At 47.2% G+C, this 69,747-nt stretch overlaps 3 protein-coding genes across 5 annotated transcripts; 2 read left to right on the top strand and 1 right to left on the bottom strand.

Moving 5' to 3' along the window:
* Positions 1–1,295: 1,295 nt before the first annotated feature.
* Positions 1,296–20,075, top strand: OPRL1 (opioid related nociceptin receptor 1). Its single transcript, XM_030503373.1, has 5 exons — positions 1,296–2,197; positions 7,080–7,341; positions 7,800–8,061; positions 16,579–16,934; positions 17,208–20,075. The coding sequence occupies exons 3-5, from the start codon at positions 7,835–7,837 to the stop codon at positions 17,729–17,731; spliced, it is 1,107 nt and encodes a 368-aa protein (XP_030359233.1). The 5' UTR covers positions 1,296–2,197; positions 7,080–7,341; positions 7,800–7,834; the 3' UTR covers positions 17,732–20,075.
* Positions 20,076–29,314: 9,239 nt separating this feature from the next.
* NPBWR2 (neuropeptides B and W receptor 2) lies at positions 29,315–32,522 on the bottom strand. The gene is made up of 2 exons (XM_030503152.1): positions 32,174–32,522; positions 29,315–31,662 (listed from the first exon to the last, which is right to left on the bottom strand). The coding sequence occupies exon 2, from the start codon at positions 31,063–31,065 to the stop codon at positions 30,067–30,069; it is 999 nt and encodes a 332-aa protein (XP_030359012.1). The 5' UTR covers positions 31,066–31,662; positions 32,174–32,522; the 3' UTR covers positions 29,315–30,066.
* A 17,358-nt stretch (positions 32,523–49,880) lies between these two features.
* Positions 49,881–64,808, top strand: LOC115615248. 3 transcript variants are annotated; one of them, XM_030503176.1, is made up of 8 exons: positions 49,881–49,978; positions 58,959–59,139; positions 60,859–61,046; positions 61,144–61,203; positions 61,394–61,738; positions 62,453–62,528; positions 62,981–63,067; positions 63,795–64,808. In XM_030503176.1, exons 3-8 carry the CDS (start codon positions 60,872–60,874, stop codon positions 64,240–64,242), a joined length of 1,191 nt encoding a protein of 396 aa, XP_030359036.1. In that variant the 5' UTR covers positions 49,881–49,978; positions 58,959–59,139; positions 60,859–60,871; the 3' UTR covers positions 64,243–64,808. The 3 variants fall into 3 exon arrangements, with proteins under 3 accessions (XP_030359036.1, XP_030359035.1, XP_030359034.1); XM_030503175.1 differs by lacking the exon at positions 49,881–49,978 and adding an exon at positions 54,828–54,911; XM_030503174.1 differs by lacking the exon at positions 49,881–49,978 and adding an exon at positions 58,601–58,829.
* Positions 64,809–69,747: the final 4,939 nt, after the last annotated feature.

Below are 69,747 nucleotides of genomic sequence, written 5' to 3'. Positions count from 1 at the left end.
TGAAGAAAACTGGTCTTGAGGAGAAGTAATGAGAGGCTCAGAAACTAGGACTGAGCTGGGGACAGCCTGCAGGAGCATCTCCATGTGTCTGAAGGGAGGATGAAGTGCCAACGTGCAGCTGGACCCACCAGCGGGTGGCTTCTGAGATGTGATGATTAGGGATTGATCGACCATTTCAGCAGTGGGTCACCCATCAGGAAGGTCTCAGCCTCTTCAACTCTGAGAAGCAGCTGATACAACTCTCTGAGGCTCCTGCTGTGATTAGGCACATCTTGAGCACCTCCAGCATCTTCCTCAACTGTTTGCTGCTCCTTGGACTGTGCTAAGGGGAAGCAGGGGATGGAGAGCAACTACTGAGAGCCCAGTAGTGACAATTGTGGTGGGATATCTATTTCCTAAAGACCTTTCACACAACTTTTCACATTCAGAAGAGGAAGCTGTAGCAGGTTATGTGTTTCTCAAGGTCTTTTCACACGATCTTTCACATTCTAAAGCCAAGCTCAATCACACACACTTAGTCCCATCCCAAAGTGCTTTTGCTGTCCTGAAAACCTCTCCCCATTCCCAAGCTGCTGCTGCACCATTTGTGCAACAAGCTTTGCTGAGGCTGGAATTGCCCATGGAGAGGAGCAGCCTCAGGTGACACAGTTTCATCCTGTGATGAGTGCAGGTGGTGTGGGTTGGGTGGATGAGGGGTAAAGGGGCTGTGTGGGGCTGGGGAGGGGGGTTTGATGGTGTGAAGGGCTCAGCTCTGATGGGATCAAGCAGCTTCTTGGTAAGGCTTTGGTTTGGGGTAAGGTGAAATATTGTTTTTACGGGGGAATGGTACACTTTCCATGGCTGGGTGTGAGAGCTGAGCAGTCCAGGGTGCTGCATAGCCCCTCTCATGGTCACCAGCGCACCTTTGCATGTGTGCCTATGGTCCTGTGGGCAGGCATTGCTGGGTGCATCCATTGTTATCTCTGCAACACGCATTTAGATATGTTTTCCTGTTCTGTCAACCCTTCAGGCCCTGGGATTTGGCTCCTGTGAAGCAGCACAGCTTTGCTGGAACCAACTTCTCCCAGCAGGGCTGTTCACTCTCAATCCCACATAAAATTATGGGGAGCTGGAGTGTACAGTGCTTCTGGCATGGCTCTTTACGTGGCATCAGAGCGAGCCTGACAGCCACATAAACAGCATATGTGAGGAGACATTACAGAGCTGCTGCTTGTTGCATATTATTTACATACATATCCTCTACCTAGCTGATGGCTTTTCCTACTTACAGATTCACTAAAGACTGGAGTCTTTTTTATACAAGGCAGATATTCAGTCCTTTGGAAAACTGATGGGAATATATTTCCCTCTACAGTTGCTTGGAATTTTCAGTAAACAGCTATTGTTTCCTCTCGCTAGAAAATGGAACAAGGGAAGGCTTCTGTGAATGCATTTAGGTGGGTTAAAGCTGTGAAAACAACTTGCTTTGGGGTGGTTTGACAGGCATCAGCTGCTATTGATCCAAATAACAGCAAGATCTTGAGGGACATCTCTTTGGGGAAAGCAAGCTCAGAAAGGAACAAACAGCAAATGGACACTGGATATCTTGGTGTTAGGCTTGTTGCAGTGGATTTGTTGCTGTCAAAGCTGTTTGCTATGTAAAGTGACTGCAGTACAGAGGGGATAAGCAAATCCTTGCTTTGAAAGACCTCTGTGAAAATCGCCAGCTGAGCACAGAGGTGTTTTCCTCCCTAAGGGATAAGAGGTTAAAGTGCTGGGATGAAGCTTGGAGGTTCTGAATTCATCATCTTCTGTTTCCTACGGAGTATCTGTGTAAATCATGCAACCACCCTTGCTTTTCCCTGAAACAGAGACGACTCTTCTCTCAGCATCTGGGCTCTGGGGATGCCCAAATAGTGAACCCTGGATACTGGGAACCCATTCCCAGAAAGAAATTGGTGCCCTGAGTGAAGGGATAACAGGGAAAAAGAGGAATTTCTGTCTTGTGGAGAGTGGAGGGATTTGTTCAGTCTCTGGGAAATGGCAAATAATGATGGCAAACAATACAATACAAGTGAAGTGGGGAGCATCGTGTGCTCTCTCTGTTAGAGCTTGAGGGGTTCTGCTCTAAATGAGTACTTGGTGAAAGCAGGATCCACTCTAATCATTCCCAAGTAGTGAGGATCAGGCTCACCACCACACACATGCTCTTCAAAAGGTAGGTGCCTTCTGGCATTAAGTGCATCTGGTTGTTCTCCTTACCATGGACCTTGTAGCTTAATGGGGTGTGGGACCTCTGGTCTTGGTGGCTGCTGTCCTTTGGATGTGACCAAGTCATGCTAACATGGGAGAGACTGGAACAGGACTGAAGCAACTCTTCCTGTAAGTCTGTGCTCAGGTTTTGAGACCTAAATGCCTTTTTCTTCTCCCACTTCATGGTCCCAGGGAATGTAACAGGAGCTGATGTATTTCTTGGCATGGTAACTCCAGGGCTTTGGGAGCTGGAGTGGAAATGGAAGGGAAAAGATAGGTAGGAGAGAAGTGGAAAGATTTCCTTTGTAATTGTGCTTTAAATGGGAATGAATTACACTTGTTTTGCTGTTCTGCTGTTTTGGAGAGAGGAATCAATTGGCTCCAGCTCTGTTAGCCAGGTTGGGCGCCCCTGGGGACCGGCTGGCTGTTGTAGGATATTGTTTTATTGTGTAATATGCCTGTTCCTATGGATCAGTTCCCTGCCTGCAGCCTCAGGAGTGGGCAGGGAGGTACCAGCCAGCAGCAGTGCTGGGGTTTCAGGAGGCAGAGGGATGCAGGCACTGACCCCATGGCTCTGGCAGGGCAAGCATTGGGAGCAGGCAGATGGAGCTGCCTAGTGGGGATGTGGGGATGGATGAGCTCAGCTGCTGTTCTCTGCTGGCTTCAACTAAGGGCTGTAGGCAAGTGTCTGGGGTTAAATGTATGGCTTGGTCCATGAGCAGATGGGATGTGCTGGGATCACTTGCTCTTTCTTCTGGAGCTGGTGCAAGGCTGAACAGTGAGTTTCCTTTGTTCTTCTATGTCTGGACCATCCAAGACATCATTTTCCATGCCTGTTTTGCAGGTTTTCCAGCTCCAGGAAAGACCCCGTGCTCTAACTTCTCTAGCTGTAAAGCAGTTTCTCTTTTATTCCCCACTAAAACCCAATATCTGCTCTGCTGATTTCCTTAGTGTTTAACGGTTTGCCTTAGTGTTTAATGCTCTGCCTGCTCAGCTGTAGGTATGCTTAATGTTCCTGCTCAGTGCTGACCCCATGAAGGGAGCAGCGATGCTCAAGGACTTGTTGTAATGCTGGCCTTGGGGAAGCCACAGCTACCCCAAGCTGTAGTTGGGCTCTCCTTGACTTGTACAGATGCTTCACAAACCCAGAAAGCTGGGGGAGAGTGAACAGGGAGCTCAGGGGAGCACTCGAAATGCCAAGGCTGAGGAGGGTGAGATGAGGAACCAGAGATAACGCTCTGAGGATGCAGTTCTTGCTGGAGTGGTGAACTGGGGGGGTTTGAGCAGGCAACAGCAGAATACCGGAAAGCAAGAAAAACAAGAGCTTTGGTGCTTTTTCTTTGCGTGAACGTTTACCAGTAAATAACTAATCTACCTGCATGTCACTTCTGCTTTGCATCCTACCAAACAGCTTGAGCTATGATACCTGAATGGATGGGCTCACCAACAGTAATGCACTGCCAGCACCATCACTTTTGATGGGTGGAGGATGTGTGCATTAGCCAGAGATGGCTTTGGTGTGGACAGTGGTGGGAGGGTGTGTGTCTCCCTGTGCGTGCCTATTCCTGGTTGCTGAATTTATCATAAAGTGGGTTTGTGTTGGAAGGGACCTTAAAGCTCATCCAGCTCCAACCCCTGCCCCGGGCAGGGACACCTTCCACTAGAGCAGGTTGCTCCAAGCCCCTGTGTCCAACCTGGCCTTGAACACTGCCAGGGATGGGGCAGCCACAGCTTCTCTGGGCACCCTGTGCCAGCGCCTCAGCACCCTCACAGGGAAGAGCTTCTGCCTCAGAGCTCATCTCAATCTCCCCTCTGGCAGGTTAAAGCCATTCTCCCTTGTCATGTCCCTCCAGGCCCTTGTCCAAAGCCCCTCTCCAGGTTTCTTGTAGCCCCTTTAGGTATTGTAAGACTGTTATTATGTTTCCTATATCATCATTAATGTCCATAAAACGCATTTCACCCACCACCGGTGGTCATGGTACAATTTAGCTGTTTAGTTTCGCCATGTGCTTGGCATGTGCCCATCATGAGTGGTAGCTGCCTTTTGAACCTTTGCTTTCCAGCTCTTCCAAGCACACTCCACATCCCCCTCAGCCTTCCTCCCTCTCCTCTTCAGCCCAGGCACTCGTTCCCTATGTGAGAAATGATTTCCCATCTTGCAGGATTAAATCTCTGCTCATGAGGGCTTTGATTAAACAGATCAAGGCAAACTGTGCTCAAGGTGGCAAACCAGCTCTGACACGCAGATGCCTTCACCTCCAGAAAGGAAAGGCAATAAAAACACCTTGTGGGTTGTTGCTGGTATGAAATGCAGGTGGCTGTGGGCTCTTTTCTGCCAAAGCAGCAGAAATCCTCCATGTTTAGGAGCAGTGTCTGCAAAGTCAACCTGGATGAAACAGCTGTGCATGGAATTATTGACACTTGAACTAGATTAGCTTGAAATAGGTGAGGTTTGTTCATCACAGACTGGACTGATGCTCTCCAGGAGTTTGGAGATGGATGTGCTGTAGGTATGTGGGGGAAACCCAGGGTCCTGCCTCTGCCAACATGTATCTATTAACCAAGCAAAGAACAAGCCTACTTGGGCCCCAGTTGTAGTTCTTTATAGCATAAGCCTCTGAACATTTGCAGACAAACTCCAAATATGCACGAAGCTCATTTTCAGATGAATTTTAATTCTTTAATGGATATTCTGATTACTAAATTCATCAGAACTTTTGTATAGTTTTGGTTTTGAGTCTTATTTTATGTATATTCAAAAGAAAGTGGGGTTGAGAAAAAAAAAGTATTGGCACCAGGAATGTGGTTCTGACTTGCACATTGATGCTCTGGACGTTTATTGTAAACCCAGCATTTATCCATGGTGTGTCACTCACTGCCTTCATGCATGCTCTCTCGACCATCATCACCTGGAAGAAGGGTTGCATTTTTGGCTAGTTCTTTTTTGGCTCTTTTTCCCTTGCTGTCTGCATAGAAACCTGCAAGCAGAGAAGTTGATCTGGTTTTCTATCAAATAGGCTTGAGAAGGTTCTTTTGGGTCAGGCAATAAAATCTTGGTGGCCTTCCTTCTCAGTCTTGGTCTATAGCCTCCAATAGACAGGGGGAAGACTTCTGATGAGGAAGGAGTCTGGCAAGTGTTGTGCTCTTGAGATGAGTGTCCTCTCATCCCAGGGATCCTGAGGAGAGCAGAAGGTAAGAGACCATGAGATGTGCTGGAAGGACAGATCTCTTCGTGGGTGAATTGGGATTGGGGTGAAATCAGGTGAAACCAGCAGCACTGGGACTGAAAGTGCAGCATGAACATCCTGGGCTCTTTCCTGTCCAAGAGGACAGGGCTGAGCAGTGTGGAGATGTAAGATGGATGGAGGAGGAGGATTTCTGGAAGAGCTTTTGTTCCAGACGCAAAACATGTCTTGGCTGTCGGTAGTTCAAGGTGGCAACGCTGATCCCCTTTTCCAGGAGTCAGTCCAAAGTACTAGGCTGTGAGTCAAAACAAGAACCACTACAAGATAAATAGGTGAACATGCTGTATTTGCTGCCTGGAATTAACATAATGTGAGTATGTGGAGGGCTAAGTGCATTCCTTGGGGTGGGAGCCAGCAGAGAGGAGCAGAGCTGCATTTGCAAACACTCTTTTCCCGTAGGCTCCTGGGCTGTCCAGCCGGGCTCTCGCACTGATTTACTGCTGTCCTTCCCTCAGCCTTTGAAAATCAATCCATTAACAATTAAAGTAATGTCTACTCTAGTATTTATTTCACACTCTCTCGCTAATGGAGTGATAAAAAAACCCCAACTCTTCTTCAAGCGCCAGGACTGTTCTATTTCACAAGAGGGCTGTATCCCTGGGTCATGCTTTTATCCCTTGTTCCGTGTTAGAGCTGTGACCTGCTCTTATGGAAGCTTTCAGGGAAAGTACAACATGTTACCATACCATACTGTTACCTTCCTTGTAAAGAAGGTGCAGCTTCTGTGCTAAATGACCCCAGATATGTGTTAAAGCACAATTGAAGCAGAAAGGGCTGTCTGAAGCGTTTGCTGCCCAAGAGCTCCTTTTCCTTTTCTCCATCTGCTGGGCAATAATGATGTACCTCAAACTGGTTCTGCCCCATGTGTCTCTGCTTATGTCCCCACAAACTGCTGGGAAATGGCATCTCCAGGGATGCTCAGATGCACCAGACCATGAGGCTCCTGTTCTCAGCGGTCAATCTGCCCCTGATTAGGATCAAACTGGGGATGGACCGCAAAGGTCTGCTTGGGGGACAGTTTACCTGGGGAATCTGCAGCTCTTGGGCACTGAGTCCATCAGGGCTAATGTCCCAGATGGGGAAATAGCAGGGACTGTGTGGGTCACCCCATGCAGAGGTAATGAGTTCACCACTACAGCTTCTAGACATAAATGTGCTGCTCCAACTCTGATCCAAACTGCAGGATGCTTTAGCTTACAAATAAATGACCTTTAGCGAATGCCACTACAAGAACACTAAAGAACAACAATTGCCCCCTTGGTGTTTCTCAGCCCTCCTTGTATTTTTGCCAGTTTCTAGGTCAAATTCCCCATCCCGTTTCCCCTGCACTAGCACAACACTCAGGTTGCACAGTCGCAGCAGAGGGAGGAATTTGTCTTCTTCCCCTTTCCCTTCATTCCCTTCCCTCCTTCCCACTGGCTTGGAGCCCACCCCAGGTAGGCTGTGCGTCCCCTCCGCGGCTGAGGGGCTGCGTTTTGGGGGTGATGGAGGGGCCGGGGTGGTGGGGGACGCTGCCCGTGGCTCGCTTTCCATTTGGTGCCTTTGGTTATTTATTATCACACCCCCCTTTTTTTGTTCCTTCCCCCCCCCCCCCCGCTTAAGTCTTACGCAGTGGGAGCCGCCAGCAGCCGGGGCTGGCTCTGCCCAGCCGCCGTCCGCCCTCATCCCTCCCTCCTATCCCTCCCTTTTCGTTAAAAACGTGGGATCCGGGGTGCAGCCCCTGCGCCGGCAGCATCCCTGCCTGCGAGAGCAGCGCATCGCCCCCCATCGCCGAGTGCCGCCGGAGCGGAGCCCCCCGCCGTTATCCCCATCCTTGCTCCCGGCGCTGCCTGGATGCGGCTTTAAACGGGAGACCCCCACCCAGGTAAGCGGCCAGCAGGGGCTTGGTTCCAACTTCGGGCTTTTCCTGCCGCGTTACCGGGGATGGAGGATGGGGAGGGTTTGTGCACCAGCAGCAGGACGAGCCCCCAGCCCCGGTCGGAGGCTGCGGCAGCTCTTGGGGGACACGGAGCGGGGGGTCCGGAGGCACAAAGCCGGATATGGGCACTCACCGGCTCGGGAGAGGCGGGTTGGAGCATGCAGGGCTGGCGCGGTGCAGCCCGCATGTCCCTGAATGCGGTGTGGAGACATGCGTGAGCTCCCTGTGTGCTCAGGATGCACCAAGCGCTGGGGTTGCATCCCGCAAAAACGCTCAGTGGGGAGGTTTGAGGGGGGTTGTGCTCTCCCCAGCAAGGAACCATCCTTCTCCCCCAGCATCTCTTATGCTTTGCTATGGTCTCATGCTACCCGTTTGATCAGTGGACCTTAAAACTGTCTCTTCAGTGCTCCAGGTCCTTGGCACAAGCTGATGCTTCAGGATGGACCCGCTCTTCCCTGCCCACATTTTGGAAGACCCTGACCTGAGAAAGCTGCTGAACGACTCCTCCATGCTGAACCTCAGCTTTCTGCCCAGTAACTGGTTCAACAACGGCACGGGGGACAGCTTCCTGCCGCTGAGCATCAAGATCACCATTGTGGTCGTCTACTCCATTGTGTGCATCGTAGGGCTGGTGGGCAATTGCTCCGTCATGTATGTGATCATCAGGTAGGACACGCAGGGGGGCTCTGGGGAGGGCTGTGTGCAGGGCAGACCTTTTCCCCCTCCCTCTCCAAATCCCTGCTGTGGGTGAAGCAGGCAGGCGCTTGCCTGGCCATTGCAATGTGCTTTAGAGGTAATGATGTGGCATTTGTTTTATTGCTTTGGTTTTATTTGTGTTTTTCCCTTCCTAGGCTGTGATGAAGGTTCCCACCAGCTTTCAGCTGCCCTCTGGTGCCTCCTAAAGTTAAACCCAGAGAATGGAATAGAGCGATCAGATCTGCTCAAAAAAATGAGGCTTTATTTTGCAGGGGGCTGTGTATCCCTGAGGAGGGCAATGTGATGGGAGCATCCTGCTGCTGGACTTGTCATGGGACCATTCCCTCCTGTGCCATGTCCAGCACCACAGCTGTGGCTGCAGGTGCTGCTCCACCAGGATGCTGATGCTTCCCAAAGGTAGTTATAAGGGAAAGAGCCTGCTGGGAGGCTCAGCTTTCCTTTTACAGGGGAAAAATCACTAACGTGACTCTTCCAACTCTTTGGACGCTATAGACGTGAATAAGATGTGATGGGGTGCTGCAGAGTTGAGGGCAACTTCTCCATCCCTTCATGCTGAGGTCGGGAGAATGGGGGGACCTTTGCTTGGAGCATGCACCACTCCTGCAGCCTCCCTGCACATCACTATTGGCATTTTACATGTCCCTGTCTGGTTCTGCTGTGATTTAAACCCCCTCTATTTCCTTGAATCAGAAACTCTGATCTTCCCCTGTAACTACCAGATAAGTTTATGCAACTGTTAAGATTGTGATTCTGTGTCACACACCAGCAAACTCCTGATCTCAGTATCCTGTATGATAAGGAGTGAGCTTCCATTTTATACACATCTCGGAGCAGATTCCTGGTGCAGGTGGATGCTGTCAGCACAGAAAAGACAGAGTGAATTTGTTTTCTCCTCCAACAGAGGATGAAAACATTTAGCAGGTTCTCAGGCACTGATAGGATTAAATCTTGCTCCTGCCAAAGCATCTTTCCCTTGGATACACACAACTTGGCTGGGGTAGATGCTGCAGAATTAAGTCTTTGGTATCACAGGTTGGTGAACGGTGGTTAAATCTCTGCTGCAAGGGCAACCTGGTCTTGTGGAAGGTGTCACTGCCCATGGCAGGGGGTTGGAGCTGGATGAGCTTTAAGGACCCTTCCAACACAAACCAGGCTGGGATTCTATGACTGTTCATCAGGCTGCCTGTCCGTGCTTTTCTTGCCAAGGAGTTTATGGCAGGGAGAAGGGATCACATTAGCCTTGAGGAGTCTGGAGATGGAGAGAGGAGGTTTGCAGCGCGCCAGTGCCACACTGGAAGAGCTCATGTTTGTTTGGTGTTATAGCAATCACTCCAGTAGACAGGGTGATAGTGGGTATGTGTAAGTGTGGTGAGTAGTGAGGTTCTGGGAGTGAGAATTCCTTGTCCCACAGTGATGCAGCTCCCTGGGGATGCCAACCAGTGTGTGTGCAGGGGAAAGGATAAGGTGCCCCATATGTGAACCTTCGGTTTGTGTTAGGAGAAGCTTTGGCAGGAATCTTCTCCCTGTCTGCAAAGGTCTTGATGGTGGGATGTGGATGCTGGGATGCTGCTGGTCCCTGGGCTAAGACTGGTGAATGTCCCAAACCAGCACCCTGGTCAGGGTGGATGTGTGCTGTGGCTGTACAGGGCCATGCTTTTAAGCTGGTGGCCTCTTGTCCACTCCTTCTTGGATTTGATACCTTCCAGTTGGATAAATGGGACCCAAGGAGAGAAAGAGGGGTTTAGCACTGGATTTTCCCCTGGCGTGTAGGGTTTTTTGTGTGTCCCCTCTGGTTTTACTTGTTTGAAGCAATTGAAAACTGAAGATGTCACCTCCATTTCCCCCAGGCCTTTTCCATTTCTTCCATTTCCCCTTTATTTGGAACCCCCTGTATATGCAAAAAGCCATCAGAAGTTTTAACTATTTGGGTAATTCTTTTGGGGGATTCACCAAAAAACCTTCTATGTGAGCCTAAAGGGGCCCCTTGAATGATGTGTGTTGGGGAAGTCATAGAGTTAGAGCATGTACAGAAGCTGCTGTTTCTCCCTGGGTCTCCCCATCAGCGTGCCCTGAGAGCTCAGTGTTAAGCTGAGAATAACACTGGGTTATACCCAGGGAAATGACCCTTCTTGGTTCCATAACTGCAACTTTTGGTTATCTCTGGTCAGAGTTGTTCTCTCTTTGCCCTTACTTTTGAGGTCAGGAGCAGGTGTGGTGAGAAACTGGACTCAGTATCTCTGACCACGTACAGGAGGATGATGATGACTTCTCAAGCACAGGTTTTTCTCCTCAAACTGGAGCATTGGTGCTCCTGGGTTTCATGCCTTAAAAGCATCTTTATTTCAGTAGGTTGAAAACTGGTTGCTGGTAAGTCAAGGTGGAGTTTGGGGGGCTCTTAATGGTGTATCTCTTCCATTAATGGAGAAAAGATTGGCAAACCCTCTGTGCTGCATCCCTATCATCTGTAGATTGGGTGTTCCCTACGAAACCTGGTTTTCTTTTTTCCTTTCCATGCTTATATTTCAGCAGGGACAACCTGACTACACATCCTATAGGAAAATGGTGTTTTGTCTTCCAGATAAAGAATGCTTTCAATACCATAAAGAGTAATTGCTTCCTGTTATTGAGGGAGTTGGGAAATAAAGGCTAATATCAGCACTCGAGGAAACAGGAGGCATGAGGAAGGTTTGGGTTTTGTTCCTCCTCGATGAGTCTTTTGCAGCACCAAGGGGAAAAGTTTAAGATCTCCCTGTATTTCACACAACAATGCAAATTCCAAGCCCCTCCTTGGTGTTCCCCTCTGCTGCAGAACCCAGCCTGCATCCCTCTTCTATTTGGAATGATTAATCTATAGAGACAGTCATCATGTGACTGTCAGTCCCTTTCTAGTTCTGAGCAGCGCTAATTGGAGAAGACCAAGAAGGGCTCTAATCAAGAACACGATTTCCTGGACAGTAAAGGGCCTATTGTGGAAACCTGCCTCCTCTGTGGCTTTGTTCTGCTTGCTTGCTCATTGTAGACTTCTTGCCAGTGGAGATAATGCCTCCCCTCCTTCCTTCTCCTTCTGCTCTTTGCTCTCTTCCGCATAGATTTCCTGTGCTGCTTTTTAATGAATGTGAAACAAGGGGTTGAACAGCTTGAGGCAGAGAGGGTTTGGGGGGAAACCAGGCTGCTGAGGTCCCTCTTGGCTGTTGACTGAATTCTGCAAGGCTCCTTGCCCTAGAGCTTTGATTTTAGGAAGAAAAGCAAAGAGGAAGAGGGATGTACTGTTCTTACATTGGCTGACCCACAGGGATGGAGGTGATGCTGGCCCTGGTGTTGCTGCATGGGGTGTGAGAAACGCCCAAGCCTCCGCCAATGTGCCAGAGAAAGGACCAGGAATAACATGCAGCTTGTGGTCCAGGAAGTCCTCTGTTATCCCTAGCTCCATCATGCTGCTGTGACACTCAGTAGTGATTATCCAGAGGACTTCCTCAGTGTTGGTTCTGTTCACCTGGATCAGCCCCTATGGGAATGATGCCTCATTTCTTTGCCGTGGAAGCAATCTGCTGGGAGCCCAGCAGAGTACTGAGGCTGCTCAGCTCTCCCTAGCGAAGAACTCTGTTTCTGAGCATTTTAAGCAGCTGTTTAGGCAGATTAGGGCTATCAGGCCCCTACATTTCCGTTTGCTGCTTCCTGGTGAAGCCTTAGGAGGAGAGATGCGATGTGATGGGGAGATGCCTGCACCAGGCGGCTGCCTGGGGGTGGCTGTGCCAGCTGTTATTCTGCTTACAAACTGCATCAGCCCCTGAGAATAGGGGTGAGGGCAGCTGGCTGCGAGGAGATGAGGAAAATGAAGTTAATTAGGACATTGCAGAGATGCTGATTTCCTAATAGACAGCTTTCTAAGGGAAGAGTCTCGACCAGCTGCGTGTCTCGGAGCTGAAATCGAGTGAGTGTTTAGTGCAGCATGGACTCAGCAGGTGCTGGTGGGGCCATCTAAGACCTCAGTGCTCTCCAGATCTGCCTCTTCTAGTTTTTCCTGGAGAAAAAAGGCTCACAGTAGCTGTGTCTGGCTCCTGCTAACACAGATCCTATGGCTGCATCGTGTGCTGGAGGGTCTTGGTTTCCTTTGGCTTTGGTGGGATGAGTGAAGGGGTGTTACCCATGTGGAGCAGTAATTCCATGGTGTTTAATATGGGACTCTGTTCCCAGTGCATTTCAGGGTCTGGGCAATTCCCAGCAGTGTTTAGGGCACAAGCAGTTCAGCACAGGCAGATCTGGCACATGAACAGGGATGAGAGCATCTTGCTGCAAGACGGATGCTGATGAATGCCCTTCTTAGACCAAAGCACCATCCTGGTGACCAGGCACCTGCCCAGGGATGTCTGAGCCCCTGGACCAGTTGTAGAGGCCTTTGCAGCAGCAACCACCCAATCTCTGCCCTCTGTACAGCAGCAATCAAGGCCATGTCATGTCCCCATCCACACCAGGCCCTAGGGAGCACCTCAAGGAGGGAGGGCAGAACTTGCTTTTCATAGCTGTCACCTAGAGACTCAAAGGGCAAGAAATTCATCTGTCCCAAAGTGTGGGTGCTCACCCTGGCTGCCACAGGCCCCTTAACCCCTGCTAGTCACTTACCATCCTGCCAGGTAATTAATAGGCTTTTACATGCTGGTGTTACCAGTCACTTGTTGTAGCATCTGGGCCAAAGTCCAAAGTGATTTTAAATTTGTCCTCCTCAAATTATCTTCTTTTTTCATGGCCTATTAAAACATTAAGAATAAACCATCTTGATTAGGGTATTTCAGGCTGAGGGAGCTGTCAGATAGTGATGAGAGCAGCAGAGATACAGAGAGCATGATGTGGGTGTATGGCTTTGGGGACACAAATCGCAGCGGAATGTGCCAGATCAAACATCAGCTTCATATAACCTGTGGGATAAGAGCAGGTTGGGAGCAGAGGTGTCAGTGAACTGTGCTGGTTTCCACTGGCAGAGTGGGAGCAACTCAGCAGAAATCTTCCCTGAGCCTTTTCTGCTCTGTTTTGCTTCCCTGTGTGTGCCCAGGGATGGTGGCAAAGGCTGTCACTGATGCCAGGGTGTGGAGATGGAGGTTACTGCTCAAGGTGAACAGCACTGTCTGCATCCTGATTAGCTGGAGTAAAGAATATCTAAATCAAGAGGCTCCGAGAGTCAGAGAGCTCCTGAGGATAACGCTCATGGTTCAGGGCTTTGCTCTGGTGTTTGTGGCCCCATTTTGGGTTGTACTTTGCTGGTCCTTAGCTGAGGGGCATCTGGAGCTGCTTGCTGCCCTGGTGCCTTGAGGTTGCTGCGTGGAAAGGAGGGAGTGATGCTAAAACAACAGGTTTGAGAGGGCTCAAAAGCCTGAGAGATCAGTCAGGGCCAGAATCCATCCTTGTGAGAAACAGGACTGCAAAGCCCCTTATGTGGAAGAGCTGCTCCTCTCTCAAACTGCAGGTTTGTAGAGCTTTGTAGGTTAGCAGAGCTTTGTTCCAGGTAATGCTGCTTGAGGTCCATTTAGCCAAAAGGAGGGGGAAGCAGAGTCCTGGGCTGATATCCAGATATTTTTCCTCTTAGGCTTCAGCAGCTGGGACAACAGGAGAGGAGAGCAACGCTGTTACTTCTGTGACTAAGGTGGAGCTGGATGGAGAGCTGAGAACTGCGCTGTGGGAGATGCTCCATTAGGAAATTGCCTCTGTGACCGAGTGCAAGAAAGTGGCTCAGCAGGGAGCTGATATCCTCCTCTGTCCACAGCCTTATCCATATCGGAGCTGTGCCATAGGGGGGACCTTAGGTGCCTCCTAAAGCCTCAGAGTTTAATTTGTGTTTTCTTTGTGGAGATTAAGAAAGAGAACACTCTCAGTTCCTGGAGGAAAAGAAAAGGAGGTTAATCCACAGAGAAGTGATTAATTGATTTTTTGTTTGTACTGAACATTCTGGAAATGTTTGGGAACATTGGTTGGATGGGATACGGGCCGTTGGCTCTCAGCGTGCACAGAAAGTAGAGCTAAAAGTAATTAAATAGGTGTAAATTAATCTCCCCCACCTTTCAAGAGCACAAAATCAGCTTTAAAATCCACTTGAAGGTGGATTCGTGCATGAAGGGAGAAGAGATTTTGCAGGGCCAGGCTGAGCGATTTCATCTTCTGGTTGAGAAGTGTTTTGGAGGAGAGGGACCAGTGAGGTCCCTGCAATGGAAGGAGCTGAGGGTTTGCAATCTGCACACCCAAGCTCAGGGTTAGCTGGGATGGCCCAAACTTCTCTCTGCACTGGGGATGCAGGAGCATGCATGGAGGCAACATTGTCCTCCATGGATAATGGATGGATGGATGGTAGAGGTGGGTGGGTCACTGCTTGTTTCTCCCACTGGTCAATTAAAAAGAAACTCAAAGAACCTTTATTTTTTCATGAGTAAAGTTGCTCATCACTGCTCAAACCCACAATTGTTATTCCCTCAAGTTACAACATCAGTCAAAGCAGTTAAAGTTAGAGGCATGTTGATGAATTGCCTCCAAGTCCAGTCTGCCTGGAAAGATGGGCTGGAACAAACTTGACCTTTGGGAAGCTTGAGCAAGCGCAGCTGGGTCTGAGATATGCTGAGAAAGACAACAGCTCCCAGGAGACCTTCGCTAACAGTTTTAGATAGCTGAATAATCTGAAGCTGAGCTGACAATACTTTTTTTTTGTGGGGGCTGATAAAGAACACTGATTCCATTTCTTAATTTTAATTCCCCTCCTGCTGACCCAGAAGTGTCTGAATCCATTCACAGGCCCCATCTTACTGTTCCTGTGTAATTCTGCTTAGAAAGTCCCAGGCACTAAAGCCCTGGCAGCTGCCTGGTTGTGCTGGGTTTGCAAAGTGCTTGTTCACACCTTCGCAATAGGAAGGACAATGGTGTTTTTCCTCTGCTGCTTTGGTTATATGAATTCATTTGATCTGGGCTGGCTTTCTAAGAATCCACTGTCTGCTGGGATTTCTGGGCCAGGAGGAGCCTGACTCAGACTTATTTGGGGACCACAAGTGTTTCCATTAACATTCGTCTCCAAATGCTTCCCTTTGGCTTTCGAGGTCAGATATAGAATCATTTGTTCTTGCTTTCTGAAGCCACTTTCAAACATCTGACTTCTAATACAAGCTCTAAAAGGGGTAAAAATATAGACTTTAAATTCTGGATTGTGGATCCCCTGGCTGTTGTTCTTGCAAGCCTGGCTATGTCACTGTGTGTCTCAGCAGAGCTCAGAGCGTGGCAGTGATAATGTTCCTCTAAGCATTCAAATAGTCTATCAAGAGCTGAAGCTCAGATCATCAGGGGAGGGCATGGTGCCGAGTACAGTTGTGGGTTTGCTGTTCTGAATCCATTTAACAAAAAAGAGCTTTTTAGGTAAAATCAGACCCTGTAATATTCTAACGCGCATCAGACTGAAAATAACGCAGTGGTTTATGGGCTCAGGTGTTACCCTCGAATGAACTTGTCCTTCCTTAATAACACACATCATTGTCTGCCATTTCTGGCAGCGTTTCTGTAAAGGCCATTAGGATAGTAAGTGGTAGATGAGCTGTAGTTTTAAAATGATACCTATTTGAGCTCTTCTTTTGCTTGTGAGAGGAACATCCTGGAGTTGAAATGTTAGATTCAGTCACAGAGTCACTGTTGGGTTTCCATTTCTGCAGACTCTGCATATGTCCTTGGGCAGGTGATCGCATCTTTCTTTGCATCATTTCCCATGTGTAAAAAGGAGATGATTTGCCATGAGAACAAGGTGAATCTTCCTTTGGGGATGTTAGAAGTAATACAGAATATTGTTCTGTGTTTTGTCCTTTTGTCATTGACCAAACCCTTTGAAGTCAATTCAACTCATGTCTTTATGCACAAACTATGCTTTTCTTTGGAAAGATCCATTTTGATATTGTATTTCTGATACAAACCTCATTCCCCACCAGTTCTTAGCTGCCACTGGCCAGGGCTGGCCATGTTACCCATTCTTATTTGGTAGCTCACATTTGCCATAGCCTTTGGCTATGAGCCCATTCAAAATGGCTAATCAACTTAACCCTGGTCCGTATGATGCCTTTCAAATCAGCTTATTGGGTAAAACTTTCACCAATATTTATAATAATGAAACCATATGTGATGAAATCCTGGATTTCTGAAAATTACTGAAGTAATTTTCAAAGCTCATGGTCTGAGTTGACAGCTTCAGGCTTTCATGGTCTAAGGAATAAGCTTCTCCTGCCTGTGAAACTGATTGTGAAGGCACTGTTTGTGGTGGTGGAGGAGCTGGGTTGAGCTGTGTGTTGATAAACATGTGGGAGGTGGAAAGGAAAGGGTGTTGAATCTCTTGTTACGTAAGAAAAACACAGCATCTCCTTCCTAAAGTGGCAGAATACCCTCTTCAGCAGGCTTCAATGTCTTACCCATCATGGTCAGGTGAAGCTCTAACCATTGCTCATTCCTACATTTCAGATTCACCAAGATGAAGACAGCAACCAACATTTACATCTTTAACCTCGCGCTGGCAGATACCTTGTGTCTGATGACCTTACCCTTCCAGGGTACGGACACATTCCTGGGCTTCTGGCCCTTTGGCAATGTCCTCTGCAAGATTGCCATCTCTATAGACTACTACAACATGTTCACAAGCACCTTCACACTGACGATGATGAGTGTGGACCGCTATATTGCTATCTGCCACCCTATCAAAGCACTGGACATCCGCACTCCCCACAAGGCCAAAGTGGTCAATGTCTGCATCTGGGCACTGGCTTCTGTGTTTGGCATTCCAGCAATGGTGATGGGATCTGCAGAGAATGAAAACAATGGTCAGTAAAAACACATCCAATGGGTGGGAGGTGTTGGTGGCCAGGAGAACCCGTGGGCTTGTGGAGGTGTTGGAGAGGGGGGTACCTCTTTCCATCAGTGTGGTGAGCTCTCTGTTGTAAAGCTATCCTAACTCTTTCCTTTCTGCCCTTGCCTTTCTGCACCGCTGCTACTGCTTTTCCTGTATTAAACATGCCTAAACTGAACCTGCAGATGCTTTTCTTCTTGATGTGGCTTTGCTGACCTTCGTTTCCTTGTTGTTTTTTCCCTTGCAGAAATTGATTGTCTGATTAAGCTCCCTTCACCCGTGGATTACTGGGATCCAGTGTTTGGCATCTGTGTCTTTCTCTTCTCCTTTATGATCCCCGTGTTGATCATCACCATTTGCTACAGCCTCATGATCAGACGACTCAAGAACGTCCGTGTCCTTTCAGGCTCCAAGGAGAAGGACCGCAACCTGAGGCGCATCACCCGCATGGTCCTGGTGGTGGTGGCAGTCTTCATCATTTGCTGGACTCCCATCCAGATCTTCGTGCTGGTCCAGTGCTTGGGTGCCAAGGCAGAAAGCGAGCTCGAGCTGGCCATCTCCTGCTTCTGCACCGCGCTGGGGTACGCCAACAGCAGCCTGAACCCTGTGCTCTACGCCTTTTTAGATGAGAACTTCAAAGCGTGCTTCAAGAAGTTCTGCTTCCCCACCGCCTTCAGGACGGAGCTCCAGATGTCCAACAGGATGTGCAGCATCGCCAAGGATGTGGCGTACGCCTGCAAGAACTCAGAGGGGACTAACAACCCGGCCTGACTAGGCATGGAAATTCCCATGGTGGCTGTCGCCCAGCAGAGTCCAACCACCCCCACGTCAGAGCTGACTCAGATAACAGCTCTTTAGCAGGACCTCAAAAACTGAGAGGAAACAATATGCTGGGGGTTGGGAAAACCGGAATCTGCAGGAGCATGTGGAAAAAAGCCCAGTTGATGCATTTTTAATTCCAGTGCTCCCTGCACTAAAGAACGTGTTTGAAATCAGCCCTTTGATTCCTGCGAAACCCCAGTGGTTTGCAACATCATTGAGCATTCAGGAATGAAGGGTTTAATCCAGGCATTGCTCCTGGGATTTACGCTTTTGCTGCTGGGAGACAGATTAAAATACAAACTATTCCATTTTTCTCTTCCTCCCTGAGTTGTTTAAGATGCTAACAGCTCATGTGGCTCACCAGGCGCTTTATTCCTGTGGCATCGCTCCGAAATTAGACTTTGCTGAAGCCAAAGTGGGCAGCAGCCATCAGACAAAACCCAGGATCATCTCCAGGATGAGTCATCGCAAAGGGAAAGATGCGGGGAGGGAGAGGAGGGAGCTGATGGAAAGGGAATTCAAACTGCCCTGTGGCTGAGAGCCTGGGGAGGACAACGTCAGCTCCTGCAGATGGGCTCTGCAGTAAAACCCTCTGCCTCCAGTGCACTGGTGGTGAGAAGGGGCTGTCAAAACTGGTGAGTGTAGCTCAGAAGAGGAGGAAGACGAGACAGATGAAATGAACACGAATCCTTGTTTACATGCTGCTATCACTTTTCTTTTTAACCCATTGTAATAATGGACAGAATATGTCTGTATATACACATCTCTAGTGCTGTAGGCACAGCTGTATTGTAGGATTTCATCTTGCCAAGCATGCCTTGGGGTTCTTCCTCAGGGAGAGGAGGAAGAAACAAAGTGGCCTATATATACATGTATTTATGTATAGGGGATGACCATTTTGGAGACGGCAGAAGGGCAGCTCCTGCAGAAGACATGGACATTTCTGGTTGGAGGGACAGCCTAAACCAGTCCCATGTGCTCCACACGAGATAAGTGGTGCACAAACTATACAAAAGGTGGGGGGTTATTGGTTCTTATTTATTTATTAAAATGAGATCCACGATGCTGAGAGCATGTGGGAATGACTGCTGAGGTACCACCCTCTTGCCAACCATAGATTGATTCTTTTCCTCTCCCAGTTGGCCAGAGCTTCATGGAAAATGAAATGTGCCATCATTTCATTTGATAATGGAAGCATTCCCACTGAGTGCCCTCCGTGCTGGTGGAGACAGCAGACCTGTATTCTCCCTGTAGCACATCACCCCGGGAAAACCTGGGCAGTGGTGCTGCTGGGGAAGCAAAGCAATGCTCTCCATTTGGAGATGGGAGGTCAACTCCAACGCGAGAACCGGCAGCATTGTCCGGGCTGTACAGATTTCATGTGAATATATTTATTGTGCTCTGGTCTATGAGATCCTGTATTTTTAATGTATTGGTTTGCCAATATTTTAATGCTGTCATGTTGTTTATATATGCTGTATAAAAGAATCTGATGTTATATTTCTATGTAGAGTGTCTCCCTTATGGTTGGGCTTAAAATATAGATGCAATTCCAGAGTCCCATGTATACGACCCAGATCCCTTGTAAACTGCTGGAGCTGGGAGGAATTTGATGCTGAATCTGGAGGGATACCAGAGCAATCTTTGCAATTAGCACTTCCCTTGGATAATATAGAGGGAGGAAGGAAATCCAGACACTTAAAGCACTTTGCAATGGATGTTTATCCAGCAGGAAATCTCACACAACCCCCAAGCATGCGAAGAAGAACTCCTCAAGAACTGCGCTGCTGGGCTTTGCTTGCAGTGCCATTAGGGAGCAGGAGAGTGTCAGTGGCTGGCTAAGGAGCAGCCACCCTCCCTTTGTGGTTCTTGGGTTTTTAAATAGATTTATGTTCTCTGGAAAAAGAAATATATATATACCAGTGTTTGGCATTTTTTTTTTAATCCAGATTTTGTTATAACGACTATGCTGCAGCGATCTTACATAAACAAGTACTCAATAAATGTGTGTTTACTAAGCTTTTGGGTAATTCTGTGGCCCTTGCAGTGGATGTGTTTAGGCATTCTGTTCAATGCTCAGTGGAGTTTGTTATAAGAAGAGCAAGAAAAACCTGAAAGCAAAAGCTTTATTGTACTGTGCCTCTGGAGTTAAAGGCTTGTGATGGGCTGAAGCGCAGGCTCTTTAATTCTCTTCTCAAATGGTTGTGTTGGTATGATTTCACAGTTACCGCAGTGTAAATGACAATTTCCTAGGTGGCTACTTGTGTGCTTTAATAAAGGAAAATAAAACCTCTCTACTTTGAATGTTGTGGGGTCTGAACGACTTAGCCGCATGCATGAGGAGGTGTCTCAACTGTGGTGCTGGTGGGATCATAGAAACCCAGACTGGTTTGTGTTGGAATGGACCTTAAAGCTCATCCAGTTCCAACCCCTGCCGCGGGCAGGGACACCTTCCACTAGAGCAGGTTGCTCCAAGCCCCTGTGTCCAACCTGGCCTTGAACACTGCCAGGGATGGGGCAGCCACAGCTTCTCTGGGCACCCTGTGCCAGCGCCTCAGCACCCTCACAGGGAAGAATGTCTTCCTAATGTCTTTGCATGTGGGGGCAAAGACATGCTAAAACCACTGCTGGGTGCATGGAATAACATTGAAGCATGCAATCCTTTTTTTACTGAGGTCAGTGGGATCTTCTGTTGTGCAGGCAACAGGCAGCTCTCACATAGACAGGGCAGCGATGCCAGCATCTGCCTGCTGTTACAGGTCAAGTCTGATGCGGGATAAAAACAAGCTCTTCCCACATACTCTCTCCACACCTCTGAGGAGTTACGGGGTTAGGCAAGATCATGGAAACAGTGAGTTACAGAACTGCTCTGAAAATAAAGCCAAAGCAATATGCTATAGCCAGGAAAGATGGATTAGCCAGTGAGATGTGCAATAAGGAAAGCGCCGTCTCTCTGCACAGAGATCAATATTCCTACCCGGGTGGGTAAATATCAAGAGAGGATTTTTATTGGCAGCGGTGATCTTAGTTCAAAAAGAAAAAAAAAAAAAGGAGAAAGAAAATTGGTGAGGAAAAAGAAAAGGAAATCTTTATTTCTTTTCTGGCTCAGTTAATTACAAGTATCCAGGGGTGAGCTCTTATAGCAAAGCCATAAAGCAAAGTGCTTTATTCAGTATTACGGGGTTTATTAATGTACTAAACGTTCTCCCTGCTGCTGCTGGCTGGAGGCAACTGCTGGAAAGGCTGAGGAGCGGATGAGCCAGGGGCTGAGCTCTCCCTCGAGTTGCTCCTTGGCTCATGGCACTGGTGCATCTGGTCAGATCTCTGGCTTTGGAAGGATGCTTTGCTCTGCTGGTGCCGCATCTTCCTTCCTCTCCCATTGCCCAGGCTGTTCAGCCAACAGCTATTCCTCCAACACAAATCACAGTTTCTAAAAGCAGAAGTAAGGTGCAGAATTTGTACCTTCACTGAAGTCTGGATGATTTTATGCCATGAGAAGAACTTACCCTGGGAGGTGCTGAGTTATCCTTCATCGAGCACCAGGTCAGGCTGTGGTTAGTTGGTTTGGGTGAGTATTCAGCTGAAATCACCTTCCTCAAAGAGCTGTAACTGGGCTCTGATCTCTCTCTGGGTACTTTGGGATATCAGATGTCATTGCTGGGTAGGACAATGTGCACCCAGGGAGGGATGCCTCTCACCCTGCAATGCTTTATAGGAAGGTGGGTGCTCTCCACAGCTATAGCTTCTTTGTGTAAGTGAAAAGGATCTCCAGGAGCATCTTCTCCAGAAGCCCTTGCTGTTTGCTTAGAAGAGGGATTCTCAGTCCAGCAGCAAAGAGTGCTTTGCCAGAAAGACTTCATCTTACTTTCCCCCTCATCTCCCTGTGCTTTCCTTCAGCTATTCCTGTGGATATTTATGCATAAGCAAATTTCTCCTTCCTTCAACAGGGAGAACCTCCTTTGGACACATCCTGATCTGTAGCCCTCCTTGTGCATTCATGGCTTCACATCTGTTCTGTGGTGGCAGAGCTTCATCACTGTGACTTTGCAGAACCTGCTGGTAGTTCACATCCCTGATCTTCACCTCCCAAACCCTGCCCGGGGCCGTCTGAAGGACCAATTCTTGCTCCCTGGCCTTCTCCTGTGCTGAGGAGAACCATGAAGCTGTGATGGGAGGGATGGAGGGTAGAATTCCATGGACGGTAGTGGAAAAGCTGCCTCAGCTTTATGGTGAAAAAGGCTTTTGAGATCAGTCTTGGTGCTCCGTGAGGAGCAGCGATGGACTGTGAGAAAGTAGAGCATATGCTGTATGATGCCAATGGGTGTTTGGCATAGGGTGGTTTTGGGGATGGGGATCTATAGACCCTCCTGGCCATGGCTCAGCTGATGCACGTCTATTTTGAATGGCCCACAGTGGCTGCATCCATCTCCTCTCCTGCCCATTTAGACTGAGGCTACATACCGCCTTTGCTCAAACACACGGTAACAGATGTGTTAAGGTAATAACTCATTTTGAAGGAAAGAGTTTTAGGATTTCTCCAAGCAAAGGGACTGCTTGGAAAGGGATCCACTGGAGTGGGCGCACTTCAGGACAAAAAGCCCCACGACTCACAAACTCCCTTTGTTCCTTTATTCAGTACCCTGAAGCCTGGATAAACTGCATGACAGGGTGAAATAATCAATAAATAGAACAACATGGTTATGTATCTTGGCAACGATGATGCTGATCAGCCATGTAAACTGACTTTGCTCCCTCTTCCTTAATGCAGTGAAATCCCAGCTGTCTGCAGCATGGGAGTGATGCTGGCTCCCTGCAGAGCCAGGGACTCAGGCAGCCCTTTCCTGCCTCCTGCGTCTCCTCCTGCACAGCAGGTTTCTGCTCCAGCAACCCCAAAACCTCACTGAATGCTCCCTGGGGTAGGAAGTGCACAATAATATCCAGCACCAGCTGGGATCACCTTCACCCCCCTGGAGAACATCTCTTATATTCAGATCCTTGAGAATTTGGTCCTTCTGTGGTTAAGGGCCTCTGGGAACAAACCCCATCGCTCCATGCTGGCACATGGCATCACTAGGGATCTCCCTGAGTAATGAGCAGGTTGGATCATTTGTGGGTCTGTATAGCGTTGTTATACATGTCCTTGCCTCTTGCTCCTGCCTTACTCTCAAATCCTTGTGCTTTTTGCGGTATCTACGTGCTGGGTGGGAAATCCTACCTGCAGAGCCCACACTGGCAGCTATTACTGGGATGTGAATTCTCAGAACGTATGCATCCAGCCCACTCTTGCAGCAAAAGGTGTTTTTTCTCCATTATGGTATTGCTGCAAGGGGATTTAGCTCCTGTGTGGATGGAGTCCTGCCTGCAGTGGTCATGGAGAGCGTCAGCTGCTTCCCTCCCCTTCAGGCTTGCAGCCAAGCAGGATGGGCTGGAGCCAAGAGCTGAGCAGCACCAGCCCTGCCAAACAGCAGATTTCCAGCGTAGTGAAGGATGAATCTGCAAGAAACCAAGCAGGAAACTTGATGTTTTCCAAGGAAACCACTGACAGAATTAACATTATCTCTCCATCTGGGTTTTGGTTGCATTAGATCACTTTTCCCATGGCCACAGAGAGGAGACCAGAGTTTGAACTGGCTCTGTCCACTCTACAAACATTGATTTCTGTGTGTGATTTCAGTCTGCCATGTACAGTGAGTGCTCATGCCATGCTGATTCGTTTGGTGACAGGGAATAGAAACACAAGCTCTGGAGTCAGTATGAAATCAAGACTAATGGCTTTTCGGCTTGATTTCCTCTGTGCGAGAGGAATCCCGTGTTGTGATTTGGCTACTTAATATTCGTTCAATGTTAGGCATTAATCGCAACTTCTCTGTGTGCACAGGTCATTAGTTCACACATTTTGGACTTTCCCTCATCTCAGCCTTGAGTCGCTTCTGCTTCGATTAACCACAGAGAACATTCCTGGACATAACCACTTGCCTCCAGGGATTAAGTGTAAAAGAGCAGACAATGAGCCCAGCCTCTGGTGCTGGTGTTTATCCTTGCTCCCTGCATTCTGTGGTGGCTCAGAGGTGGGAATGGACAGTGGACAAGGGCTGATCAACCCGCAGTTTGCTTTGGCATCCACGCAGGGATTTAGTTTCAATGCGCTCAGCTGGAAAACTGGCTCTTCTGATGAGTGTGGGTTAGTGATGCCAGTGAGCCTTTATGCCTTGGGGCTACCAGTCAAGGATGGGGTAGGATGAGCTGCCTGGCTCTGACCTTCCCTGTTACTCTATGAAAGGATGGCTCTCAACCTCATATCCCTGGCTCCTGGTGAGCATGGAAGGAGGGAGCTCAGCCAAGAGTGACCCGTGGCATGGAGGAGCCCTCCGTCTCTGTTGCATGGCGAAGAGAAGTGTAATTACATCCACAGCATTCCATCAATACCAAGCAGCAGCAGGCTGAGTCTCAGGGGAGCTTTCTCACTGCGTTGAAATCTGACTTTATTAATTACCAGCCTCTGATCTCATTTGAGGGGTAAGTTTATGAAACCGAGTCCTTATTCCTCTGCTTTCCATAGTCAGCTGCCTATTGAGTTTTGTGGATGGTTTGGACCTTAGAAACTCTCAAGGTGTCTTATTCTTCTCTATGTGCAGGAGAAGGGGAGGTGATGGAGACCTGCAGAAGTCCTGGTGAAAGACAGAGAGAGAAATTCCACCTCAGGAAAATGGAAAATGGGGACAGTTGAAGGTCTTACTCCCAAACTAAGGTTTATTTCCCCCTCGCTGGGAACTCCCCATTCCCAAGTGGGATGCTGGTGGATGTGCCAGAGCCCACATCTCTGCCAGCAAGGGGACATTGTGGTGGGTGCTTTTAGCCACCATCAGCCTTCGGTGCATCCCAGGCTGCTCATCTTCCCCCTTGGGAAAAGCTTTCCAGCCTCTCCATCTATGCAGTGAGCACCAGCCTTGGCTGGAGGCACTTCTGGGAGTGCCTGGTTTTTATCTAGACATCAAATATTATGTTTTAGGAAGGGAAAATAGCCACTAAACAGCTCTTGAAGCTTTGGGCTTGTGTCTCATTCCACTCCAAGAGCTTTGTTAGATAATTGTGTACTTCTCTGAGAGAAAACAGAGCAATTGAGGCTCGTAATTAAAAGCTATTCAAACAGCTTTGATCTTTCCCTCTGCATCTTCACTTCCCAAACACAAATGCCAACGAGCAACTCTTGGCAATGTTTGCTGTCGCTATTCTTGGTGTTTGGCTTTAAATTAACTCCTCTTCCTCCTTCCCAGCAAAAGGGAGGTGGGGGAAGAGAAATGCAGCAATGGGGCTTTTCAGGATGGGTTTCTTTGGAGGGTGCCTGGTGTCCTGCCACTTCAGGATGACAGCAAGCGTGGAGCTCCTCTGGAGGCCTCAGAGCTGCCCTAGATCAAGGGTTTATTACCCCCAAACCAGCCCCGGGCCCAGCATCAGCTGCAGGGGTGGTATAAATGGGATAGGACCATTGTCTCTCCTGGACACGGGACAGGGAGATGCCAGTGCATCTCCACAGAGCGTCCTCAGATGATCTCCTGAAAGCAACCCCAGCCTGGGGAGTCCCCTTCAACAGCAGGTGAGAATGTCAAATCTTGGACCACAAGCTCAATAGAGGTGAACATCATGCTGCTGCGGCCAAGAAAGCCAACAGGATGCTGGGTTGCATCAAGAAGAGCATCACCATCAGAGATAGAGATGTCATCATCCTGCTCTACTCAGTTCTTGTCAGGCTACAGCTGGAATACCGGGTTCAGTTTTTGTCCCTGCTCTACAAACCCCTGGAATTCCATGATTCCATGATTCTGTGAACCTTGGGATGCTGAGACCCTCTGAAGCACCAAACCAGGCTTGTTTCTCCCAGAACTAGTAGTAAAGCCAGAGGGTCACCATTTCCTCAGGTTTGCAGTGGGAGCATCAATGGCACATTAGCACTGATCATCCCAAATCGAGATGACACGCAGGGGCTCTCAGCATCCCGTAGATGACAAGGCAAGTGCTACAGTTAAGTCAAGCTGTACAGAAAAGGGACAAATTCTGTCTCTTGGATTGCTTTTAACAGTACCCTCTAGAGATCCTTCTGCTTTGTATCTTCTTTATTCCAAGGTTTTGCTCATCCATTTTTAATCTCTCTTTGGTTTTATTCTTTCCCCCATCCAAAGATGCTTCTGAGAGCCAGATCTGCATCCCTCAGTGGGGTATTATTTCTTTCCTCAGCCAAAATCGTGACCAACAGCAGGAGACAGTGTGAGACTGTGTAAGTACCAGGGGATTACAGCTTCAGGGGGAGGAACAAGCTGCAGCAAAGCTCGGATGAGGACAATTGATTGAAACAACCGTTATTACTTGCTACAGCACAAAGACTTAAAAAGCAAGAGCAATTTCCGATCCCTGCCTCTTATCTCAGCTGCCTGCCTGCCTTTAAAGACCGTGGTGGGAATATGAGCCCTCTATGAGCCCTAATTCCTGTTCCTGGGGTGGAAAATGATTTCTTCTCCCTCTCGCAGGGATGATGAAGCAGAGTCCTCCAGGGCTGTTGGTCCTCATGGGTGCAGCCGCAGGAAAGGCAATGTACTTCCCGGAGAGAAGGATTCAGGAGCTTTGCTGCAGTGGGCAGGAGCAAGCAGAAAGCCTTCAGCTCCTGCTGTAACCAGGGAGCTGTGAGGTTACCCGGCACCTTTGCACTCATTAAGCCATCCTGGATTGTCCTGGAAGGATATTTCCTTGACTTTGGAGCTGAGCTGGCTTCCCAGCAGGCTGGGAAGGGGGTTAGGATGGGTGGGAACTGTGTGAGTCCCTAATTCAGTCTCCTGGGACCGCACAGACCCTGGAAGGGATGCTTGTTTAGACGGGGATTTATTCAGTGAATTGTTAAGGGGATTTATTTCCCTGCTTCCAGCCGTCAAGATGCAGCTGATGTGGGCTGCTGTGATCCGCAGCAAGCCAGCCTGATGAAACTCAAGCGGAGGAGCTGGTGTGGAGGGTTTCCCTGGGGTGAACTTGCGTGATGTGTGAGCAAGCATCTCAAAGGTGGTTTCTGCTCTCGGGTCCCATGCTCAGGGGTTCAGCCCGGGCACGGACAGCCCCTGCTTGCAGCAGGTTTGCAGGCACCAGCCTGTGTGTGAGGCTGAGCAGCGCTGTGAAGATGCAGCGATGCCGAGCTGAAAGCAGAGAGTGCCGCTTAGTGCCGTCGGGCTGAAACACAAGGACCCACCGGCCAGCTCGGTGCACCCATGGGAGACAGAGCCCTTCCTAAGCACGGGAGGAGACCTTGGCCAATGCTATCCCCTTCTATCCCTGTAGCCTTGCACACCACAAGAGCAAAGAGGAGCTGAGCGTTTTATTTAAGCACAGATGCAGGCAGGATGCTGTTGGAAGAGGAGATGCTGAGAGATGGGGCTGTTGTTCATCCTCAGGGAGAGAGGGCTCAGCGATATAAGAAATTTGTGTAAATGCTTGATGGAAGATGCAAGGAAGAGGGAGACAGACTCTTCTCAGTGGCAGGACAGGAGGCACAAACTAAAATATGGGAAATTTCATTTAAACATAAGGAAAAAATTCCACTGTGGGAGGGGTGAAGAACTGGAACAGTTTGTCCAAAGAAGTTAAGGCATCTCTATCCCTGGGGACATTCAAACCCAAGTGGACACAGCCCTGGGCAGTCTGCTCTAGGTCACCCTGCTTGAGCAGGGGTTAGACTGGGGGGGTCTCCAACCTCAGCTCCTCTCTGACTCTGTGACAGTCGTGACATTTGATTCAAATAGGAAAAGCTCCAGCAATGACACTGTCAGCTCTGAAAGTGGGAGACTTACACTGGAAAGGTCCTTTCCATCTGATGAAATATATTAGGTTTTCCACCTCATAAAATATATTGCCTTTCCTACAGACCTAACTGGACAATTTGTGTGAGGTGGCATCATTTGAGCAAGTTTTCTGCTCTCAGAGAGGTTTTTCCACACGGGAAGCCCGTTGCCAGTAGGTGGCAATGCTGCTAAAGCAGTGGGTACCCCCCTGTGCAGGCTGTGTCAGTCCCCTGGCATCGCCTGTGCTGCTCCAGTGGGTCATGCAACTCCCCTGCATCCCTCACCTGCTGCTGGACCTGCCTCCTTCCCCATATGGGTGAGGCCCACAGCACCCATCTTTCCTTCCAGAATTAGCCACCTCTATGGTTCTCACACCCCCATTTGCCAGGTCTTCCTCCTAAAATCTTTGAGTCACCAGATATCTCTTAAGAGCCATTAACACCTTCTAAGTGGAGCTGATCTCTTCCCCAGCTGCCTCCCTGTTGCTTCTCTTGTGGCTGGGGCTTGCTAAGCATCACTTCACACAACCTGCATGTGCCAACACACACACTATTAGGACCAGGCTTTGAAAAATCCTTGTGTTTCACAGAATTATAGATCATAGAATCAGAATCTGGTTTGTGTTGGAAAGGATCTTAAAGCTCATCCAGTTCCAACCCCCTGCAATAGGCAGGGGCACCTACCACTAGATTTGCTGATAATTGCAAGGTGGAGCTGATGAGAAATAGAGATGAACCATAGAACATGGCCCAGGGAACCTTGTGGGCACTAAGTCTGGAGTTTAGGACTGTAGGATTAAGGTCCCACCACTCCTGGAGGGATGTGTTCTCATCCATTTTTCTTCCCAAGTTAATACCTGCAATATGGAGAAAGCTGCACAAGTGATCTTGTATTCACCAATCTCGTTCAGTTTTCTAAAAGGGAAGAAGGAAATTGCCATCATGCTGTGTTGAATGTTGTTAATTTTGGCGTCTGAGAGCACTGATAGGTCTTAATTACCCTGAGTGGCCTCATCTGGTTTCTCCACCCTCACCCATTGCTCCAGGAACCTATTTAAGCTGAGCCCTGCACCTTCCAGCCCTGATCTGTTGGAGGGATCTCTGCTTCCAGCAATGCTTCCTGGATGGACCTTGGACTCATATTGCAGCCTTATCTCCAACTACTTTTTCTGGATAGACCTTGGATGACTGCTGGAGGTAGCTTGTCTCCTGGAATGGCTTTGGTATGTGTGATGTAGCTGGTCTCTAGACCTGTGTGTAGCCCTATATTTTACTTACTTATTTCTGTGTTTTACTGATGGAGTTTGGAAAGAAAAGAACCCAGTTTGATGCTTGTGGATTTGGGGAAAGTTGGAGAGAAAAATGGTAGCTGACACAGCCTTCCTTAAACCAGTAACATCTGTACCCTTCACTGACAATGAGCCCTGCTCACCTCTACCACCATGGTTTTAGTAGTTCTTGAAGCTTTCAGTATAGTATTTCTGATTCTTCCTTTCAGGTCCTGCTTCTGCTGATGTACTTTTGCTATTTACCTGTTAAAGAAGGAGCACTCTCTGCAGTTCTTGCTGGAGTTTTTCTTGTGGCTTCCAAAACACTTTAATTTTGTTACTAATCTACAATATGTTATTTTACAGTAGGTAAAATGCAGTATGTATAGTAAAGACATGGGACAACTAGCATCAGTTTTCTCTGGTGAAAAAAAGGACCAGTATCTCTTTTTCTCATGAGGTTTATTTCATTAATCACTCTTGAATAAATATACATTTGACACTTAACAGGAACAAGTAGTTAAAAATAATTTCTAACACACATTCCCACAGTATTTTTATGGTATGTTGTTTAACACTCACACTTGTGTTTAGCACACAAGACCTAAGTCTTGCTTTTGGTTTAAATTCAACTTGGGTAACAGCTCAGGAATGAGGGAATTTGGGGTGGAAAACAGACATCCCTCAAAAAGCCATAACGCACATATGTGGACGTGAAAATGGTTTGTTTTCCGAATACCCATCTGGCACCCTCTGTCCATTTTATTGATGTTCCATTGGAAGTGCTCATTAGCTCTGTTCCATGAAGCAATTCTCTAAATAACACAGCTATTAAGGACTGAGCACGACATTAGTCTGAGAACTCTTCTCCAGCTTGTCTGTGCTGTACAGCAGATGGCAATAAAGCACCACTATGCAGTAGACATGCCTCCGAAAAAGAACTTTTCTGTCCTTAGTACTTCAGAGTGTGTAATTAAAACTAAGACTATAGAAATGTTACTTTGAGACACTGAGAGGTGCAGAGAGGGCAAAGGCAAGAGCTGCAAGTAAGCAGGACAAACGTGAATGATAATGATACAGACACATTCATTACGTGTAAATGAAAGAAAGAACATTGTGCGTTCATTGGCCACCCCTTAGTCTGCAAAGTTAGCCTTCAAAGCCATGGGAGGGAAGGGATCTGAGCCCCAATCCACTGTTCAGGAAGTTCTGCATTCCAGCATCTTCCGGAAACTCTTCCGGAAACTGTCATCCAGGAAAGCATAAAGGAAAGGATTCAGGCAGGAGTTGGCATAGCTTAGGCTGGTGATGAAGTAGGATATACCAATGACCATGGAGGTCTGGGGCAAGTCAGTGGTCAAAGCCACAATGGTGGCCAAGTGGAAGGGGGTCCAACAGAAGAGACACACAGCCAGGACTATGAAGACCATGATAGTGACTTTCTTCTTAGCTTTGTCCAGGGCTTTAGCATTAGTGTTCAAGTGCATGTTCCTTAGCTTGTAGAGCATCATGGTGTAGAGGATGCAGATGGTGGATACTGGAATGGCAAAGCCAAGAATGAGGGTATAGATCCTGCTGGCTTTGAACCAGAATCTTTCAGGCTTGGGGAAGTTGAGGCCGCAACTCTTGATCTCCAGGTCATCTATGTAGACATTGGCAAAGATGATGAAAGGGAGAACTATGATGGTGACTAGGATCCAGATGCACAAGCTGACAATCCTGGCTGCTCTGTATGTACGATGTGGCATCCTCTTGGACCTGACTGTAGCCAGTACAACCAGATACCTGTCTATGCTCATCACTGTCAGGAAATAAATGCTGGAGAAGATATTGTAGTGGTCTATGGACAAGATGACCTTGCAGAGGACTTCTCCAAAGGGCCAGTAGTGGAGGAGGTGTTCAGCAATATTAATGGGCAAGACAAGTGTGAACAAGTCATCAGCTATAGCAAGGTTCAGTATGAACATGTTTGTCACAGTCTTCATCTTGGGGGCCTTGAGGATCACATAGATGACAGCAGTGTTGCCTGTGAGCCCAACAGCACAGATCACAGAGTAAATCACTGGGAGGACAACATAGAAATCAGCTGCCTGCTCTTGGAATGTTAAGTTGAAGCTCATACTGTTGTCCAGGTAGCAGCTGTTGCCTGTATTGCTGCAGGTGCTGTTCAGAGCATCCCAAAGAGAGCTGTTTCCCATGCCTGCTGGTCACAAACCACCCTCAGCAGTCATTGAAAGCCTTGCCAGCCCAGAAGAGAGCCTCTTCTTCTGTGAGAAGCAGCTGCTACCCTATTCAGAAGTGGATTATTTCCAAAGAGTGGGTTGTGAGACAGCATGGACCATATAACTTACCTCTCCTGTCCCCCACCATTGGAGAAGTTAAATTTTTGAAGGGATCAGGAGGAAAAAACCCTATTGAAACACACATAAGGCTCCATGAATGAAAGAAATGAGAATTATAGCTCCTTACATCAATCAAGGAACTCGGAGCATCCCGGTGAGCTTTGGCTTTTCTTTGCTGGGGAAGTCAAGTGGCTCCAGTTGAACCATCTGCAGCAAGAGTCGTCCTGGGGCCAGCAGGAACAAGGAGGGCAGAGAGGGAGCTTTGTGCCTGGTCAGCTATTCACAGCCCTCGGAGGTCTTGAAGGACGGCTGCTGTTTCACTTGCACAGTGCTTGTTTTTCCATGCCTGAGCAGAAGCGTTGCAGTGTTTAATTAGCGCCTTTGTGTCAGGCTCCCGCTCCTTGCATTGTCTGAGATCTCACACAATGAAGTTTCTGACACTCCCAGGGTCCCCTGGCAAAAGAAGGAGAGGGGGAAAAACAGAGTTCAAGGCTTGTTTCCAAAGCTAAGGGTTAAAGGAGCTTAACCCACAAAGTAATTCTTTAAGCAAGGTGGTTATGATCTTATTCAACATGAAGTCCATCCCCATTGCAAATGACTGTGGCAGCACATAAAACATGGCACAGATGGGACAGACAAACCTGGAAATCCCAAAAGTTCAGGGTTATTTAGGAAAGAGGGGGGAGAAGTGCCCTGAAAGCAAATCCACTTTAGAGTCAAAGCGAGCTTTACCCCATCTGCAGCAGTTGCCACATCCACCGCTATCGCCTGACCCATGCTTCCAAGAATTCCTCTGCAGGGAAGTGAACAAACAACTGACCCCCTGCGAAGATCCGAGATTTGGCAACTGGTCCCCAGGCTCTGCCAAGGGAAATGCCTCGCTCCTCTTGTGTTTTGTTGTCAGAGAGCAATGAAGTGAGCAGGACCACCAGCACTGGGAATAGAGGGTTGAAGAGCCCCTTACCTGGTGAGCGGATCCGGCTCCCTCCGCACCTCTGGTACCTGCTGCTTGGCACTGCTGAGCCTCTTCCCTCTGCTCCGAGTTGGAGGAGGGTGTCTGGGATGCTGACGTTCCCCCGGCTTTGTGATCAGATCAACACGGTGGCTCTGTGTGTGCATTGCATGTCTGAGCAATCAGCACTTGTTCACAGCAGGGAAGGGAGGGGGAAAAAGTTTTCTCTCTGCAGGGCTATTTGAATAGTAAATAGGGTGATGCTGGAGAGCAGCTGGTGCTTCAGGGCTGCGCTCCTCAGAAATGAGGGAGATGCTGAGGGGTAAAGGCAGTACCCAAGGCTGGCAAGCTGTGGCTGGGTGGGAAGAGGAGGGGGGTTAAACTGCTTCTACAGGGAGCACTGGCTGGTTTAACAAAGGGAGATGCGCAAATGTGCATGGGGGAAATGGGAGGAGGGTACACAACATTACAGCGCTCAAAATGCAAAAATAAGCAGCTGTAGCTTGCCAAATCTGTGCTGGTTTCAGCTGCTTGGGGTGGGGGGGAGTGAGGGGAGCTCAGCTGGTTTTCCTCAGCTGGGTCTCTGGTCCAGCTTTGGAAATGCAGATAAATCCTTTAGATGTGCATCACAGGATGCAGGAGTCCTGTGAAGCTGGACCCCAGGTTACAGAGCAAAACCAGCAACAGAGGAAGGTCACTTTCCCTCTGTGTCCTTGTAACAAGAGGGAAAGGAAACAAGGGTCTTGTGATCCTTTTATGGTCTTTTAAACGTATTGCCCACCAGCAGGTTGCCTGAGCTTTGTTTCAATACCAGGCATCCACCAGTGCTGTGTCTGATGGGTCATTTAACTGAGCAGGTCAGCTCCTCTGCATGAGCCCTGTAGTCAAGAGCTGCACTTGACTCTGCTCCTCTTCTGTAGACATTTACCCTGTTCTGGCAAGATTACTGTGCACTGGTGAATGGGTGGGAGCCAAACACTTCGTTGCATAAAGGTACATCCTTAAGGCCATGGGTATAACTGACTTTCCAGCAGGTTTTTGAATGCCCCCTGTACAACTCCTACAGGTATTTTCTGTATCTCAGCCAAAATCTGACCAGTGTTTACACCTAAGCAAAATGAAACAAATGAAATGTTGCCCAAGAATATATATAGGGATGATGTGATGATATTTCTTCACTATCCTCTCCCCTGTTTTGGGAGAGCTGGCACAGTTTGTAAGCAGCTGTAAGGGAAGCAAGGTTATGATAGGTCTGCAGGGGGAAGGCAGCTTTCCAGCAATCACTGTTGTCTTTGTCAAAGAGAATTAAATACCGGAAGATGGAGAATTTCAGGAGAATGTGATGGTAAATTTACTGGTCTGTAACTATTTCTCACAGCAAAAGAGTGTAAAAATATTTTGCATTGTCTTTCCGTTGTGGCTTTCTGGTTTTCAGCATAAAGCACATCTCTCGGGTCTATGGGAGAGCATAAAAGCTGTCCTTTCACTCCCTAAGCAGTGTTATCTTGGAATTGTGGCTGTGTGCCTGGATGCTGTGTGTTTAGGGACATGCTAATAAGGGAGTGGGACCTGAAGGCTGCAGGGCACTGGGGCAGTGCTGGGGCTGCATCCCTCCCTGGCTTCCTGACCTGTCATTATCCGTAGGCTAGGATGTGCTTGATTAAAACAACCTTGTCAGACATTAAATGGAGATGGTGTGAGCAGAGGGGCTTTTGTTTCCTTTATATCCCCAGACAACTTCCCAGTGCCTGTTTTGAGCTGTACCCTTTGCCTAGTTCCTCTAACAGCTTTGCAGTAAAACTCACCTGCTTTGGGGAGAAAAATTACAAACAGAACTAAATTCACCCATGAAATCACTTTGCAGAAGCAGCACTTCCATCGATGAAGAGAGAATCTTTCCCTTGTGTCGGTTCTGGGTCCAACCAGAGCTGATGCGCAATCACACTGTGTGTAGTGGCATGATGAGAAACAGGGAGTCACTGGAGAGGATGCTTTATTCATCTTGTATTCTCTGGCTCGATATCCTTTACACTTGATTATAGACAGTGTCACAAAGCCCTGAAAACCAAGCCCTAATTTGAAGCTGCTGTTCCGAAGGACACGAGCTGCGTTTTCCCTCTGAGCTACTTGGATTTATTCTTGCGTGAGCAGCTCCGTTGCCAGCACAGTGAAAGATGGACAGAGCTTCTATTCCTGGCAAATCCACCCCATGGAGATGGACTTTGCCTTTTGAAACCCGTGTTCACACTAAGCAGCTCGAGTCAGCTGTGCAAACAGAAAGAAAAGGTGGTATATTTGGGAGGGGAAAATCCCCTGTGACACTAAATCAATGGTGCTTTGTTGCCTTCATAAAGCTGATGTGCTGCTGCCTCCAGACAAAGGCCATCCATCATCCTGGAGTTATGGAGAACTGTGCTGCTGGCAATGCTGGGGGTGCACCCAGAGTGCTCTGCACATGGCTGAGCTGCAGCAGTTCCTTGCATCTTGCTGGGGATAGTGCCTTTGGATGGTGATAATCATTGCAGTGGATCCAGCAGCCCGTGGCACGTCTGACAAGCTGCAGGGAAGGCAAAGTGGTACTGGAAGTGCTTGAAAGAAAATCTGTCATGAGTCTTACTTATAAATGGTGTGGTTTTGTCAGGCAAGGGACATATCAATAACTGCCCCATCTCTGCCTCTGCAGGGGAGCAATCAAGGCAAATGCTGTGTAATTTCCTCAGACCAGAGGTGATGGGGAATAAAAGCTGTAGCACAGGGTGGTGGTGGGTGGCTGGAGCTGTATGTTCCCTTCCTGCAAGCCAGGAAGGAGGCTGGGAAGCTCCTGCAATGGGTCAGCTCATTCCCAGCAGCTTCTGGAGATCCTGGCTCTTAGGCAGGACATCCCCAGCCCCATGGTACCCGTGCTGTTGGAGCGCCTCTGTGAGCTGGCAGTGGTGTGTTGACGAATAGGACTCTGGCAGTTTGCCTGTGGCTGTAAGAGCAAGGACATAGCATCAATCGCACTGCAATTTATATGTATCCACGAACTCTAAAGAGCGCAGACAGAACACTGTGCAGCTTCCTTAAACACCTTCGTTTTCCCCTTGGTCCAGCTTCAAACAGCCTTGTTCCAGAGCAATCTTAGTTTAAAAGGATTGGAGTGAAAGAGAAAGGTGGTAGTTGGTCTAATGGGGTGGAACAGCAATGGGTGTGAGTCAGCAGGTAGAGCTCTGCTTTTCTCCTGGGCCCCCATCCCCACTGTGCTGCTGACAGACAAGGGTTGTGTTAGGACACATGTGTGGTCCAGCGCTGTAACCCATCAGCATCCAATGGAGGAACTATATATTATTTAGGTGCTATTAACTGGTTATTATACAGCTGCTTAAAGCCCTTGGTATCTGTGCTATTTCCAGGTACTATGAGTTGTCACTTTGATTTCTTCAATGACATCTGAAGTGTCACGTCTCAAAAGCCCCCCTTTCTGTCACTGCTTGACCTGCTTTGAAAGCTCTGAGGCTTCGCAAACAGCACGGATGCAACAGGGTTGTGACACAGCCCTGGGAAAGCAGCATGGAGCCCTTCAGGGATGATGCTCATGCAGGAGCAGGCTCTGGGCAATATATTCCAATATCTCTAAGCAACAGCTAGATGTGTCGCATCCTCTGCTTAAGTAGCAGAGCTCCTCTGGCCTAAAAGCCTAATCATCAGAGGGTTATGGAGTGCAAATTGCTGCTGAATGCCTTTGCTGCTTTGTTCACTCTGGTTTCTCTTCCCTTCTGTGTTATAGCAGTGAAACGACTCATCTTCACCTGAATATCGTATTTTGTACAAAGTTCATTGCTTAAAAACCTACCAACAGGTGAAATCTGTCTTCTGGCACAACATTTTCCAGTGCTATTACACAGAGCTTGCACCTTTCTCCGTACGCTCTTCAGGCCAACAAACATAGTGGAGTACAAGTATGATACTATAGATTATTCTAAGGATAAAAAGGGAGAAGCAGGAGGTCTGAGTTGAGCTGACTCTATCTATGGCTTTGGATTGCAAACACTTATTACAGCTCACTTCTGCAATGAATACCAGCCTGACCCACTTAAATAGGTCTTTGTCATTCATGTAGCCAAATATCTGATAAAGAAAATTCAGTTTTAAGAGCATGATTCTTGTTGGATGTGTCAGTAGTATGGAGAAAGGGAGAATTGGATAACTGAGGTGAACTTAGTAGGGCACGGTGTGCTGTGAAACACCAAGTGAAAAATGAAAGGAAAAGGGAAGGTATTGCTGCAAAGTGAGCTTTACAGTTGGTGCTGTCTGCTGATCTGCTCCCTGTGGTCATGGATATAGCTGGGAAATTTGGCTCTGAGGAAGGGAGTATTCAGTGTGTGTACCAGAAATATCCAGAAGAGCAGCAACAGTCAGTGGGACCTGGCTGTTCTCTCTTTCAAATGTAATTTGGACCCCAAAGCAAAGCCTCAAAACTCAACTCCCTGGGGAACTGAAGGTGCTGGGTGCCTGACTGCGGTTTTCACGGAGAGTTGGGGAAAATGAGGTTCCCATCAGAAATCCTATTGATGCAAATTTAGTTATAGGGAACCACGCCATAGAGGTGTTCCAGATGCGAAAAAGAAAAGAAATAAAGATATACCTCTGTGTTTTCCACTGGGAATGATTCCTGAAGCACAAAATTCACTGGACCACCTGATCACCCTGTCAGATGAGTGCTTTCAGACGAGCTGACTGAGCAGAACAAGGTGTTTGGTGTTGGAGAGCTCAGTTGTGACCAACTAACTCTTCCCACTTTTAATACCAGTGATCTTTGGTGACATTAATGCCTTTTTCCCAATAAGGAACACGCTCATGCTCTGTGAGACCTCTCCATCTGCACCTGCTTCTCAATTCCACTTGAAGGCAAATGATTTCCTTATAAATGGCCCACTCCCACCGACTTCTGCAAACCCTCACCCAGGCTCCTTGCTGGGAAGTCGATTCTCTCTTTTTGTAATAGAAATTGCTTTCTTCTTGTAAATGTTAAGGGATCTGCTTCCTTGCCTTGGATATCAGGAGGTACAGGAGCACATGTTGTACAGAAACACTCCCCAAGTGCATCAATAATCTTTTTGTGTTGCTTAGTGAGTCCTAGATAACTGCAGAGTAGTTTTGTGTCCCTGCAGGTTACCTGGCAATCAATTATACATCTCCAGTACATCCTGACTTACTGGGAAAGTATGATGAGCTCCTAACTCTGCAATCAGGCACTGTCAGTGCCCATTCTCTTGTGGGGTTTTGGGCTCAGCAGCTGGGTTGTGCAGGAATTGAAATGCTTTTTGGTTTTGAGTCTTTGAATCTCCCTGTTATCTGGCCAGGATTTAAGGTGAGGAGAGCTTTTGGGCAGTAGTAGCATCTCCTCTATTTTCCTTGTCAGCTCTGCAGCACTCCTGCTTGGCTTGCTTTTCGTTGTGTGGGGCATCCAGGGTCCCCTAAAAGAGACGGGATTTTCTGGGTTGGAAAAGAAAACATCCATGAGAGAGGCAAAGTATGATGCTGTCACCCTTGGCTGGTGTTCCCACCTCTCAGTTTTTCCCTTCCTTGCTGCCCTGGGGCATCTGAATAATGGAGCTTTTGTAGTTTTATTGAACATATTGAAATCAGTAGAAGAGTTTATGGGCTTTTTTTTAATGCTGGAAACAATCTGTTTTTACGGTGTATAAAGGAAAAATTATATTGAGCAGAAAGTGGTAAGAAATCAGGTGATCTAATTGAAGATATCTGTGCTCATTGCATCACTGGATGACCTTTGAAGATCCCTTCCAACCCACCCTGTTCTATTATCAGGGGACTTTTTCATGTGGCTGCAGAAGGGAAAACACAATTGGGATGTGTGAGATGCATCATTAACATAAAACACCAGAAGTGACCCAAAGATTGAGTGAGCATCAGTGGAGGTGGCATCACTGTTGGTACTGGAGCATCTCTGCTCTCTGCCGCTGCTCCAGCTCCTTCGCCTGCCAAGAGGAGCTCGTTCGGCAGCTGATTGCACCCATTATTCATGTTTTGATTGCACAGCAAGTTGGCTTTTTGAACTCTTGAGCATTCAAGTGAGCCCAGGAGATGTGGGGACGGGCTGTAAGTGGGTTTGTATTGTCTTGGCTGTTAGGTGTTTCACTGTTTCCCAGCGTTCCTACCCATGATGGAGCTATTTGCTCCACTCTGAAGCAATCTCAGGCATGCTGCTTTTGTGGAAGGGAGAATAGATAAAGAGAAAAATGGGCTGGTAATTACCCGTTCTGGGAAACGGCCACTGTGCATTTCTTTCTGGGACCTGCCTGTGAGCAAAGGTGGAGCTGGAATGTGGATTTGGAGTCACACTCACACGGTGCACCTCCAGAGGGATGTCACCCCATGGAAACATGTCCCTGCAGGAACTCCTTGGCAGGGGGAGATTTGGTGTTGCAGCCACATAGCAAAACATGGCGGCAAATGTTCCTTTTCTTCTCCCTTTCTCCCCAGGAAAGCCAGGACTCTGCCTGCTCTGTTTTGTGAGCAGGAAATCAATTGCTGAAGGGATTTCCACCGGGAGATTTGTGCTTTATAAAGTTTATGCTGGGGGGCAGAGAGGCAGGTTGGGGAGCTGGAAACCAGCGCTCCATCCTCCTCCCCTCTACTGCTTTAATTGTTTGTAATGACTTAATAGGCAGCACTAAACAGGGAAGCTTATCCTTCCCTGCAGCAAAGAGAGGCACCCAGCATTCTATTAGCTTTTCTAGGGCCTTGGTTTGGAGTTTCTTTGCTGTATTTTCTTTTTTATAGGCTTGATCCAAAGGATCAGTAGGAAAACTATTGACTGTGTTTTGAGCCAGCACCAAATCCATGTAATGATCTGGGAAGAAAATAACTTGGAGATATGGCATAATTTAAGCAATCAAATCATAGAATCATGGACTGGTTTGGGTTGGAAGGGACCTTAAAGCTCGTCCAGTTCCAACCATTGCCACAGGCAGGAACACCTACTAGATCAGGTTGCTCCAAGCCCCGTCCAACCTGGCCTTGGAAATCAATGCATTTCTTCTCTGAGGGATGAAGTCTTGAGATCTCACTGGTTTTGCTTGAACACAGTCATATTTCTCTAATCTGCCCCCAAAAAAAACCCCAGCAGACCTCCTGCTCCCCCCACCCTGTCTTTCCCACAGCTCTGATTCTTAGAGCTTTTTTCCCTTAAACTACTGAAAGTTGGATGGGTTCTGCTGCCACTTGGTATCATGCAGCTCAGGGGGGAAAGAAACTGCTTCCTCCCTTTATTTTTCTGCAGCAAAGCATTTAGCTCCTCTCCCTGAAGGAGGGAGAAGAAACACTTTAAAGCTATCAGAGCCAGATTGAATTCCCTCATCATTTGGAGCAAAATAACAAAGTTATTTATGTTAAAAATAACTCCACGTTTTTGAAGAGATCTTCTGAGAAAATATTTCTCTTGGTGACTGATTACAAGTGGGAATGGGAAGAAACTCTTTGCCTCGAACCACTCAAAGCAGTCATTTTTCACCCAAAGAGTAGATGTAATTACATTTTCTGGATGGGAAAAAAGAAGCTGTAGTAGAGCAAACGAGCTCCGAGCCAATCCTCATGTGCTGTCAATGACCAGATTACAGCACACAGTACAGCTGTGCCAGGCAGAGCATTGCCTTTGGGTCATTAGGGGGTTTTTCAGCAGTCTCTGTAGCTTGAAGAGTTCTTGTACTCATTTGTTGGTCTCGGCCATCCCTGCTGCCCAATGTACCTGTCTGTTGTAAGGCAGCTCATTTAATGTTGTCCTTTAATTCAGACTTGTGCAACTTTTCCTCCTTCTAGCCCTAGTTTTCAGCTGGACCCAGGTTTTCTTATAGAATCATAGAATAGTTAGGGCTGGAAAGCACCTTAAGATTATCTAGTTGGCCACAACAGTAAAGGGAAGGAGTTAGTAGGTGATAATTTATGGAATTTTCTCCCATGATTGGAAATCCCAGCCTTTGATTCCCATCTTCTCTAAAATGTCTTTGTTTCTCCTCCTAACTGCTCGCTATGCCGCTGTGCTTTTTGTGGCTGAATTTAGTACTTGGAAATGCAGTTATATGGCTCTCAATTGCTTTCACACAGAAGCATGGTGTACACAAAATCAATCAAATTTAACCTTCCTGTATTTTGAAGTCACTTTTCAAACTTACAGCGTTTGGGGTTGCCCAGTTAAAACCAAGCAAGTTTTCATTCCTGCCTCATGGCCTTATTGTCACTCATTCAAACAAGAAGTACCATGTCCAGCAGGTCCTTCCCTGGCACCAAATGCCAGAGAATGAGGCATTGCCCATCATCCTTCTGAGGCTATAAACCTTTGCCCTCCAATTTGTTCTCTGCAATGAATGGATGCTTTTCTCTTCCAAGTGAATATTTATCACTTGGGGGTCACCCTGCAGCAATGATGTGGAAGATAAGTATGATGTAAAGTAACTCATTTAGTGTTCCTCATACCACAGGACCAACATCTGAGTTGTGTTCAATTGGTTTTTTCCATTCTCCAAATATGTATTCTAGTCCAAAAGACATGGAGGAGCAGGCATGTTAAAGAGGATCCAGGTGGGAATAATATATGAGGGAAGACTGTCTGTACCTTGGCTCTGTCACTGTGTGAGCTATTGGAGTGGATGGAATTTAAGTAAATGATTTATCTTAACCAAATACTTCATTTTAAGTTCATTAATCACCCCTCTTCCTGCTGTATCCCCATCCTCCTTGGAGGCAGGGCTGAACCTGAGGGATATTGGAGGATTGAATCGCTCCTTTCATGGGGAGAAAAGGAAGGATTTGGAATTTGCTGAGCTCCTGTTTACAGGAGGAGAGGGATGCTGGTAGCTCTGGGGCTGTTCCTGCTGTGGTCCCCCCTTGCTGCTTGTTACCTTCTCCCCCAGAGCACATCACTTGGGTCTGGCTGTTAAGTGACACCACCAGCTCCATTTCATGATGACATTCTGGCAGTCTGATGTGCAGGCAGCTTCAGCATGGGGACCCGGCAGCAGTTACTGCCTGACATCTGATTTAGCTGAATTCTCTTTCATTGTGGACTGAGTAAAATTGCCTCTGGGGCTCTGGGAAGATTCAGAAGCATCAGGTTTTGGAGGCATCCGAGGCAGGACACAGCAGCAGCAGATGGTGTAACTCTTCATCCCTGTGCTCTCCTGCACACTGATGCAGCCTGAAGGAGGCAGAGATTCTGTAAAGCATCTTCTATATCTCCTGTGGGGGGAAACAAGTGGCCAACCCCTTAATTTCTTAGAGCTTCAGACATGTTGTGTGGCTGTGCTGCGCTCCAGGACCCAACCTCTGCTGCTCTTTGCACTGGCTGGTGCTTCCAAGCTGTTCTCTGTGATTTTATTTGCAAACCAGCCTCTACTTTGCTTTAAGAATTCAGCACCACATTGTCTGAATGGGACCCAGAGCTGGAAAGAAGGATTTGAGATGTGATTTGCACGGTGGACTCGTTAAAGCAGGGGAAATGCCACCTTCCTTCTGTGCCCAGAGCTGCTAATCTTGTTCTGAATGTCAAAAACCTCTCCAGCTTCTCTCATTATAGCTAAATTTGATTATGGCTTTGACTTCACACCTTTTATGTACAGGTTTTCTTCCCTCCTTGGCTGGAAATGTCAGTGCTGAGAAATGTTGCTGAGCCTTTGACTTGCACTTATCACCCATCCGTGTTCCTAATGCTGCTTTTAATGATCTTGGGAACCTGAGCATGGAGAGAGCTGCTGGTGAGTTTAGAGAGGGGAAAAAGAGGCATCCAGGAGAAAGTGCAAATGCAGTGGCTGGGTTACTGCAGTCTGCATCATGGTGGGGATTTGGACTGGGTGGATTAACGCTTGTCTCTGAATTGATGACTCCTCCTGTGTGTCTCCTCCTGAAATTCCTACGTAAATGGCAATGGGATGTGAACGTGTTATTGCAAGTGATGACTTAAGCCTGATGAACAGCACAGCCTGTCCCTGCCCTGTGTCCGAAGGCAACCAGGAGCGGATGTTCCCAGCCTGGCATGAGGATGAAATCCTGCTGAGCGGGGGGTGTTTAAAGGCTTATCACCTTCTTGCTTTGCCTGTGTGCCTTTAATGCATCTTCCTTTCAAAAAGTAGCTGAAATGTCTAAACATTAAATGGGTAAAAATACCTGGGCTGGTTTCAGCTCATCCTGTGAATGATTCCACAGGGAATTTGGCTCTTTTTCTGGAAATGAAGAGTTACTCAATGCTTTTGGTATAACTTTTTTGTCTTGGTGAGAATATTGCCTGTTTGGGCCTTCCGTCATCCCTCTTCTGGAAGCAGACAATATGCTGGGACTATACAGCAGGGTCCTGATAGAGTCCCTGCTGTTGCCCCTTGCTGCTGCAGCTACAATGCCCTGTGGGCAGTGGTGTTTGTGCTGCCGAACAGCCCCCCTTTCCACATGAAGAACAGGGTCATTTCCAGCTGCCAGATGCTGTATTTTGTCTTCTGTGCTTTAAAATAGGTAATCCCACATTTTGCAATCAGGTCATTGTTCTGCTGGTATCAAATAGCAAACCCCTTGAGATGGGCTATTCTGGAGAGTGACCAGAGCTCACTGGGGCATTTCACTCTCTTGCTAATTACCTGTCATTCCAACCCAGTCACTCACTGATGTTTAAAAGCCATCTGTGGCTGTGCTGGGCAATGAGGCCATGTCCTGTAGCAGAAGGGCTGAGGACCAGCAATTGGGGTGATTCATACAGTGCTCGTCTCCGCAAGCTCTCCTCCCTGAGGATCTGCCCTGAGCAGATTGAAAGGGGTTGCTTAAAGGACAATATATTTATTTGAGAGTTCTTGGGAGCTGGGATGGGTTTAAATTGCTGTGTTAGGGAGCTCTGAGCCAGCTCTGCTTGAACTAATGCATGTCATGCAGAGAAGCTCTGCTCAGATGTTAGTTCAGATCTGAAGAGCACTGTAATTGCACACATCTCTTTGCCATGGATCCGAGTCTAGGCACAGCATCCCATGGATGCGCTGCCTTGGGTTTTGGCTTGTGCCCCAGGCTCAGAGCTGTGGTGCTGCAGGGGCCTTGTTAAGGAGCTGCATTTCTGCTTGGGTGAATAATTCATGATGGAAAAACTTGTGGATTTGGCCTTTTTCTTTATGTTCACAAATTGCTTACATGCCATCCAGTTTCCATTATTCCGTATTTCCTAGGAGAGAGACATATTGTCTTGGGAGCAGCCCAGGAGCATCTCCTGGGGTTCCGGGCAGGAGGAGAGGTGGCAGTAGGACAAGGAAAGCCCATATCAGAGCCCAGCTCCTGGAGGAGGATCACTGGGCCACAGTGAAGCTATTGGGTTGAAGTGCCCTTGGAGTGTAATTCAATGTAAGGCTGCAGTCCAGCACTGCTGTTAATTCCAGCTCATTGTCAAATCTGCCTCTGTGAGATTAAGGGCTTGGAATTGTACTTCTCAAGTTGAGTTTTGGTTCCTTGGGTCTTGGCAGAGTCCTCTGGATCATAAACCAAGACAAGACAGTCAGGGTCATTTTAAACGCTTGATAAATGATGCAGGGTCATTTGGGTCAGGTGGTCATTTTAAACGCTTCATAAAACATACATCTTTGTATCTTCAAAACCTGATCATTATTCACTTATTTTCTGATAGTCTTTTTGTTTGCTCGTTTAATGGTTTGCTAAAAAGTAAGTAAAACCACATAAAAACATGCAAGGTGCAGGTCCTGCTGAACTCCAGCAGAGCTTAGTATTGCTGCTGGTTCCCTGAGGAGAACCCCAGCATCTCCAGCTCCACACTGTAGTGGTGCCTGTGGAAGCCTCATCCCAGCAGCATTGCATTCAGTCCAGGTACCACCTCATCCCATGGATGGGTTTAACCTGTGTACCAGGGCTCATGCTGGAGCTGCAGCCATGGGAGGTCCCCAGAGGGCTGTGTGGGACCTGGCATGATTTGGTTGTTCACTGCTCTTGATGAGAAGTTGTGACATGCACCTCGGTGTCAACGAGGCAACACTTTAATGCTGCTGCTGTCAGCTTGTCAGGCAGTGCCCACACACCGTGTCTGGAGACAGCTTGGGAGGAGAAGGCAAGGGAAAAGTCAGGATTAAATTCCACACGTTATTTAATGCTGTCAGTAATTGCTTGGGAGTGAGATCTGTGAAGGGACTTGGGAGAGCCAGGCAGAAGGGACAGCTCTGAGGAGTGCATGGCACATCGGTGATGTCCTAATAATTATCTTTACACAGGAGTGAAAACTTTGCATGGCCTAAATGTCTGGACGCGAAAATCTACCCTGTGTGCTGCAGAAGCCATGCTGGGCTCATCCTGTTCTGAAATGTTATCTCTGCATCTTAACTAGGAACAATATTAGAGTCCTTTGTACAAACAGTCCCGTGGAAAAGATGATGGGTGATGGGCACAAGTTACTCCCAGGGAGATTCCAGTTGGACACAAGAGGAGAATTTTTCCCAATGGGAACAATCAGACACTGGAATAACCTCCCCAGGGAAGTGGTGGATTCCTCAACATTGGGACGGGGTGCTGGGGCATCTAGTCAAGTCATGCTTCAGTAAGAAAGGTTGAACTGGATGATCCTTGAGGTCCCTTCCAACCTGGGATTCCATGATTCCTGAAAGTACTAATAAAAGCCAGACACAACCCAGGAGCAAACCTTTGCAATACACATTCATGTCAGATGGGGAGACCTGAAGCTTTCATTAAGTTTATTGCTCTCCTTGGAGAATTAATTCAGCATTAAAACCTCCCTCCTTGCTGTTAAAATCTCTCCTTGGTTTCAGCTATGACCCAGACTGTGAATGCAAAGTACTTCTCCGTGTTGTTGCTGGTGGAACGTTCTCCCCCTGAGGCTGTCTGCAGGTAGGTGCTAATTAAAGATGTGCTGGGGTTTGCTTTGGTGCCTGAGCAGGGGCTGCAGAACAGGGATTACCAGCGCTGACATTTGCTGCTGTATAAAGTCCAAAGGGCAAATTCATGCCAATTAACTTCACACCTTTAACTAGGAGGATGAAGTGTTATGCTTGTACCAGAGTCTAGTGGCAGGGGTTGTCTCTGAAGTGAAACTCATAGGATCTGGTGGTGATTTTCCTCTCTGCTCCATATGGGCATCAGTGAGTTAGATCAGTGGAAACACAGCTGGAGGGTGGCAAATAGCATCAGAAACTGAAAGGAGAAATGGTAGTGCAATGCCCAGGTTTGTCCCTGAATGTCTTAAGTTAATAAAAGCAAAGGGGCAGAGGGGGCTGATCTCTGCTCTGAGCTGGTTAATATGGTCTTATTTTCTTCCTGCTTTTGTCTGCTGTGCTGACCCAAGTTTTGCCAGTTGAAAAGCAGCTCAGTGCAGCATGAATCCTCCTCTCCCTTTGTGCACTGCCCACGCTGATGGTGTAAAGTAAATCCTGCAAATATACCAGAGATCCTGAGCCTGGTTGGACCTGAGAATGCAGCTAAACCCCATCAAAAGTCATTTCTGGTAAGTCAGGCCTGGTTTATATTTTCTTGAGTATCAGCTGTGTGTGTATCATAGCCTCTGAATGGCTGCTTCCTGTGGGATCATCATGGAAAGCCATATATACCTGCTGCTCAGAAATAAACGTGACGGGAGATATATAAACAGTGATACATGATGACTTTGGGGATGAGCAGCAGCCCCAGCTGTGGTGGCTCCGTGTTAAGGTGAAGGATGGGCGCTGGCGGGGCTGGATCCAGCACTCCCCACCCTCCAGACCACTGTTTGCTCCTGATGAAAGACTCTTGCATGACCTCAGCCCCCCTCAATGCAATTTAAATCATTCCCACAGCTCCTGGTTGAGCTGCTCGTGTTTCCAGAGCAGGATTCAGGCACAATCCTGTTGGCTAGTGAGCATCTGTAGAAGATCCTGAGCATTTTCACCCCCAGAACCACAAAACAGCTCAGGCTCTCCCTGAATCAGATGTTCAGTCTGTCTGCAAGACTTCTTTCTCCCCTCAAGAAACGTGATTTTTTGTAGTGATGCATTTGGGTTCCTTCCCTTATTCACGCGTTCCTTTGAGTAATCACTCATGCATATGGATGATATTATGTGTAGAAAAACAGATGCCTGGATTGTCATTTTACTTCACTGTCACTCAGACAAACATGGTCCTCATCTACCCAAGCAAGAAACATGCAGGAATTCTGGCTCAGCAAGGAGCAGAAAGCCCATTTTCTGAACCTGATTCCCAGCTGTTGTGGTTTCACTGGCAAAACAGTGATTCCAATTCATCTTCCTGGGAGGAATGTGAAGACTCATTCACAGATCACAGATTCAGCTGGCCTCTGATTCCCTGTACCTCATTTCACACATCTGATTTCAAGGGCCATTAAAACAGGCTCATGCTTGCTTTGCTACACAGAAGTGCCACAGTTAGTCACAGGAGAGCAATAAATGACTGTCCCGTGGGAGCTCTTGTAGTAACCTCCCTTGTGCAGATACCCTGCATGGTGCCACACAGCTGGATGTTTCCGGGGACAAAGAGGAGCCCAGCTGACCGTGGCTGCCAACCACTGTAAATCACAGCAGCTACATCACTGCCACCAAGTGATGGTGAGAACTGCGGCTGCTGAAGGCCTGAGAGAGCTGGGCTGGTTCAGCCTGGAGGAGAGAAGTTTCCTTAAGGGGAGGCCTTAGAGCAGCTCCAGTGCCTAAAGGGGCTCCAGGAAACCTGGAGAGGGGCTTTGAACAACGGCCTGTAGGGACAGGACAAGGGGAATGGCTTTAACTTGCCCGAGGGGAGACTGAGATGAGCTCTGAGGCAGAATCTCTTCCCTGTGAGGGTGCTGAGGCGCTGGCACAGGGTGCCCAGAGAATGTGGCTGCCCCATCCCTGGCAGTGTTCAAGGCCGGGTTGGATGGGGATTAAAGCTCATCCAGCTCCAACCCTCTGCCACAGGCAGGGACACCTTCCACTAGGGCAGGTTGCTCCAAGCCCTGTCCAACCTCACAGAAAAGGTTTGAAGATTGGGGTTTGGCTCCGCATTGTGCCTCTGGGAGATTTTTGGGGTTGAAATCTGAAACGCAAGGCAGTTTTTCCTCTGCCCCCTGCAGTTCCATAGAGAAGATTGGAATGCACAAGGCAGCATTGTGAAGCAGCAACCTGCCATGGGGTTGGCACCTTGCAGATAGGAGCTCACCACGGCTGCTGTGACTCCTTAAGCACTTTGGGGCTGGGGCTGTAACAGCCCAGAACGTGGCAGAGCAGTTTTATATTATTTTAAGACTTTTGAAAACATTGTTCCCAAAACAATCTCCTTCTGTCATAAATTGTGGAACAGAGAGAAGGGAAAATAGCAGCGGTTTCGTTAAATTGGCTCTTTTTCACTCTTAAAATAGTGTCAGCTTGATGCCTGCTTCTTTAGAAATTGGATTAGTAGCATCTATTTCATCCCACCAGAGAGGTGGGATTTAAAGCTCTCCACAACACAAACACTGGATGTGCAAGAGCAGTTTTCCATCCCCAGCACTCTCGTATCTTGAACTATTTTAAGCAGCCTCAGCCAGATACATAAACACACTGCTACAAACAACAACAGAAAGAAAATGTTCCACTAAGTGGGGGAAAATAAGAGAAGGGGGTGGAAGCCCTTTCTAAGGTGCTTGTGTTGACTTTGAAGTGTTGGATACAAACAAAAGAGGGTTTGCTGTATTCCTTTGCTTGAAAAATGTAGTTATTTAATAGAAATATATCTCTGAGGCTCTTTAAGTTTGGTCTGATTTTAGGTCTGGGAGGAACAAAACAAATGTTGTTTTCCTGAGATGCTGCCTTTACAAGGGAAGATCACAATGTATTTTGTAGCATAGACCTGAGCATCACCTTGCTGCTCTCCCCTGGGTGCTGAGGGAGTGTGTAACTTGTGTTTCACAAGGCAATGAAAGAGCAGCCGTGTGCATGTGACAGGCAGAGAGAACTGAGGTGTCCATGGCTTAATTCACTGGAGCTTTCTCCTTCTGGGATCATTTGTAGCCTGAGGCACTCCGGGGCTCTTGAACACAAGTTAATCGTAGTAAGTGATAAATGAACCTGTTCCCTTTGGCACGGGTGTGATGGGCATTAGGTAACCCTGGGAGCACTTGATGTGAGGGAGAGCCTGCTCTTTGGCAGGGAGGAGGAAGAAAATATTGCTTGTAGTAACTCGGGTAATGTGGCTTCCTGGGGAAGCGGAGAAGCAGCAATTAAAGATGTGAGCACTGCATGGGATCATTTGCATCATTAGCCTCAGCGTTTGCAAATGAGGCATCTATCCTTAGCTCTCCAGCACATCCTTGACCTGCCGGAGCTGCCATCCCAGCCATGGAAAGCCTGGATTTGAAATAGTCCATGCAGGAAATGAGGAGAAAATTCCTGTGTCTTCTGAGCCCCTGTTTCTTTCTCTTTGCTCCTTTCTTGATCTGAGATGTTGCACTACCCAGACATGACCTTGTTATGTCTTGTCTTCTGTGCAGGAACATTCTCAATAAGACATGTTTCTCCTAACCTTTACTCTCACGTTTCTGGATTTCTATTGCATGATACAAGAAACTATGGGTTAAACCCTAGTGGGCAGGGAATGGATTAGAAACTTCAGAAGAGGGCAGAGGCATTTTTTGCTTTCTTCAGCCTGCCTCTTTCCTTTTGTTCCCCTTTCACAGGAGCTCACTTCAGCTCTCCTGTTTTTTGGAGCACACTTAGCTCTTTCCTGATCTTCCAAGGCTTGTTTGGGCTCTGGGTGTCAAGCTCACTATTTGTTAACCATCTTTTCTTTTTCTCCCTAGCTACTTACGTGTTTCTTTAAATTCTTTACCTTCATTTACCTGTTGGACTGATGGATTTTTCTTACCTTTTATTCCCTTAGTGTGTTTTTCTGTATTCGCTTCATTCTGAATTCAATTTTTCACTTGCATTGTGGTTGTTAGGTGCCAGTTATGTGAGTATTAATTCTTTCTCTACTGCTTGTTTTAGCTTTCAGAGGGAGGTGGGTAGTTCTCTTAGGTTAAACTCAATTAAATGCCTTCTGTGATGCTGCTTAGGTCCTTGTATCACTTTGGTGGGATAAAGGTGCAGAGGTTATAGGTATGAAGCTATGGCTCTTCTTGAGAGAACAAGAACTGTATTATCCAGCTTTTCAGGGGTAAGTTGACCACCTCATTTTGGGGAGGAACTGGTTTTGATCAGCAGAGAGGTGCCCAGGGCAGGTACTTGGGCTTAGAGGGTCAACAGCAGCTCCCTGGGGCCACATCCATGCGGCACCATAAGGTTTTGTGGTGGGATGCTGGGGCAGTGAGAATAACTCTGAGATGCATGTAAGGAAATGGGGTGTGTAAAAGGGTCTGAAAAGCAGACCTGCTTTGCTTAGCTTGCTAAGGCTTGCACAGGAAAAAATATTTTAAATAATATTATGGAGAATTTGAGGCTTCTTCTCACATTCTTTTCCTGCCAAATCTTTCCCCTTTGTAAGAAAGCCGGAAATCCAGAGCTCATGTGATGAAAATCTCTGGTTTTTAGTTTATTTTTCTTTTCTTTCCCAATGTTTTCATCACAGCAGGAGTCAGAGGATGTGTGTAACCTGCCTGGCTTTGTCTTAGTGGCAGCATTGATGACATGGGGGAGCTGGTCAGAGGAGCGTCACTGCGCTGCCCTTCATTTTCCTTGCGCAACTGATGGTGATCTAATGAATGAGGCACAACCAAGACCTTTTGCCTCTCTTACATTCATCAAGCAATCATCTCCCCAGTCACGCTTCGCCTCCAAATACCTCATTTGCATCTGGCTGACCTTGGCTGTCCTCTGTGGATGGGAAGATGAAGAGGTGGGAACGTTGGGGGCTGGCTTTTATGGGTGAATCATGGAATAGTGGCTGGTGCAGGCTCAGGCATGAGAGGTGCTGTGGAAACATCATGTGCTGTGCCATGAAGGACGGTAGTAAATAGATTGAGCAAGGGATGAAAAGGGGGAGGGCACTTGGTTAGTTACTGCTGATGAAAACGTGAAGGGAAATAAAGACAGAAAAATATACCAGAGACTGAACAGCACTGCAGGTCTGCGGCTCCTAATAACTGTAGTGAATGCTATAAATGATACGAAAAGCTCTCAAGTGACCGAGGACTTCTAGTGAATGGCTGGGTGAAACAAAGGAATACTGGTTTGGGTAGAACTTTTATTCTAATTTAAGCAAGATCCTTTCCCTGAGATAACGGCTGCATTGAATAAACTGGAATATCTTCTTCACTAGAGCCGGCAGGAACTAGATAAAGCTCTTGTTCAGGTGAACTTTAATCCAACATGTACCTGTGTGGGAGCCTTCAAACAGTTGTAAGAATAAGGATGGTGCTTAGGGTTAAGATAACTACCTTTCATATGAGTAAATTAGGAGTGGATGAGCCATGAGTTTTAGCAGAGCAATTACAATTTATGCCAGCTCAGGGGGAACATTAAACCACATTAAGCTAAGGGTCTGTCTGCATTGCAAGCTGAGCTTTAAAACTAAAGAGGATTTAGTAGTCCTAAGCTCCAAACAGACCTTTAGATCCAAGTTTTCCCGTGGTTATGGCCTTGGTCTTGTCTCTTGGGCTGTAAATGTACTTGTAAAACAAACACCAGAGTTATAACTTCCACAGATTTCAAAGAGCTCCAATGGGAAAAGGTCTGCCTGGACTGTGGGGTAAGTTCTCAGAGCAGAACACTTTCAAGTGCTATGAAACTGCATGAAAACTCCTTTTTTATGGGGGAGTTGATTTCAAACCCTGGTCTATCAACCTGCCATGCTCTTTGAGAAGGAACAAACTTTACAAGGCATATTTAACCTAATTTCACTGACAGCTTTGCAGCTGGGAGAACATCAATAAACCATAATGGCTATTCACTGGGCAGTAGGCACTGAGCAGTTATGTTTTGTCTGTAGGCAGCCTAATGAAACCAGCAGTTAACGACCTAATGAGAATTGAAACCGCTGCTCCATGGAGACATCCCTTTTCCTGCACCCAATATTTTCCAGAGGAGTTTAGTGCTGCTCGATGTTCAGGTGAAAACTGCTTTGTTCTGTTCAAGTGGTGATGCACTTTTCTGTGATGGTGCTTCACATGTGTGTGTCTGGATGCTGCGACATTGGGGATGCATCACAAAGTCCACTGTTCCTGCAGGAGCTGGTGAGCAGGGAGATGCCCATAGCATAGGATTGGAAAATGAGTGGTGAGGGGTGTTTTGTTGTTTCCCTCAGTGCCAGCCAGCACATTAATATCACAGTTATTCCCTCGAGTGCAGGTGTTGTCCCATCCCTCCGAGCCAGTCTGAACTGTGGGTATTGAAGCTTCCAGCTAATGGAGATGACAATGTGCAAAGAAGGAGCTGGGTAAGGGCACGTAAAGAGGTCAGTGACAAAGAACAGGTCTGCCAAGTAATTTTAGCCCCTATTTTGGGCAGGGTGGGGGTCAGAATTGAGCAGTCATGGCCATGCAGTAGCAAACTGGGTTTGCAGACTGCAGTTGGTGTGCTTGTGCTCATCTCATTCTGCCTTGCAGAGGAGCCTGACCAGAGCTGAGCACCGAGACCTCAAGAAGGGTCTCAGAATCTATCTTGTATTTAGATTTCTTATACTTAGTTGCTTATTGCAACAGCCTCGAAGGTGTAAGCTTGCATCCTTCTGTGCCCCAGCTCAGTGTTCTTGATTCAACCCTTTGCTGATTCCTGCTTCATCCTGCTCATTGCAAACATGAGTTGATGGGTGCTTTTGTCCTCTCCATCACTGGAAACAATGCTTTCAGAGAACTGTGTGCCTCACAGGTGTATCAGGCTATGTGTTTTCTCCAAAAATGAGGTTAGGTACGAGGTATGTGGGCTCATTTCTTTAGAAGGGTAAGAGAAACTGCTGATGCTCCCCAAGATGGGCCTCCCTACCTAGCAGCCTGCCACTAATGTGCTTCTGAAGAGCTTTATAATTTGTCCTTATTGTGTTCTGTGTGTGATTTAATGAAAGAATTTTTAATGAAAGACCCTTTCTCTACTGTAATTGAGCTCTTAATCTTATCTGAAAAGCAGAGCACAATCCCTTCAGGAATGGTGTTCCAGCAACAGCCTATTTGCATTTCCTGCACCTTGGTGTTGCTCGCAGGTGCTGCTCGCTCTTTATTTTAGAGCAGACAATAAGGAGATTTCTTTGAGTCAAAAATACAGCAGTGATGCCATATGGAGTAGGTCTGAGAAACAAACTATCGCTCTTCCCAACTGAACAAGCAAAACCTTCCCTAGTCCTGAAAAGCAAGAAGTGATCTTCCCCTTAGTGAGCACCTGAGTCTTCATGCAGCTTGATGCTCAGCAAATGGTACATGGAGATGGCAGGAGATAAAAGTAGAAACTTCAAAACAACAGGATGCTGAAAAACTTGCGAGAGAGGCAACATGTTCAGTGAAAATCTTTCCATCTTAAACCTTCAAAAATCATTTTTATGAAAATGGGCAGATCTATCCTGCTTTTGATCAGCCTGAACTTCCTAAACAGCACTCTTCAACCAGAATTATGAGGTAGAGTCTAAAGAAGGCTTAGCACAGGAGTTTTCATTGTGACCTTAGATTTTGTTAATGTGCTGTAGGGTGGAGGGAAGCCACCAGCCCCCACTGCAGGCTGATGGGACCCTGCTGACCCAAGCACTGATGAAAACTCCCAAAACTTAGTGCGGAACTGGCACAAACCAAAATCTGGATGGAACTTAACACTGGAATCACTTGAAGGTTGATGGTGATCCATAGTTTCCACTCCAAAACCATGGGCGATGCAGACAGTGGCTGGTTTGCTCCTGCTCTGTGCAGAACTGGTGGTTGGGAGCGGCAGAGCCATGGGATGAATCAGCTGCTGGTTTGTTGGGACACACAAAACCCCATGTCTCTACTATTTTGGTCCACAGAGCAGAGCGCATTTCACTAGACAACTCCCTGGAGATGGGATGGATGAGGATGCAAGCCTTCCTCTGCCCCTGGCCATCAGTTGATGCCATGCTCAAACACACAAGTTACATCTTGTACAAGTCTATGAAGTCAGGGAAGAGGATTCCAGCTGAGCTCAGTGGTGTCATTTACCAGGCAAGTGAGGACTAGATTCTGCACCACATCCCCACAGCTGGAGATGAGTGGGTTGAACTGTATCCCCTTACAAGGTGAGAAATGTGTCATGTTTTGTCTTGCCTTGTGCAGCAGATATCCTAATTTAGAGTGGCACTGTCTTCTGCTGCTTCCTCTGCCTCCTTGCACTGATGCACACTTCCAGTGAGCAGACCCATCTGTTTCAGACCTGTCACTTCATCTCTCCCACCTGTGCTTCCCTTTGTACTAATCCACTCATCCCTGAGAAGATATCCATTACTGGAATAATAGGCACTATTGGATCAGCCTTTGATGTGATGAGCAGTGGATTTTTGTACTCAATATGACAATTTAAGCTGCTACAAATAAAAGATGTAATTGCCAACTCCCCCCCCCCCCCCCGGAGAATAAATTAAGGAAAAAGACCCTTCGTGTTATGAACTGAGCGTTCAAGGCTGAAGAGGGTGAAGGTGGAGATGAAGTTGTCTCCTGAGAGGAGTAAATTTGTCAATTTAGCAAATTAGAGGGAATATGCTTGTACCTTTTAAGTAGTCAAGTACCTAAATAATGTCACTGTGAGTAGGCAGGGCTGGGGTGGGAATTGCTGAGCAGAGCTGAGGGTTTTGACAGAGCTATTCACACAAGAGCCCATTTGCTAGTGCCAGCTTCATGAAACAGGGCCCAGAGACACTGCTGGTCAAGGACAATTTCTCTGCCTGATTTTACACTGTGTTGCTACAAGGCTGTTTGAGAGTGTTTTCTACTCCCTTTGCATCTCTATGGATGATATCCTTGATGAAACTGTCCTGCCGCACACTGACTGCCTGTGTGATGGCACCGATGAGCCTTGCACCATGCACTGGTGCCTGCGAGGGCTCGGTCCCCTTTCATTGAAAGCTGTGACAGGTTAAAGGGAATTTTGATGAATTATTCAGCACATAACATGCCCTGAGAGAAATGATCAGTGGCTGCGGTTGTGTGAGGTGAAAAGGAGGATTTCATGCTTTTTGGCGGACAAGCAGCGATGCTGCAGAAGCTCTGATCTAGAGTGCAGCACACAGGAACATCATGGAGAGGGGCGAGAGGTTCCTTATGGCCTCTTGGTCCCACTTGCACAGCTTCCTGTTCAAAATCAGCTCAGTCCCCAACCCCTCCTGATGCTCTTTGTGCTTTCTGCCAGAAACAGGACAAAACGGGGCGGGGGGGGGAAATCCCAACCGAGCAACGCTGAGGGTAAGAGCTCCATCCAACAGGGATGCTGTGGAGGAGGCTGGAGGCAGCACCCTGCCTGTGCTGATGGGTGCTCACGCAGCGTGTGCCACCCGGTGAGTTCCTTCCGCAACTGCTAGCGTGCTCCTGATTATATTTAATTAATTAGCAGCAGGGTTGCGATTCTGGAATCAGAATTGTGCCGGTGAAGGAACAGGAGACAACATGTTCCCTTGGCGCTGGAGCTCCTCTACTGGTACCCGCGACTACGTTTGCCAAGGTAACGGAGGGCAGTGACTCAGAGATGCGCAGGCAGCAGCTGGCAGCACAATGCTGGCTCCACGGAGGCTGAGCACTTGGATTTGGCACTCCCGAGCACCTACTTCGTGTCCCTGCAGCGCTTTTCCATCCAGGAATGGTGCGGAGAAGGGTGACGAGTCTGCAGGGATGTGGTGCCAAGAGGTGATGTGATGAGATGAATTTTCCACATCCTTTCTTGCTGTGTTGTTTCCTTCTCTTGCGGGATGATCATAGAATCATGGAATAGTTTGGGTTGGAAGGGACCTTCAAAGGTTATCTAGTCCAACCCCTTGCAATGAGCAGGGACATCTTGAACTAGATCAGAACCACATCCAGCCTGACAGACTGGGATGTTTTCTTCTTTACCATTGCACTCTGGAAATCCTGAACCTAAAAATTCATTCTTGGGTTTTTGTTCTTATTAATTACACTGACCTGTACATCAGGAACAGTTTAATAGTGGGGTTTGTTATTGTATGAAACTTTTAGGCTTTTTCTTCTTTTTGGCCCTGATTTTGTGATTTGGCAGGCGTCTGCTTAATCTAAATAATGTTGTCAGTCCTGTCACCCTCTCAGGAGCTGCTCAGATACCCAAAGTTCAACAGGTTTGTGTTGCCCACGTACCTACAGCTGCAATTGCAATGTAAATTCGTTTCTTCCTCTTCAACTTCATGAGACTGATCGGTTCTTTAGTTTTTCGTTCATCCTTAGTGTGGTTAATTCCTGCTAGTCCCCTTCTTATCCCTGTGAATACTAAAGAGACTAAAATACTTGAAAGCATCAGAAAAGGTTTGGGGATATTTAAAGCCATCATCATGTTTTATGGCTCTACTCCTTTCAGTAACAGTCCCTTCTATTTCTTTGGTGATTTTTTTTTTCTCTTTTATTGCTAACTGTACTTATGCCATCTCCCTGACAAGCTCACAAAGAAACCAGCCAGCCAAGCAGATAAGGGAACAGATATAGAGTGCAAGGGTCAGATAAATACAGACAGCTCAGGAGAAAAGGCTTTGCGAAATGGTGGGAAGCTGAATAGGTGAAAAGGAAGTGGTTTTGGAGTGCAATTGCAAAGGGGAAACCCTTTTTTTGCTGAGGAAAAAAAACACCTTGGCCTCCATAAAGTATCTCAATGAATTCAGGGTAATAAAAGAGAAGGAATAATTACTTGCATTTTGGTAAATGTGAAGTGTTTCCAGGCCTGTGGCCTCGCTGCAGGAGCACACGCAGCCTTTGCAGCTCTGTAACCCTGCAAAGCTGTGCCTTGTGTATTTACTCTGATTTTCCTCATGGTTTTATGGCCTTTGTCACATGAGGAGTAATATGCTCCAGTCTAGGAAGGCATTTAACAAACTGCAGTTAAGGAGGACTTACATGTACCAGCCTAGCTGGCTGCTGACCTGAGATTGTTGCTTTGCTCCCCATTTCTGAGTAATTTTGCTTATTAGGAATGAGATAAATCTTTAATTAAAATGCAGTTAATTCCGGCCTCATTAGCCTGGATCACATTTCATGTTCCTTATGTTGTAAGCAGAGATGGGACTCGTACTTATTTCATTAAAGATGCAAAATGCCACCAGGTGGTCGCTCTCCGGTACAGACAGTGACTTATGCTACAGCCCTTGTGCAAAACCATGACCCAGATCCATCTTAATGACTCCATCATCCCCGAGGGGAATGTTGACAAGGGCCATGACTAAAAGTCTGGGTCTCCGTCCTTCTTATAGCTTGGCTGTGTGTCCTGGCAATGCTGATCCCTCCTCGTGATACACCATGTATGGCCCTAGGCCTCTCTTCCTGTGATGTGGAGGGATGCAGGGGCTGGTCTTGGGTCCAAACCACAGTGCTTGATGGTTCCCATGTAATTTCGTTGTGGTGAGAACGATTAATGAGTGATGTACCTCTCATCACTCAGTTACTGAACTATGGCTGCGTTCTGAAGTGGTGAAGCGTGTGCTTGGGTTGCTCAAGATTAACTATCAGAGTTAAAAAGCAAAGGGAGATTAAAACCACCTGTGTTTGCTATTTAAATCCCTTCAAACAACACTTGTGGTTGCCCTGATAAAGATAGGGCAGCATTCAAACAGATGCTGAACATGGTTCCTCTAACGCTTATCTCTAGATAAGATTACAAAGATGCTATTGTTGTTCCTTAGTCACAGCTGAGACCTGAATCTCAGCAAATGCAGCTTAGAGGGGAAATGTGCTGGCACTGGAGACAGGGATGGGGTTTGTTTCCAAAGAAGAGGTTCCTGGAAACAGTAACTCTACATGCAGCCCACAAGCAGGCACCTGGCAAGGGATTTTGTATTCAAACGCAGAGAGGGAAATCTAATCAAGACTTGAAAATCTCCATGAAGTCAAACACTTGGGATTCACTTCAGACTCATATTTTCCTGGAATAATTCAACACAAACACTGTATATTTATACACGGACACTTGACTTTTCTGTTGTTTGATGAGACTACGATTTGTCTTCCTCCTGTGGCCACTGCAATTTTCCCTCTCTTGTGGTTGAACTACCCACCACTACCCCCAGGACTACCCATCTGTTATGCTTTGCATATTGTTGGTTCTTCCAAGGAAAGCAAACAATGCTTGCTTAAGCAAGCAGATTTGATTCGAACCAGGTCCTGCATAAAATCAGAATCCAATCTCACTTGCACTGTCATGTATCTTCATTATTTTTTCCTTCATCATTGCTTTTCCATTTCTTCCTATGCAGTTCTCATTCTTCAGCGACATCATTCAAAACTACACAGAATTCAGACGCTACTTCTTATATATTCGTATCCACTGTGACATTATATCTCAGCTGGATCTCTATAACATCTGCTTCTCCCTGGGCTGGCAGATGTATTCTTTGAGCTGTAAATATTGCAAATCAGAGATAAAGACATTTTCTTACCATGCGAATCCGATCGAGGTCCCTTTCTACTATCTCCCTGAACATCTGAAGTCTCCCTTTCTCCCAACAGACTCCAGGGCTTCTTTTGGCTAAGCTAAAGCAGAAAGAGCTGTTTAGATTCACTTCCTGGCTATATTTCCATCTCATGCAGTGCTGGATGTCTGACTGGGCAGGCAGGTCTGCAGATGGCCTCAACCACTGCATCTCTGCCTGCTGGTGTCCAGCCCAACCACAGCACACTGTGAGCATTGATGATGGTTTCCAACACTGTGTTCCCTCTTTGCTGCCAGATCAACCAGAAGACCCCTCCCCAGGGACAGACCAGTGCCACAGCTGTGTTTGTCCAAGGAGATGGGGGACAAACACAACAGAAATGGAGTGTGTGACCTGCAGAGCTGAGCATAGAGCTGGGAAGAGCGTGGTGATGTCTCTCCAGAGGTGCAGTGTCTAGAGCAGGTTGCTCCAAGCCCCTGTGTCCAACCTGGCCTTGAACACTGCCAGGGATGGGGCAGCCACAGCTTCTCTGGGCACCCTGTGCCAGTGCCTCAGCACCCTCACAGGGAAGAGCTTCTGCCTCAGAGCTCATCTCAATCTCCCCTCTGGCAGGTTAAAGCCATTCCCCTTGTCCTGTCCCTCCAGGCCCTTGTCCAAAGACCCTCTCCAGGTTTCTTGTGGCCCCCTTTAGGTACCGGAAGGCTGCTAAAAAAGAAATGCAGTTACTTTGAAAGATGCTTTGAAAGGGAGTAAAACTTGCTGTTGGGCTTCTCTCTGAGAGCAAGTCCGATCTCTTTTCTTCTTTTGATGCTGTTATTCCTCCATGGCCAGGATGCTGCAGGCATTTAAATTCTCTTCTTCAAATCCTTGTTTCAAAAAGGGCCTAAAATATGTTTTGCTCTCAGATGCAGCAAATGGGAAGCCCACACCGCAGCCGTCTCTCAGCCTCCCTTCTCCTGTCTCAGGGAGAAAAGAATTCACCAAGCCCTAGAGCCTGACTCACTCGCTGTGTGAGCATGAATTAACCAGGAATGTTCGAGAATTATTCCTGAATAATTCATGAACCTGAATTAATCATGCATTTTCATGAATTATTCATGAATAACTCATGGAAATGCAAGGTTTATTCATGCTCCAAAAAACCCAAGGCTTTTTCTCTTCTCTTCTGCTCTGCCTCCCTGTAAGAAACAGACCTGAAACAAGCTAAGGGGGGAAAAAAAATATGTATATGGAAAAATAACAGGAATCACCATGCTGAAACAAAACAAGCAGGAAAAAAGAAAGCAAAGGGTCTTTCTTCTCTTTGCAGTGGGGACGGCAGGTGGGAGCTTTCTAAGCCAGACAAAGGAGACCTGACAAGGAACTGTGGTGAAGGGACAAGCCCAAGGCAAAGAAGTGGCCGGTCACCTCTTCTCCTGGAGCAGGCAGCTGAGACCTGGATAGACAGGAGATATTTTGCAAGACTCAGCACCTGGAGCAGTGCTAACCAGGCAAGGACCCAGCTCTGTCGCTATCAGGGTTTTGATATCTCTTTCTCTTTCTTTCTTTCTTTCTCTGTTTGTGTGATTGTGTAGTTTGTAGTTTTGTTGCATTCGTTAAGGTAAATAAGCACTTGGTAAGTGGGGCAGGAGGGAGGAGCAGCAGTTCTGAAGATCAGCGGGGTTTCTTTACATGTTAAAAAACCCCTCTAGAGAGCATTTGGGGCTGGGGTGGTTGTTTGCTGGTTGAAATATGGTGCTCTTTAAGCAGAGCTGTGTTTTCTGGGAGGGTGATGTCTCAGCTATGCCTTTATCTCACTGTCTTGGTCTGTAACCTTCCCTGGGCTCAGAGATGTTACGGAGCATCGGCGGCAGGGAAGGGGATGTGGGAGCCAGGCAGTTACCATGCAATTAATTTGTACATGGTGCTTCCTTATAAAAATAAACCCCAGAGTGTGTGTCTTGGCCAAGAGAAAAGGATTAGAGTGAGCCAGGACTGAGTCTGTGCCAATAAAGCAGGCTGACGGTTCCTTGCAAGGAGTTTTGCTGTAGATGATGATGATGGTGGAGGGGAAAAAGCAGAAGGAGAAAGTTCTCCGGAGTGAACCAAACCTCACAAGTGAGAGGAGTTAAAATCAGGCTTTAATGGGGGATGCAAAGCAAGAGACTACAATAAATTGGGTTACAGCTGCCTCTCCTGCCAGCTTGTCCCTGCTCCATGGCTCCTCTCTCTGCCCCAGCTCCCTCCCGGCTTTGGACACCATGGCTGCTCTCCATGCAGGGCTCAGCCCCAGCTCTCAGATCCTGCTGCAGAGCAGAGCAGGATGGTCTGGGGCGATGCTCAGCAAGGTGGGCTCTGCCTGGGTTTGTCCCCATCCATGATGCGCTGGTTGAAACCTGGAAAGAAACCCTCTCTTGACTTCTCAGCTGCCCCTGTGACTCAGGAGGCTTTGGAAGTCCCCACTAAGCCCGGCTGGTTTTGATCTCTGAGCACTCTCACTTCTCCAGTGATTCAAACCTGCAGCTCCAAGCAGGAAACAGGGTATCCCAGTGGCACCCAGGAGACCAGCTCGTTGCAGCTTTGCTGCTTGGCTGCCTTAGATATATCTTTCACTGGTCCGTGCCTCAGTTTCCCCATGTGTGTAATAGTGGTAATCTGCTGCCCTCGTTGTCAAAGTACTTTGACATTTACTGGGGAAAATAACTGTGCAGGCAAAGGAATGATCATTTCCTGGAATACTGCTGGGTCTTTTCGAGTTTCTTCTCTGCACTGCCTTTATATCATACAGATAAAATCCTGTGCTGTAGGAAATTGCTGTAGACCTATTAAGGTCAATTGATCTGTGCTGGTTCACACAGGCAGAGGAACCAACTCGGTGTCTTATCCAGTGTCTGCCCAATACATCCTGTGTGAAAGCTGGTCTTGGCTCACCCCAGGGGACACAGGTCATGACTGGAGATGCAGTTCCTCTTCTAATTAAACTGGGGCACATTAAAGCCTGTGCCCAGGTCAGTCCCAGGGCAACCTCATAGGGAAAGGGCTTAGGACAGGGCAAGCACAGAAGAGCAGGAATGGGAGAGGAGAAATAACTGGTAGAAAAGATGGAGGGACAAGTATTTTATATCCATAGGCTGCGCTGCCTCAGGTAGAGCATCGTTTGTTAATCCTCCCTACCACAGGAAAGCACAAAGCTGTACCGTGACCCTTCTCTCCTGCTCCCTCTGCACTAGGTGGGCAGCCCCAATGTCAACCAAGCTCTACGTCCTCATCAGCTGGCCCGATGGCAGCCGGGTGATCAACATTGAGAACATCAAGGAGCCCCGCAAGCCCTTCCACCTCTATGCAGTGGGTGAGCAGGTGCTGGCCCGCTGCCCTGGCTTCAGCGGGCTCTACTGGGGCATGGTGGAAGGCATAAGTGGTAAGTGACACCCCTCTATCCTCAGCTTCACAATGTGGGGCTGCTCAGGAGCAATCTTTAGAGGAGTTGAGTGCTGAAAAGTCCTCTTTTCCTACAGAGCATAAAGATATTTTAGAGAAGAAGCTGCTGGAAGATAGACAGCTCCTGGAGAAGCTGAGTGAGTAAGGTTTTGGAAGGTTGCACCTTTCTACTTCCATTGGGATTTTGGGATGGGAGGATGCTGAGTTTGTTTAGGCCTGTCATAAATTTCACCTCACACAATCAGGGTGACAAGTACTGGGTGGGAGGTGGAAGATACCCAACACTGATATCCCATGGCACATCTCGACTATCTGCCTTGCTTTCAGAAGAAGAACCAGCTGTCCATAGCATGATGCCACCCCAGCCAAAGAAATCCAGGAAAACCTTCCCAAAATGGACCCCGGGGAATACATCCAGGAAACACCACAGCGACAGGACTTACCCAGCAAAGCCCCTGCTGAGGGCGGCCGAGGCCAGCCTGCCCCGTGATGCTGGCAGCTCTTCCATCATCAAGGAGAGACGTGCCCTGGGCAATGCAGCTGCAAGGTCCCGCTCACTGGCAGGTCCCCCTCACCCAGCCAGCGCCTTCACACCACCATCCACGTTTGTCACCGTGGCCATGCCGGGGACTTCCCAGGGTGAAGAGGAAGGGGTTGGTCCAGCTGCTAGAGGTAACTGTGGCTGTAAATAAGGATATTGGCTTTTAGTGCTCTCCTGCGTTATCCCGAGTGGCAGGTTGGGATGGGGACCTGCAGACCTTCTTTGCTTCTGGGCTCTGTGTGATTTCTCCCAGGGCTACAAAGGTTAGAGATGACATTTTATGGTCCTTTCCATGTGGGATATCTCTTCCAGGAGGGCAGTCTAAAGGGACATGCTGTGTGATAGCCTATGCTTTCTACTCTATAAGGAACCAATTCTGCATCCTGAATTAGCAGTTCTTTCTCCACAAGCTAAAAAACAATCTAGCTTGCCTGAATAACTGAAATATCCCAAAGCCTTGTGTCTCAATTAGTCAAACTTTCTCAGATTTGCCTATTTCCCTGCTTTTCTATCCACTACTACATACCTTAAATGTGCTTAAAAAAGTGTGCTAGTGCATTACCTTCCTGCTGGCTAACAGCAGTTTCCAGAGACACGGTGGCTCTGCTTGCCTTGCCCACTATGTCTTTTATGATGGGAACAGAAGAAGAACCCTTGAAATACCACCTTTTTCTAACAACAAAATCCCCATTGTTCAATCCTGGAAAGCATGTCTGAATCACTCTGTTTATGTAAAGAGAATAATGTGTTGCCATGCAATCTAGTAGGAGTGCTTAGATTATCTATTCTGGAGATAGAGGGATTCAGGATCTTTTCAACAGCTCGTTTCCCATCCCTGCCTGTAGATTATGTTGCCCTGCCGATGAAGAGGAAGTCAGATGGCACCTTGTCCCAATGCCAGCAACACATCTGCCTGAACAGGTACCGCTTGAAAGCACAGTGAGGACCCTGAATGTTTAACACCATATATATTCATTTCATAGTGTGGGTTCTGTCCGCTCTGTTTCCACACCCTGGTGGTGCTCACTTTGAATAGATGTTAACGAAGAGTGATACCCAAAGTGCAAAAGACAAAGGGAGTTTGTGTGGGTACATACTGCAGCCCCTTGTGCTCTGGATCCTTTGGCAGATCAAATGAGAGGTCCTCTGTATCCATGATCCAGGGTTTGCTCTGCTTGGAAGGGAGGGTGCGCAGGAGTTTGGCCATATGAAGAACCATTAATATTTCCACTCCATCGATTTTATTCTTGCTGCAAATGAAAACAGAATTGCTTTGAATTCCAACCTTTGAATTACAGATAATTCTCTTTGGGAATAAATATGAACATGAAGCTTTTTGTGGCACTGCTTTTTAGCTTGCTTGTTTCTTTCAGCTGCGAAGAGCACAAGCTCGATGCTTTGCAAGGAACAGATGACTTCGAGAGAGTTCAGAAAAATTTTGGTCCTGCTGAAATGGAAAGGTGATTAGCTAAAGAAGGCACTTGCTCTTAACTGTGTTTTCCTCCTCACTATGACAAAGAGCAGTGAGACCACAGCTGGGTGAGAAAACAGTGCAATTTTAGAACCAAGAGCTGCTGAATCACTGTGTAATCAGAGCCAGGTTTTTCTTTCTGATTGTAGGAGTTATACATGCAAGAAGGCTCTAAAAGAGTGCAGAAACCACAAAGGTCATGCCTATAACAATCAAAATGACATCTATCATGCTTGAACATGACTGTGTTGTTGCTTGCTTTATTTTGCTGTATTTAAAGTCTATTACTTTGATGATAAGTACCCAGTGATGAAATAGCTGCTAGGGACAGTTTTCCTGAAAAGAAATGGGTGTCAAAAATCACCTTACAGTACTGCATTGTCATTTCCTGGGTGTCATTTCATACCACACATATGTGCCTCCTGGGGCTTGCAGGACAGGGCTTATATCTTTCCTTAAAACTGAGAAGAAAACTCAACATCAAAGTCTCCATACATGCATGACAAGGAGGGGTGGAGGGTTAAACTGAACATTTCTGAGCTACTGAAAAGTCCAGGCCATGTCATTCTTCTCTCCTGCCATAGGTGGATGGGCTGAGACTCTGGCAGAGAAGTAGTCCTGTCCCTGCTTGGGTGGAGGTGCTACATCCTTTAGCAATGTCCGTGGTGAGTCCACAGTGTCTTCTTGCCTTAAGACATATAATACTATTTTTTCAGGGTGGAGAAGATAGAGCAGCTGGAGAGGATGGTGTTGGATCTCCAACAGGATGTCCTCTCTCTGAAGAAGAAGGTGCAGAGGCTGGAATCCCTGTCCTTCCAGGAGGAGCCCCACCGGCAGCCGTGCGAGGTGGTGGAGCTCTTCAATGGCTACACCAAGGAACAGCTCAAAGAGACCATTCGCTTTGACCAGAAAATCAGCACTGCCTGCAAAACGCTGCTTTACAAGCTATTCACATCTGACTACATCCAGAGCCACTCCATCACAGGCCGGAGGGGCAACACTTTCCGAGAGGCGAAGCCCATGATGGATGAACGCTGCATCAAAATCATCCGGGTGCTGTTGAAGCAGAAGTTTGGAGATCACCTCAGTGACACAGTGATCACGGAGAAGATACAAAATGTGCAGAAAGCCCTGAGGCAGAAGTTTAAGACAGAATGTCTCTGATGTGCAGGAGGCTTGCTGTCTCTTCCTGCCATGCTCATCCGTGTACTTAAGCAAAGACAAGACGAGTCCAACCTGCTGCTATTCGGCTGATTCCCCCCAGGGAGCCAACCCCAGTGAACCTCACAATGCAAAGCTTTTGCTGCCAAACCTCTGCCTGCATTAATGGAGCAGATGTTTGGGATGTTTGCCCAGCTTGGCTAGGCTTTTGCACATCTGCTCCCACTTCACAAGTTCCTTCCATCCAGCCTGTGTGCAAGCATCACTGCGGGGTGATTCTAATGATCTCCGGAGCTTTTTGATGGACGTGCTCAAAACCTTGAGGGTTCCCCTTGGGTTCAAGTATGGGTCAATAAATCAGCTTTGTTCCACCTTGCAGTGGGATAGGGAGAGAAAGACTGGCTCTGAGGCAGGTGGACTTTGTGTCACCCAACACGGCTTCTCTCTGCATGCCTGTGGTTGCCTCTTCCTGCCTGTAGGACAATATTTCCTCTCTTTGCTCCCAGTGAATGTGTTTTAGAATTTCTTGCAGTAACAGAAAGGCGGATTCATTAAAACACCACCAGAAACATTCAGAGAAAGAGAAGTTCATTTTTTCCCTCTGTTTTAATGTTGCTGTGTGGAAGAAGTGTCTTCACTAACAAAAATCTGCTGAACAAGGGAAGTGGTCACCCATGCAAATCACTTTACATTAATTTTCCTTTCAAAACCAGGTTATTTCCATGCAGAAATCCTGTGTGTTCTTATGACATAAAAGTGATGGATGGAGGGAAAAATATGGTCCCCTGTAGTTATACCTTTTCTTTAAAGATCAGACATATTATGAACACAATCACTATAATTTAAATAGTTATTTATATCCTAGTCAAGAAATTCCAGGAACAGCCAGGGATTTTTCTGTGTAAGAGGCCATAGAAAAGGACTAGAAAGACATGTCTGTTCCTAAATAGTTCAAAGCTGGCATTTCAGTGGGTTAAAAGTCTTTTTAACTTTAATAGAATAAGATGCTGACATCAGTCCACCTAATATAGAAGAGCTACAAAATACCAAACATTCCCTTTTAAAGAGGCTTCTCAGGCAAGAAATTGGTTTTCTGAGTTTAATGTTTAGATTATTCAGGAAAGGAAATGTCAGTTGTTTTGTGTTAATCAAACCATTTGGTTTAATTTATATGTTTTGTTCTGTTTTCAAGGATTTAATTTCTTCACAGCTACATGAGAAATAATAATGCAAAATAAATGTATTGGAAAGGAAGGGCCTGCTTTGAAATTAAAAAAAGGGAAATGTGTTATTTTCAGAGTATTCCTCCCCCTTCCATCTTTTTTTATAGTTGAAAAAATCATTAATGTAGGGTTAATGCTATGAAGCGTTTTGATTTTGGTGGGAGTTACGCTTGCCAACATATTTGGCACTGCTTTCATCGGATGTGTTTAACAGTCATGCTAAATTGCTGTAGCCAACAACTAAAGATATTCCTCCTGTTTCCCCAGTGCAAATGCTTCCCTTAACTCTCTGCTATGCAAACATGCTGGTGATGAATTCTCATTTGTATGGAACTTGACTTGAGCAGCAGCTGGAGCTGGTCTGCTGTGATCACTTAGAGCCAGGACTGCAGCCAGTCCTTGGAAATATGGTCAAACTGAGAAGAATTGCCCCAAAACCTCAATGCAGAAACACCTCATCCTCACTGTGAGGGTGCTGAGGCGCTGGCACAGGGTGCCCAGAGAAGCTGTGGCTGCCCCATCCCTGGCAGTGTTCAAGGCCAGGTTGGACACAGGGGCTTGGGGCAACCTGCTCTAGTGGAAGGTGTCCCTGCCCATGGCAGGGGTTGGAACTGGATGAGCTTTAAGGTCCCCTCATTTCCCCATGGACATCACAGCAGATGGGATAGAAAGGATGGGTACCACCCCCCCCGCGAGGGACCACCATCACCTCCTGCGTGGCCAAGGCTGCATCCAAGCCATTTCTCTGGGCATATATTTTTACCTTAATCTTCCCTCCTGGTACTTCATCAGATCCCTCAACAAGCTGCAGACTTGAAAGCCAGCTCACAAATATTATTTATTAAAACATACTGCTGCTGTTGTCTCCCACTGAGCTCCCTCCAATGAGCTGCAGATCATTACAACAAAAGGAGGCAGAAAAAGGACCCAGAGGATGGACTTGCTACAGGGAGCGATGGCTCCTGAATGAGTCGCCTCTAATCAGCTCCTCTAGAATCAGATGAGCCGGTTGAACTTTCTGCTTGAAAGCCCTTTGGTGGTTCCCTTGGAGGTGAACTTCACAGCCTAATCCTCTTGCTGATATGCAGTGAGTGCTCCCAGGAAGCAAGGCCAGCAGTGTGGGGAGGGATGCTCTGTGCGCAGCACAGCCATGGCAATAACAAGCCGATGCTGAAATGGGCTCTTCTCAGCTATAAAAGTTGTCCTTAGCTACTCTCCAAGCTTTGACACAGTGGAGAGGGCTGAAGAAAGGTGTCAGAGCTGGCTTTTTGTTAAACTTCATTTTTAAGGTGTTTGTGAACCAGAGGCAGCGTTGCCAGGCTAATTGGGAGCACTCACAGCCATCGACAATCAAACATCACTGCAAGGATGCTGATGCTCTGAACTCCCTCAACTCCAGCTCTGGCTAATCAGCCTCAAGAGGGATGATCATACAGTGCTAAGATGTGGCATCCCTTTGGGGATGAAAGGATCGGGGAAGAGGAGGGTTTATGCTAGAACTACTTCACTTGGGGATGTTCAAAGCTCGTGTCTCTCTCTAAGTGACGAAGGGCACCTCCAGTGAAATTGCATTAACCTCCCACTTTAAGAGAATTACTGGGAGAAGCTGGATAGGTCTTTCTGTTTAAGTGAATTGCTCAGCATCTTGTTAAAAATGATGCTCCTGTTTAACTTCTGGGCCTTCTGGGGGCAGGAGGACATGGGCAGTGAAAACAAGGGTCAAAACTCAGGGTGCCAGCGATACACAAGTTTCAAGGGAAAAAGGGAGCCTTCCCTGCATTAGGCTTCTGCAATTCCCAATTGTGGAGATGCTGCTGATGGGATAGCTGACTTCATATGGGGAAAAAACCCCTGACAGCCAAAACAAGAGCGAAATTCTCTGGTGTTCAACCCCATTTATTTCAGTTTTATCTCCTTGACTCTGCCAGGGGGATTCCAGCATCTGGCATGGATGGATTTTAATTTGCCCATTTGTTGGCCTGTAAGAAACACACCACGATGTGACTTAATATCTGCACCCCCCTGAAACTGCAGCATATTAATGAAAACATGTGAACTGTGAGTATCAGTAAAAGGAATAATGGGAAAATATAAGTAAATCCCTTCTTGGGTCTTAATCAAGGCTGACAAAGCCTGGCTTCCCTTTGCATGGGTTTCAGGCTGCCATCACTGAGGCTGCTCCGAGCCAGATGCACTTGGAAGAATCTCTGATTCAGAATTAGTGGTGCGGCAGGTGGTGGAAGTGTCTTGTGCTGGTTTCAGATCCTTCCACAGACAGCTGGAGGAATGGGATGCAGCCTATACAAAGCTCAGCTGGGGGGTCAATGACTATTAAAAAGACAAGCCTTGGCCTGCATGAGCTTGAAGCTGTGTGCCATCTCCTCGTGTTCAACATGTGAATACCTAGTGTCACCAGAATATTGTTATTCTGATAAGTCTTTATCTTCTTTGGCTTCAGGAAGACAGCGAAAGAGAGAAAATGCACATAAAGATGTGGCCACAGAGCTATAAGTGTGTATTGTATTTTTTGACATAAATAATCTTTTTATCATTTTACGTTTTTCTTGACAGCATACCTGTGTGTGTGTTTGAGAGTGCATACACATACCCGGTAGATGTGCAAATATATCACATCTTCATAGAATCCCAGCCTGGTTTGGTTTAGAAGGGACCTTAAAGCTCATCCTGCCATGGGTAGAGACACCTTCCACTAGCCTGGGTTGCTCAAAGGCCTGTCCAACCTGGCTTTTAGTCTTTTATAACTTTATAACTTCAAGCAGTCTTTCATGTCTCCGCTCCAGTCACATATTCATTACACATAATGTTTACCAGTATTTCTCTGTCTGCAGTGCATAATTACATTATTCCGACTCCTATCTCTTATCTCCCCCATCTATTCAGTCAAATATAACTGGGGAGATCGTTATTAAAACGCAGAAAGCACAGAAATAAAATTAACCACAGCGCTCTGTGTGCTCAATACACTGAGGAAATAAAGGACCTTCCACTTCTAATAAAATCTGGATATGAATTGCCTCATAAGAGCTTAAATGAATTATATTCAGAGGCCGAAAAGAGAGAGCTCAGAGCCCTCTGACTGCAGGATGATGGCTCTTGTTGCCTTGATGTGCAGCACATGGAAACATACCATGAAAGCTTTGGAACCAGGTGTGATGTTCTGCTTAGAAAATGAGCTTCAGGACTTGATGAAGCTCTTATGTCACAGGTCCTCAGGTGGTTAAAGCTCCTCCCAATGAAATTTTAATCCCATTAAGGGTACCAGAGCTCTTCCTGAGGACTCAACCATCACTTTGGCTCTTGCATAAAGTCCCTTGATGGTAGAGAAAGGACCCTGAAGATGAGTGGTGGCTTCTCAACCTTGCGCTTGCCCTGCTCTCATCCTTCCAGTGTCCCATGAAGGATTTGAGGTATGAATATGGTTTGTAAGCTTTAAAGTGCTGGAGGATGAAGGCTGGTGAGGAACATGTCCCAGTCCCTCTTCCTTGTAAAGCCCCATTGTCCCCTCGTCGACAGCATGTACCCGCTGTCCCGGGATATCATCATTCTTGTGAGGTGCAGTTTGGAGACATGCTTTCTTTTACTTCTGTGTTTTATGGGGTGGGTTTTCTGTTTGGCACATGGAGTTAGCTGGAGCGAAGGGGACTGTGTGCTTAACTCAGCAATGGAGAAATTAGCACCCCACAAAGCCGAGGACTGCATGGTGCTTATTGATTGTTTCTCTTCAATATAAGCAGTGTAGCCCAGAGTGTCACACAGCCAAGGGAAGAGGAGACTGCAGAACTGATGTACTCCTGGTAATGAATAATCGTTACACTCCAAAGGAGTTTATTGTTATTATTACCATTAATTCTAGTTGTACAGTGCTCAGAAACATGGAAGGTGGAGATAGAGGAGTTCGTGACCTACATATTACAGGCTAGATTTTAGTCTGGTAATATGAGAAAATCAGTAATTTCTTAAGTGAGAAGACTGATAAAATCACTGACTTCAGAGGAGCAACATCATTGCTATTGTATGTTCAACAAGCTCACTGGAATGGTGCTGGAGAAGGGTCAAATCCCTCTTCTGTGTATCTTAAATCCAGGAATTAGTTTGACCTCTGTTTCCAGGTGGCAGAACGGAAGCAATTTATGGTATCCAGTGTTCACGCCTCCACTTGTGGACAGGATTTCTCTTTCTTGCCAACCTGCTCCTGTGCAGGCTGACATCCCCATCTATTCATTGTCCTCCTGATATTTTTCATACCCTGAAGTCAGAAGAAATC

The sequence above is a fragment of the Strigops habroptila genome, chromosome 13, assembly GCF_004027225.2.
Source record: "Strigops habroptila isolate Jane chromosome 13, bStrHab1.2.pri, whole genome shotgun sequence".
NCBI classification, from domain to species: domain Eukaryota; kingdom Metazoa; phylum Chordata; class Aves; order Psittaciformes; family Psittacidae; genus Strigops; species Strigops habroptila.
Note: the sequence above shows the minus strand (reverse complement) of the source record. Positions and strands in the feature narration are given on the sequence as shown.

Excerpts from the sequence above, each read along its gene's own strand:
- LOC115615248 (XM_030503176.1), top strand. The coding sequence starts at position 60,872 with ATGTCAACCAAGCTCTACGTCCTCATCAGCTGGCCCGATGGCAGCCGG. Across the intron at positions 61,204-61,393 it reads ACAGCTCCTGGAGAAGCTGA|AAGAAGAACCAGCTGTCCAT; the intron begins GTGAGTAAGGTT and ends CCTTGCTTTCAG. Across the intron at positions 63,068-63,794 it reads GGTCCTGCTGAAATGGAAAG|GGTGGAGAAGATAGAGCAGC; the intron begins GTGATTAGCTAA and ends CTATTTTTTCAG.
- NPBWR2 (XM_030503152.1), bottom strand. The coding sequence starts at position 31,065 with ATGGGAAACAGCTCTCTTTGGGATGCTCTGAACAGCACCTGCAGCAAT.
- OPRL1 (XM_030503373.1), top strand. The coding sequence starts at position 7,835 with ATGGACCCGCTCTTCCCTGCCCACATTTTGGAAGACCCTGACCTGAGA. Across the intron at positions 8,062-16,578 it reads GTCATGTATGTGATCATCAG|ATTCACCAAGATGAAGACAG; the intron begins GTAGGACACGCA and ends CCTACATTTCAG. Across the intron at positions 16,935-17,207 it reads TGCAGAGAATGAAAACAATG|AAATTGATTGTCTGATTAAG; the intron begins GTCAGTAAAAAC and ends TTTCCCTTGCAG.